This window comes from Hemicordylus capensis, chromosome 4 (assembly GCF_027244095.1).
Source record: "Hemicordylus capensis ecotype Gifberg chromosome 4, rHemCap1.1.pri, whole genome shotgun sequence".
In the NCBI taxonomy this organism is placed as follows: Eukaryota; Metazoa; Chordata; class Lepidosauria; order Squamata; family Cordylidae; genus Hemicordylus; species Hemicordylus capensis.
Genome location: NC_069660.1, coordinates 154072588 through 154143454, shown reverse-complemented (window position 1 = coordinate 154143454; position 70867 = coordinate 154072588). Strand labels below are relative to the sequence as shown.

Here is a 70867-nt window from a genome sequence, read left to right as displayed (position 1 = left end):
AATGTGAAGCTTAGCTGTGTACAATTTTGCTGGAGAGAGATAATGATGTTAATCATGAGAGGCAGTGATGTCCCTGATTTTGGGGGCCAGGTTACTTTAAGTTAGAATAAGGTCTTCTGGGCAAAATGGAGTTTCTTTGGTTTTTTAAACAGATCAATTCCCCCCTGAAATTGGACTATCCTGAATCTTCAGGATGTCTTAAGGCTTGTAAAGGTACAGCTGTATAATTAGGTCTTACATTATGGCGAGGTTTAAAGGTTCTCATAAACATTTGGATTAAAGCTGGAATGCATTGTAAGCAGCAACATGTGACTATCAATAAAAAGAAAATACATGCTATAACTAGAATTATCTTCTTTGCCTTGGAAATATAGTTCTGTGTTTCATGTGGCTAAAGGATTTGTGACATGTGATTTTGGGATGCCTAAGCATAGATTTTACAGATTTTACAGCAAATCAAAGTGTCCCTTTTTACAGGCCTCTTTAGCAAAAGGTGTTATCAGAAAAATGGTCCATAATCTTGCAGAGGGGTGAAACCTGTGATAATCAAGTCAAGTCTCTCATCAGGAGCTGTGAAAACAGGGTATGGGTTTCACAGTAACATACAAAGCTTGATCCTTTTAAACTGGGAAGTCTTCCAGGTGAAATGCAAACCGGTACTTTGGAACTCCCTTCCACTTGCAGGAGTGGCAAAACAAAATTCTTTTCATCAAATCTCAAATCTGGGATCTCATCATTCAGCTACTGGGATTCAGCTACTGTGAAGGCAAAGCAGGGCTAGCAGATGAGACAAATTTAAAATTTAAGCCTTAGACCATTTGATTATTAGCTCTCAGTTTACATCAAAAAGTTAGCAGAAATATTGCATAGATTTTGCAAAAACAAAAAACAAATAGACTAATTTATCTTCAAATCCTATTTTTAATTCTCACCCACAATTAACTGGCTGGAACACAAACTGCTTTACAGAGAACCTCCTTCCTCCTCCCATCCGGAAATGGGCGGAGTTATCATTGTTCACCAGAGGTCAGTTAACAGTTGTGAGAAAAAAGTAAAAGGGAAAATGTCCGGTTAGAGAAAAGAGCAAAGTTTTGAGCTAACAGAAAATAGGTAAGAGAGACCATGTCAAGGAAATCAGTAAGCATAACATATAAAGTCCTATGACATTCAGTAGTGGCAGAAATAACACAATCAACTTATGCCTAATGCATTTAGCCAGCCATAAGCAGCACCTCCCTTTTGTGGGGTGGGGGGAGACTCACAAAGAAGGAAAACGTCAGCACCCCAGGTGGCCAGCTGGGACTGCTGAAAGTTCCCCCTGTTGCTCAGGCCACGACCAATTTTATGTTCAATTAATATAATAACTGCAAATTTTGGAATCCAATGTCAGAGCAAGTTTGTTCTGGAACAGTTTACAGGAAAAGACATGTCACTAGAATACATTCACAAATACAACAGAAACCTCATCTTCTCAGGGATGAGTTATAAGATTGATGGGGGTTTTGGCTTTTCCCCAGATCATTGCAGTTTAACAAAATGAGGATTCCTGCACAGAACCAGAGCATTGGGCTCCCGCTCAGAAACATGCACACACACGTGTGCGCGCACGCGCACACACACACACACACACACACACACACACACAGGCTTGTCTTGTGTATTTCACAGAGCAAGGGACTAAACAGGGAATTTCACATGGGTCACATAGGATTTTATAACATTTTAAATATGTTTAGGGCAAACAATCATTTACCCATAAAACTCAGTTAAGAAAGTAGCTCAAACAAAACAAACTGTTATTACAGTCATCCACAAAACAATCTGTGATTCCATATTACCTTTCCACATCACAGCTTACATTTTTCAACTTACAGGTGCTTTTCAACTTTTTAACAACTTCCAACTAAAATCCTTAAGACATTCCTTCCCTTCTGTCCACATCTCCTTCCAGTCTTTTCTCTACAATTCCCTGCACAGAACTACATCACACGCATTCCTTCAAACTCCATTTTCTTTCCTCTTTTCCAACTGCAAGCAGTTGAAGGAAGAAAGAAGAAGAAAAAGAAAAGAAAAGCAGCCGTTTGTTCGGAGAAACTTTTTGCAGCAAGAACAGTGTTCTCTTTGGGCTTGGGACAGAGCGGCAGCAGGAAATTAGACTGTTTGCAACACAAGGGGTGGAGGAGGCCGATGCGCCTCCCCCTTTTTCTCAGCTGAAGCAGCTGTTTGAGCTTGGAAACAGAACACAGACAGCATGGTTTTAGCAAAAGGCAATCATCCTTTCCTCTTTAATACTTTCCTCAGACCCCTCCCTCTCTTCACAGACTAAGAGAGTTTCCTTGTTCTCCATAGCATGCTGGAAAGGAGAAGCTGCTTGGAGCATGATGGTAATACATATGGAGGGGGTTTCATTGGTGGGCCTGCACATATTGCTGTTCTTAACATTTCCCGCTATGTGTATAAAATAAAAGCAGTTGCAAAAGGGTGTTATTTTCAGGGCCTGGAGGCCTCTGACTCGAGTTCATAATATGGCCATGATTCTGTACAGAAGTGCTTTACTCTAAAGGTGAGTAGAAATTCCTATAGGATTTCCCACTTGTTCTAATCTATTCCCCGTTTTCCCCGCGTTAACACTCTAGTATAATCGATCTTCTGTTCTACAGAGTCTGCACAATACCCCCAAGAACCTAGTGGCCTTTATTGGCAGTAAGGTCTCAAATATTGTAGGATCCTACTTTCATTGCTGCGTAGACCATTTCCCCCGCCCCTGCTTGGACTGGGTACTTACCAAGAGACGCCTTTCTGGAATTCACTCTCCCTCCCCCCTGCATCCCACTGTTCTCAGATGCAGCGTGTTGTGGTGAACAGCGCGTCCTGGTTTCCCGAGATCCCTTTCCGCTCAAGAGGCAGAGTACTGGCTGGGGTATCGGGTTCCAGGATGGGTCGGACAACCACCCAGGAGTCTACATCCGAGCCACAGCACCAAATTGATGTGGATGGGGCTCATTCCTGGGTCCGCTTAACCAATCAGTCTGACACAAGGATTGAGGCTTTATTGCTCTGCAGTCAGCAATAGGTAATGAGTAGGCTCATGCTCTCAAACCAATTACAGTTTGGTTACAGGCTCACCTAACATATATATAAATAATCTAAATGGTGCTGACACCCTAGACACAGTATACGTGGCAATAAAATGGTGGTCTAAGTATCTAGTACGCATGCGAATGATTCATTGTTCATCTGGTGATTATTCCTTATTTGGTTAGATCCTGTTTTCTAGCAGTGAGAAGCTTAGCTGTGTTAGCAAGTTTCATAGATACAATTTAGCTGGAGAGAGATAATGATGTTAATCATGAGAGGCAGTGATGTCCCTGAGTTTGGGCCAGGTTACTTTAAGTTAGAATGAGGTCTTCTGGGCAAAAATGGAGTTTCTTTGGTTTTCTAAACACATCAATTAGCATTTTAACTAATGCATCACTAAACTGATTTTAAATAAAGTTACAATTCTCCATAATGCCAACTTAGGTACTAGCATAAAGAGTCCCTTTTACTCACCAACCCACTGATAAAAATTTGCCATCACTAGTTAAAATTAGCTCTCATAATTAATCTACTTAAACCAATTGAAGCCCTAATAATACTTGGAAGATGAGGGTGATTCTCACAATCACAAGGATTCAGATTAAAGAATTAATAATTCTTTACAATATTGTTGTAAAGTTAAGAATTTTTTATTACCTAATCAGTTTATTCCAGACATTCATTGAAATGACAAGACGAGAGGACTGTGGCAAAGCAATGCAGGGCCAGGTCAATCTCAGCCTTTTTTCGGGGCCCACCTCCCACAACCTGATAGCAGCAACAATGGCCATTGAAGGTCTGCCCATTTTCCCTCCTGCGGCGCCACCAGCAGCGCTATCAGCCGCTGATCAGCTACCCGAAGTGTCTTCCCTTCCAGCGACGGCCGCTTTTCAGCCTCCCTTGCCATATGCTGCCGAGTCCACCGTGCGTCTCCCGCCCTCGGGCTGTGAGACGCGGTCTTCAGCGGCCCACCGTTCTGCCAGTGCCTCATCTGCAGCCTCCCTGGAACCTTCGGAAGGTGAGAGGCGATTTTCGAGGCTATCACAGCAAATCCTCCACCAAGGTCAGAAGAAATCAGGCGGATAGGTCTTCGAGGCAGCACAGTGAGTCCTCCAAAATGGCCACCCCTTCGACTTAAAAAATTGCATGCTCTTCTAGGAAGGGCGCCAATCCAGCATGAGTGAGAGTGGGAACTAAAGTGCAGGCCTCCTCCTCCTCCTCCCCCCCCCAAAGTCAATGGCTCCCTCCTTTGGATCCATTTTTTTTACCCTATCTTTATCCAACCCACTCCTCCGTCTCCCTCCCCCTGCCCCAGTGCATGGACTACGGAGGCAGTTTAGAACATATTAATCTGCAGAGCAGGGAGCAGTTCAGTGACACTCTTCCCAGGCCACATAAGGTCTCTCACAGCCCCCCCACCCCGCTGCCCGGGACAGCATCGGAAACAGCGCTGGCAACAACTGATATAAAGCCGCCCACGCCATCTGCTTCTACAGCATCTGTGATGTCTGCCATAGAGCTGCCCGCGCAGTACGCTACCATGTCCCTGTCCAGTCTCCCAACTTAGGGCTGCGAGGCTCGGCGCACGGCAGCCCATCACATTGTCAAGCCGTCAACGGAGTCCCACTGGTGTTCGCCATCACAGGCAGGGAGCACTATCTGCGATGTTGGCAAATTCAAAACTCCCTTACCTGATCCGCCATCTTCAAGGAAAACCAGGGCCTTGGGAGGGAAAGAAACCCCAGGCCCAGCTAAGATGGCAGTCGCCGCTTCTGAGGCCACCTAATGGCACAGTGGGGAATCAACCTGCCTAGAGAGCAGGAGGCTGTTGGTTTTTAATCCCTGCTGGTGTGTTTTCCCAGAAAATGGGAAACTCCTATATCCGGCAGCAGTGATATAGAGAGGTGAATAAGGCATCACCTCATAAAACAAGATGGCGCAGCCCCAAAAAGAACGGCTCAGTCTTGGCGGGAATCCAGCAGCACAGTGATGAGTGAGACCCAGGTTTTCCCAAGGAAGGTAAAGGGGTCTTCTCGGGGGCAAAAAGAGGCCTTGGGGGGATCAAGAATGTTGGTGCTATATAAATAAGACTAAGACCAAGGTCTTAACTAAAAATATGGATCAGAAAACCAAGGATAGATTCTCTGAAATAAGTGATTTGAAAGTGGAGAAGAAAGTTAAATATCTGGGGGTCTGGTTATCAAACAACAACTCATTGTTGTTCATAAACAACTATGTTAAAATATGGAATTCAGTGAAAATAGATCTACAAAGATGGTCTAAAATGAATTTGTCTTTAATGGGAAGAATTTCAGTGGTGAAAATGAATGTCTTGCCTAAAATGTTGTTTCTTTTTCAGACTATTCCCATAATTAACACTTTAACTTGTTTTAAGCAATGGCAGAAGGACATAACTAAGTTTGTTTGGCAGGGGGAAAGAGCAAGAATTAATTTTAAGAATTTAACAGATGCAAAGGAAAGAGGTGGTCTTACCTTGCCACACTTAAGGTTATATTTTGATGCTGTTTGTTTGACATGGTTAAAAGAATGGATAACATTAAGGAACCCTAGAATTCTTGATTTGGAAGGATTTGACAGAAGGTTTGGATGGAATGTGTATCTGTGGTATGAAAAAAGTAAAATACATAAAGACTTTTTGAACCACTATGTGAGAAGGAGTTTAATGAGGGTGTGGTTAAAATACAAAAATTGGTTTGAATCTAAAACTCCGTTATGGATATCTCCGATTGAGGCCTTATCACATAAGAAGTAAATATGCAAATGTGTTGGGGTACCTATAGGGATTTGTTACATTTTCAGGAAAAGGATTGTAAGTTAAAAAGTTTAACTGAAATACAAGATTTGGTTAGAGATTGGTTTTAGTATCATCAGTTAAATGAGATATATAAGAAAGATTTTAAAGTTGGATTTGATGATCAGACTTCAAATTTTGAGAAGGAATTATGTCAAAATGATGAAAAATTAGTTTCTAAAATGTATAAACTGTTGCTTCTGGAGGAAACAAGAGAGGAAGTGGTTAAAACGACTATGATAAAGTGGGCTCAAGATGTGGGGCGTAATATAGAAATGGCAGCCTGGGAAAAGTTATGGAAAAATGATTTAAAATTCACTGCATGTTATGCTATAAAAGAAAACTATTATAAAATGGTGTATAGATGGTATCTGACACCAAAAAAATTGGCATTAATATATAAAAATGTTTCAAACATATGTTGGAAGTGTGGACATTCTGAAGGCACCTTTTTTCATATGTGGTGGACCTGTGGGAAGGCTAAAGCCTATTGGGATATGATATATAATGAATTAAAGAAAATATTTAAAATGACATTTCTTAAGAAGCCAGAATCCTTCCTACTGGGAATAACACAAGGTGTAATCTCTACAACTAATTTAACATTTTTTATGTATGCTTCTACGGCGGCCAGAATTATATATGCACAGAAATGGAAGAGTAATGAACTGCTTTCAAAAGAAGACTGGCTGATAAAAATTTTGGAATATGCGGAGATGGCAAAACTTACAGCACTAATAAGAGACCAAAATTTGGAATGTTTTAAAGAAGATTGGAAACCATTTTTGTTGTATCTAAAGAATTACTTTCCTACTATGGACTTTACAGCAGGGTTTGCAATTTAGTAAAAAAAACTGCAGGTTGGGTAGATTAGCTATGTTTGTAAGGGTTTGAATTTATGTTTTGAATTATTATTATAGCAAGGGTAAACTTTATAGTTGATGATTCACGAAGAGATGTGTGCGGGAAGTCCACCTTTTTGTGTGTATTTGCAATGAATGATAATATTACTATTGTTAAAATTAATAAAAATTGAATTTGGAAAAGAAAGAAAAAGAATGTTGGTGCTGAGGGAGCTGCTGCAAAACCAGGCTCTACTTTAGTTTCCTCTAGTCTCCTAAGGCAGTCCCTCCAAAGTTGCAGGCAGGCATGGTTCTGGAATATCATTATTGATGCTAATCACCAGGTCAGACTGCATGAGGAAGTAAAAAAATCTAAACAGAAACTGCTTAAAAGACATAAGGGTGTTTTTTTTTTTAAAAAAGCTGATGATTGAATCTAGAACCTTGCATTCTTCGGATCCTTCTGACCAGGACTCTGGGGATCCTTTACCATCTAATCCCAGGCCCCTGCCTTCCAGAAAGAAGGACCTTGGGTCTATTCCTGCCTCTGAGCACGAATCTGTCCTGGAGGAGCACAGTGATAGAGAGGGAGGGGGCTCTTCACTGTGATTCCAAAATCGTCCCCTCAGGCAGCACGGCCTAGCCAGCCTGGGAGGGCAGGGCTGCAGGGCCCCTCCATGCAGCATTGCCTAAGAGCCAATTTTGTGAGGATGCAATCATGCAAGGCCCCCTAGGAGTCATATTTGGCAACTACCCCTTTCCTTCCATAGGAACCTCTAGGGAGCGAAGGGCGAATGGAGGGAGAAGGGGGGGAAGCGGGAAAAAAAATGCTCCTCAGACCAGCTTTATGGGCATCCCTCCCTTCTGCTTAGAGGCTGGGTCGCAGTCTTATAACCAGGTCCATATCACCGCAGCTACTATGAAATGTGTGTATGCCACACCTTGTCTGGGACACACTAACAGATTTGTTGCAATGCAGGCCCCTATGACTGGTAGAACTGGTTCTATCGGGGCAAGCGAGGAGTGCTTCCATTTGCGGAGCAGGGCCAATCCTGGTCACACTTGAATGGGAAACCACAGGATTATTGATTAATGATTAGTTTAGTCCTTGTTTATTGCACTTCTGCACTGCCCTTTTCCAAGGGCTCTGGGCAGTACACAACAAGGTATATGACCGTTGTTTCTGTAATAGCATCGGAGCAGCCAGGCTGGTCTGGGCCCACAGCCCATCTGGCCCAGCTCATCTTCACATAGTGGTCATCCAAATCACAGGGGCTAGAGATGCAGTCCCTTGTGCCTGCAGATCAACAACCCCTAAAGGACATCATTAATTTTTTCATTCACAGGACCTTTCAGGGACATTAATATCTATGTCGCCAGTCTAGCAGAACACAAATTGAAGTCCCCAGGAGACTCTCCGGCCTCAGATAGATTCCAAAGTCCAGAATGGAACAGGTCTCCTCTTTCCAACTGAGGCCTGGGTAAGACTAAATGTCTTTTTAATTTACACGACTGGGGTGTCCCTCTTATCACTTGGTATGCCCTCCCCGGCGAGGATACTTACTTCAGGGATGTGCTTGCTTACATATCATTCTCAACACGGGCAACTAACCGGAGGTCACATGCTCTCTCTCATGGGACATAGGATCCTCTGCTGGACCTTTATTTGACCTCGAATGTCCCACTATTGGGGAATACATTCATACTCTCTTTGCTGCTTTTATGCTTCTAGTTTGTACGTTAGTAAGGCCTACAAACTACAGGAAGTACTACCTTAAGTGGCGCAGCAGGGAAATGCGTGACAAGCAGAAGGTTGACGGTTCGAATCCTCGCAGGTATGTATCCCAGACTATCGGGCAGCAGCGATATAGAAAGATGCTGAAAGGCATCATCTCATACTGCATGGAAGATGGCAATGGTAAACTCCTCCTGTATTCTACCAAAGACAACCACTGGGCTCTATGGTTGCCAGGAGTCGACACCAACTCGACGACTGGTGCAGCCACTCAGACATCTGTCCAAGAGAATGGTCCATACATCCAAGGGTCCGTCACCAGATCTCGGAACGCATGAGGGTTCCAGTGATGGACCTATTTGCAGTTTCCAACAACGCGAAGCTACCCTCTTTCATGTCCAGATTACCCAGCCAAGGGGCAACCACCGCGGATACGATGTCGAACCCATGGCCGAAGGGTCTTTTATATGTGTTTTCCCCAACTCCTCTCCTGACCTGAGTATGGCACAGTGTACGTCGGTTGGCAGGCCAATTGTTCTGCTCATCACCCTGTTTTGGCCCAGGAGACTGTGGCTTCCGGAACTGTTTCATCTGTCAGCGGAACCTCCCTGGGAGTTGCCCTCGGACCACAGACTTCTCTCTCAAGGCCCAGTTCACCATTCAATCCCGGCCTGGTTACAACTCGCCATTTGGAGACTAGGCAGCAGCTGTTAAGCCAGCACGGGTATAGCATCCCACTGAGTACCCCTGGGGAACCCTTTTGCGTTGCATGGCCCGTCACTCCATTCCCTGGGACACTGCAACCTTACAACACCCCCTCCTGTTCCTGCAGGAGGGTCTAGAGAAGGGATTATGACACAAGACTCTTAACAGACAAGCGGCGTCCTTGGTCACCCTAATATCCGGTGGGTATACGTAGATCACCCAGTCGCACACTCATCTACCACATTTCCTGAGAGTCACCCCTCTGCTGTCTATGCCACCTGCACATAGGTTTCCCATGTGGGAATTACTTACTGTCCTCCGTACTCTTCAGTCTCCTCTGTTTGAACCAACTCAAAGTGTCCCGAGTAGAGTTTTATCATTCCAGTTGGTTTTCCACGTGGTGGTCACAGCCACCAAGCGGTTTTCTGAACTGAGGGCCTCGTAGGTCAACAAGTCCTTCTTTATCTTCCTGGAAGTCACTCCATCTCATCCTAAAGAAAGACAGTGACACAGACTAGATGTCCGGCGCTGCTGTAAGGCGTAGATCAAGAGGTCAGCTTCCTTTAGAGTGTCGGGTGCTATGTTCACTTCCTTCCATCCATGGTCTATGGGAACGGCTGTTTCGTCTGCAACGATCACAAGGTGGATAAAGGTCTTTATTGCTATAGCCTACGAGTCTCAGCATCTCAGGTCTCCCGCTCGCATCCCCGCACACTCAGCAAGGGCGGCAGCAACTTCGGCACCTTTCTCCACAAATGCATCTGTTGACAAGATATGCAGAACGGCTACTTGGGCCTCTCCACCCACCCTTACGAGGCACTATAAAATCGATGAGTATGCCTCAGCCTGGTCCTCCTTTGGTGGGAGGGACTTGCAGCAGGTTCTTCCATGTCAAAAGGCCAGAGCGCTCCCACACTAGTTGGCCAGCTATGGTATGTCCCATAGAGATGTCCCTGGCATCCTAGCCACTATGTATGGCTTCTGAGTCTCTCTCTCTCCCATGTTTTTCTGCACAGACTACAGCCCAGCACGAGGCCCTGCAAAATGCTGTGGCCCCCGTCTAGCTGCAGTCGGCTTAAACCAGTCCTATTGCCTAAGGCTGTCAAGGGGCTCCAAGTAAAGCCCATCTGGTTTGGCTTGGCCTTTGCTGAGCATCTGCACTGGAAGCTGGACGCTTCTTCCTCTACTGCCTAGTTTTGCTTCTGATGAGCTATATCTGCGACCAACTGCTGATCCTTGGAAAAACCTACTGACAGGATCCTGATGACTGCATAGAGATGTCTCATTCTGTGCTCCAGTCTCATAAGGGTAGTTGCTAGTCCACCACTCTCACCCCCAAATGTCAGCTGCTGTGGATCTTAGCTGCTCGGCCCTGTGGAGTCCTTACTCAATGACAAGGGATATGTTTCCCCGCATATCCCGCAAAAACAAAGTGGGCAGCACAGATAACTTTTCTACGGAGTGATCCAGAAGCTGTTAGTTAACCACAGCTTCTTTTCCACTCCTGTTGCTCTCTCTCCTCCTTTTTAGAGACCTGGAGCAGTCCGTCAGTTTCTCAATCGGTATCCTCCCAGAAGGCTGAAGCGAGGAAAAGCTGGTCGTTGAACTTGCTTCTGTCCTCCTCGGCCTGAAGAGTGAAGACCTGGAGATCAGACTGAAGGCTCTCCAGAAGTTCTTCAGGATCCTCACACCAGTCAAGTCTGATGTGAGTTCCTTGGTGGAGCCCTTTAGGCAACACAGCACTCCCAGCCCCTCTCAAGGCTTCCCCTCCCAGGCCCATCATGCAAGGCACCCGGCATGCAATAAGCCACCAGAATGCTTAGCACCTACATAGCATGTCTAGAGTATTTAGTGCACTTCACAGAAGTGATCTCAGGAGACTCTGCAACAACCCTGCAAAGGTCGGCCACTATTATGATAACTAGGTGGCAGCTAGTGGGGCTGAGGCTGAGAGAAGCTTGCCAAAGCAGCCAAGCGACTCCATGGTTGAGATGAGATTTGAACTGGGGTCTTTGCAAGGCATATTCTTAGACCTGATAGCAGCTCTCCAGCGATCCCCCTGTGTTATCCTTGTACGTACATCACAGCTTAGAGACAGAGTGCCATGTCCCAAATCCCGCCTTTGCCTCAGAACACAAAGCCAGATCGCCAAAGCTCTGTTGTTCATGAAATAAAACTCCTTGAATCTCCTCATGCTTCATACCACTTCCTCTCTCTAAAGCATGTGGGGGAATTCTTCACACCACTGTGTGAGCAGCTGCAAAATCTCACTCTCCCTATTTTTTTAAAAAACAATTTTTCCCCAGTCCTGTCTAGGGCTGCAATCCTATTCCCAGGATCTAGCCTAGGTGGAAGACCCATTGAGCTCAGCAAGATTGACGTCTGAATACGCATGCATAGAATCAGGCTCCATGCATACATATAGGAGGCTGAAGTCAGTCTTCTTCTAAATCAGGTGATATCACACAACTCCCCCCCAAATAAGACCACCACCTTGCAACAAACTGACCCTCTTTTATCCCAAAACATCCACGTGGGACCCACTTTTAATTCCTGTCTGTCTCTTTCTTTGTGTACTTCTTCTCTTCTTTAAAAAGAACTTAAAGAAGAAGAAGTAGTGATGCTGCTGCTCCTGCAACACACATGGGCAATGGGGCTGTGACTCCGTTGTAAGTCACAATCCACAAATTAAAAAAGACGAACAGGTTAGACTGGACAGTGGATTTCTCTTGACTGTCACTGCTATTCACTGCTGGCACCAGAGATTCAAATGGTTCTTTTAATGGTGATGTGTGTCCACGGCCAAAGGGCAAATGAGCCTGTAGCCACCTCTTCCCCACTAGGTGATTACCCGATAATGAGCAACACGGATGGGTTTTGCAGGCTGGTCAGAAGTGGCGTGTGAGGTGCAAAATGTCCCTGTTCTTGGAGCTGATGGTCCTTTTCTCCTGACAGCCATTAATCTGTGTCTTTCCTCAGACAACTGGACAGCTGCTTGATGAGCTGACTGGACGTCTGGTGGCAGTGACTTGCCTCTGTGCTTTAGAGGACAACGGAGAGATCAGGCAGATGGCGGCAGAAGACCTGTGCAAGCTCCTGCCCATCCTGCGTCGTGGAGAACGCAAGTCAGAAAGGAACAAGATCTGCTGCCTGCCAAAATCACTGAACTTCATTACCCAAGCAGAACATTACCCGGTGGGATCAGAGCCCCAGGAAGTTCAGAGACAGCCAGATGGATGGCCCCGGCAGGGATAAAGGTTCCTTTGGCTCACTTGCCACAGCAGTTTCCAAATGGAGTTCTCTAGATAGTTCCAGAAGTAGCCAGGGATTGATTATTGGAAGGAACAGCTACAGCTAGCAGTGCTCAAATTTGCCCCCATAGCTGGGTCCTTAATGGCTGTTTGATCCAGAGCAGGTGATCTTGCACGCTTGCTCATTCCTGAGTACCAGGCTGCTTTGGAGAGCACCAGAGCAGAACTTCTACTGTCCTCTTGGCAGCTAAAGCCATAAGGCCTGCTCCAAACAGAACCGCATTCTGTTTGGTGACAAACATGTGGGCCTGAAAAGACAGTAAATGGATTCCAGGTTCTGCTGTGACTCCATCTCTGGCCTGATCGCACCAGGCTCTGTGTCAGATCGCTGCCAGGCTTTTCATGCTGGGTCCACCTAGGAGGGCAATAGTTTGTGAATCCAAAGCAGACCGCTCTCCTTCCTCCACCCAGAGAGGGTCAAGCAATAGAAAGACAATGGCAGGACTGAGACTCCCAATGGGAGGTAGGTTGCTAGGAAGTGGTGCTGTCCAACCTAGGATGGAATGAGTGAGGTCCCATCCCTATTCCTTCTCTGTTGCTGGGACCGAGGACACCTCTGGGTTATCCTTCCCGTAAGCTCCAAGGCAGGACAGTTCATTGGACAGAAATAGAAAGCTACGCCTACTTGAAGTCGAGGGGGATAACCCCACCCAGTTCTTTTCTGTCCTCGAAAGCTCCAGGCAGCGACTTTTTCCTTCTCTCATGTCTTTGCTAATTCTAATTGTTTCCTTAATGACTGCTCCTTTCTGATTCCCTTGTCATCTTACCTTGAATATGTTATAACTTTAAAACAAACAAACAAACAAACACCCTACTTTTGTCTTTCTTCTGCTGGTCCCTCTGTTTTCCCTTACTCCCTTCCCTCGCTGCATGTGGTGATCAGGGCAATTAACAGACTACAGTGTTCGCCTTCCGAAGGGGAGAGGCCCCCACACTGACTTTCCAGGGGGGCCACATTCAGTGAAAGCACAGTTGTTGGCCACGGCCGCCTCCGGGCTGTCCGTGCGCCTGACTTCGCTGCGTTGTTCCCAGTCGGCCACGGCCGCCTCCGGGCCGTTTGTGTGCCTGACCCTGGATGTGGAGAGTTCCTCAGCCCCAGATATGGCCACCTGCGGGCCGCTCGTACTGGCTTTATCTCCACCCCCTTCACAAGCATCGGCAATTCAGGAGGTCCGGGAATCAGGCCGCCCACTGAGACTGTGCCTCACTCGCTCCTCGTGGGCCCAGCACCAACGTTATGAACAAACTGTGGAGAATTGTGAGTCCCCTGGGCAGTGGCTTTTCCTAGGTAAGAGGCGCCCAGTAGCTAATCCACTGCCCTCCTCGGCTGTGATCAAGGCGCTGGGTGTTTTTAAAGGTGCAACTACACCTAAGATGGTGGCAGGGGACCCTTATAAAATGGTTCAGTGTACCTCAGCTAATTTGGCGGGAAATGGAGAGAACAGGCCAGAATCCTTCCAGTCTACCAGTTCTAATTTACAAGCAGCAGAGGGCGCTGCAGGGACTGAGAATCAACCATCTCCCTTTGTCCCACAATTTAATTTGGTCAGGTCTGTTCCCCCTGAGTGGCAGGCATGGTTTTAAAATGCCATAATTGACACTATTTACCAGATAAGACCTGCTAAGAAACAAAGGGGATCCAGAAACCAGCCCCCCGCCAAACCCATCTTCCGTCATGTAGATCTCTAGGTGACTTAGGTCAGTTTGGTTCAACCTCAGCGGTAATGCAGCTGCCCTGCATGTCCAAGTTCTTGCACTGTGTCTGGCATTCACAGTTCATGTGAACGGATCATGTATCCCACAATGCTCTGTAACATTACACAGGTTGCAAGGTGTACATTTGGTTCATGCCAGTCCCTACTGAGGAAGCAGCACAGGAATCCAAGTGCTTGTGCTCTTCCCTCATTACTAGCTGCTCACACAAACAAGAGGATGCTCCAGAAAACTCTTGGTAGCGAAGTAGAGAAGTTTGTGATGCCTTTGCATCCACCCTGCCTAGGACGGTGAAAGCCCTTGAGCCAGCCTTGCTTCCTAGTGCCTTATGAATAACCCTCTTCTTACCTGACAGTTGGAGGAACTTCTGGACCAATTGTTCATCCGGTTGAAGGACAGAGTTCCACATGGACAAGACATAGCCTTGCTAGCCTTCCCCGTCTTGGCAGTAGATCATCTTGAGGAGGTGGTGCTATACCTCCTCAAACACCCTTTCAGGTATGGAGCATGCTGGAGCTTGTACTAATTTGGGTGACCCCCTTGGGGATCTGTGGGGCTTCCCCAAAGAGCACCTTTCTCCCTGCTGCTGATGCAACCCAGGGTGTGCTTCCCAGCAGATGCATCAGTTGTGCCCCTTTGTCCTCCCTGCTGGCCTGGCCTACAGTACATGGAAACTGGGGGCAGTCTAGGGCTGGGGTGGCGATTTGGGGCTCACAGGCTGGGCTGGGCCCCTTGGAGAGTCTTGCCTTGGCCCTGGCAGCCCTTCCAAACTTTTCAAACCGCTTTGAGAACTTTTGTTGAAGAGTAGAATATGTGAATAGTAGTGATCAAGGTATGGTTAAGCATTTGGCCCCAGTGTCACGTAAAGAACATATTTTTTCTTTCCTATTGGTAAGAAATACAGATATTTCTACTACACTGTAGCTGTTACAACTCTGTTTTTTGTTGTGAACTAGCAGGGATATGATAGATACACGTGTGTGTAGTGCGCTGCTTGATAGCATGTGCTCCACAACTGTGAATCTTGCACCGCAAAGCTATGGAGTGTTTTGACCTGGTAGAGGGTCAGTGCATGAGCCTGGATGACTGTCTGGAGAAGAAAGTGCTCCCCCCAGTGTAGAAGCTGAGCATGCCTGGTCTGTGGGGTTTGACTGCTTTTCCTGTCTTTCCATTTGCAGCAAGTGCCAGGAGCACTGGCAGGCAATATTCAATGCCACAGCCAGATACTCTGACCACAGCCGGACACTCGATGAGGTGGCAAAATGGATGCCGGAGTGCAGCAGAGTTGTGGTAAGGAAGTGGAAACCGCCTTCGGGTCCCCTGCTCCTCATCTGCGTAATCCAAGCTGCATGTATCCTGCCATTTCACAAGCAGAGAGAAACTACATGCTTGCATGTGGAAGATTGAAAGTCCCCTCCCTGGCAGCATCTCCCGGATCCGGCTGAGAGAGACTCTTGCCTGCAAGCTTGGAGAAGCCACTGCCAGTCTGTGTAGCCAGAGATTCTCAAACTTGGGTCCTCAGGTGTTATTGGACTTCAACTCCCATAATCCCCAACCAAAGGCCACTGAGGCTGGGGATTATGGGAGTTGAAGTCCAATAACACCTGAGGACCCAAGTTTGAGAATCCCTGGTGTAGACAATACTGAGCAACATTAATATACAGTATATATAATACTGTGTCAGGCAGCTTCCTGTGTTCCACAGAAATTGGCAAGATTCACACAACAAAAAAGCCACCCTGAAAAAATGTCAGCTTTCATTTAAAAAACAAAAGGGCGAACTATTGTTCCATGCGAGTGGGATGCTGTGAGTATGGAAGGGAGGAATCCGCGGTGATTTCATATGCAGGGAGAACAGGGTGGAGTTAGTGGGCCGAGTTGTTGCCTTTTTGCCTTGGCCAAGGTAGTTGACAAGGAGCAAACCTGTTTCAAAGATCTGAAAGGCATGTTTCCTCAGACCCTTGATGGCCTCCTTTCAAAGAGTGGATTTATTTGTATTTTTATACTGCCCTGCATCCTAAGACCCCAGGGTGTTAACAACAAGATTAAAAAAAATAGTGAAATTTCAATGAAAACAACCTATAGAGAGAGCAAACACAGTTGCAGTTTAAGAGGAGAGCAGGCAGCATCTCAACGGACAAAAGCCTGAATAATAAGAGTGGAGAGAAAAAAATTCTCCTTAAGGGCTAGAAGAGAGGAAGTTAATGACAAGCACTCACTGGCCCGGGCTTCTCCATGCCGCTTCTGCTCTTGACCTGGCTGAATGGGGATATGAACCCGGGTCTCCCCAGTCCTAGTGCAGCACTCTAACCACTATAGCATGCTGGCTCTTCATTTAGAGTATCCTGGCTGAATGGGGATTTGAACTCGGGTCTCCCCGGTCCTAGTCCTGCACTCTAAGAACTACACCACGCTCACCACGCTGGCTCCTCATTTACAACGTCTTACTTGTGAAAGACTGACAGATCTCCCTTAAATGATCAGAAGGCTCAGAAGTACCGATCTGTATCAGATCAAGGTCCCCTCGTCCAGCATTCTTGGCAAGGATAGGAACATAGCAACACATGAAGCTGCCATATACCGAGTCAGACCATTGGTCTATCTAGCTGGGTATTGTCTTCTCAGAGTGGCAGCAGCTTCTCCAGGATCGCAGGCAGGAATCTCTCTTGGAAAAGGCAGGGAGCGGGAGGGCACTTGCAACCTTCTGCTCCTCCTCCATCCCCTGAGCGGAATAGCTAACAGTGCTCACACATCACGTCTCCCGTTCATATGCAAGCAGGGTGGGCCCTGGTTCGCTAAGGGGGCAAGTCGTGCTTGCTGCCACAAGACCCAGCTCCTGCTTGAGTGTCATGAATAGCGTCCAGTGGGAAGCAGGGTCCCTGATACAAAGAGAATCTTGAGGAGCGGAGGGGAGAGAATTGTTTGGGTTTGGGCAGTTGGCCTTCTGAGGTAGCTCTGGAGGGCTTGTCTGAGGAGAAAAGCCTTTGTCGATGCGGCAGCTGTGTCTGGGAGGAGCCCTTGACGTGAAGCCAGATGGGGCGGTAGCATAAGGCAGCAGATCTTGGAGGCACCAAGAGGGCCCCAAGATGCCCCCCACCCCCTGTGGCCCTACGATTGAAGCATCTCTTCAAGAGGGGCATGCATCACTTGATGGAGGAGAGGATTCTCAAGGGCTGCTAGTGGGAGGGCGGGCTATAGGCCACCTCCAGGCTGAAGGGCAGGATGCCTCTGAGTCTCAGTTTTTTGAAGGGGAGTAAGAGCAGGAGAGAGGCCGTGCCCTCAACTGCAGCCTGTGGGCTTCCATTGGCATGTGGGAGGCCACTGTGTGAAAGAGGATGCTGGACTAGATGGGCTTCCTTGGGCCTGAGCCAGCAGGGCTGTTGCGATGTTCTTAGGACTGTTCTGAGCCTTGGAATCCTGAGCGCTGGGATAGCGTAGGGGTTAGAGTGGCGAGGATAGAGACCGGGGGTACCCGAGTTCGAATCCCCATTCAACCTTTTCGGGATTATTCCTTCTTTCAACAATTTAGACCCCGCCTCTCCTGTACACTACTGCTCGGGCCAGCTCACAGCAATACGGCACATATCAGGGACGAGAACTAACAAGAACATTAACCAAACGGAGGAAACAAATCAATCGTCAGGTTCAAAACCACAATCACTATCAAGTTCAAACTCTACGTCCTTTGAAAAGCTAAAAAACGGAAATGACAACAACTCAAAACTAAAGAAGCTACCGGACATAACCCAAGAGGGGGCCTTAAAAAGCCTCCTTAAAAAGTGGTTTGTTAAAAACACTGAGGGAGGGAGGGAGCGTGGGAAGCTCTTCAGCCAGGGCCTTCCAATGCTGAGGGGCAACAAGCGAAAAGGCCCTGTCCCTAGTCCCCACAAAGAGGATCTCTGTTAGTAGCGGGGCCATGAGCGAGCAGAGCAGGGCCTGAGACGATGAACGGGGAGGGCCCTGGAAAATTAATAGGGGCAAATGCGCTCCGACACCTTCCCCGGCCCCAAGCCCTGTAGAGTCTTGAAGGTGTGACTCAGAGTGCTCTGAGTGGGGCAGACCTCTGGGAGCGCCAGTGGGGCAGGAGAAACGTTGGTGGGCGGGGGGGGTGGGGCACTGCAGGAGCCATCTCGCCGTCCCCCTGGCCTCCTCCAGCCCCGGCAAAGGAGGTTGTGTACAACCTCAATATCTCTCATCTAATATTCCATGCATTCATCTATAGTTGAGTGGGGCTAATCACTCTTGCGTGGTCGCCTGTTTTAAAAAGCAAAACCAAAAGCAGAAACTCTGCAGTCCACTGAAAGTCAAGTGTACATTCTTCCTTTCTTTTGTTCTTTATGACATGTATAGCCCGCTCTTCCTCCAAGGAGCCCAGAGCGGTGTACTACAGACTTAGGTTTCTCCTCACAACAACCCTGTGAAGTAGCTTAGGCTGAGAGAGAAGTGACTGGCCCAGAGTCACCCAGCAAGTATCCTGTCTGAATGGGGATATGAACTCGGCTCTCCCCGGTCCTAGTGCAGCACTCTAACCACCACAGCACGCTGGCTCTTCATTTAGAGTATCCTGGCTGAATGGGGATTTGAACTCGGGTCTCCCCGGTCCTAGTCCTGCACTCTAAGCACTACACCACGCTCACCACCCTGGCTCCTCATTTACGACGTCTTAATTGTGAAAGAATGACAGATCTCCCTTAAATGATCAGAAGGCTCAGAAGTACCGATCTGTATCAGATCAAGGTCCCCTTGTCCAGCATTCTTGGCAAGGATAGGAACATAGCAACACATGAAGCTGCCATATACCAAGTCAGACCATTGGTCTATCTAGCTGAGTATTGTCTTCTCAGAGTGGCAGCAGCTTCTCCAGGATTGCAGGCAGGAATCTCTCTTGGAGAAGGCAGGGAGCGGGAGGGCACTTGCAACCTTCTGCTCCTCCTCCATCCCCTGAGGGGAATAGCTAACAGTGCTCAGACATCAAGTCTCCCGTTCATATGCAACCAGGGTGGGCCCTGCTTCGCTCAGGGGACAAGTCATGATCTCTGCCACAAGACCCAGTTCCTGCTTGAGTGTCATGAATAGCGTCCAGTGGGAAGCAGGGTCCCTGATACACAGAGAATCTTGAGGAGTGGAGGGGAGAGAATTGTTTGGGTTTTGGCAGTTGGCCTTCGGAGGTAGCTCTGGAGGGCTTGTCTGAGGAGAAAAGCCTTTGTCGATGCGGCAGCTGAGTCTGGGAGGAGCCCTTGACGTGAAGCCAGATGTGGCGGTAGCATAAGGCAGCAGATTTTGTAGGCACCAAGAGGGCCCCAAGATGCCCCCCACCCCCCGTGGCCCTACTATTGAAGCATCTCTTCAAGAGGGGCATGCATCACTTGATGGAGGAGAGGTCTCTCAAGGGCTGCTAGTGGGAGGGCGGGCTATAGACCACCTCCAGGCTGAAGGGCAGGATGCCTCTGAGTCCCAGTTTTTGGCAGGGGAGTAAGAGCAGGAGAGAGGCCGTGCCCTCAACTGCAGCCTGTGGGCTTCCATTGGCATGTGGGAGGCCACTGTGTGAAAGAGGATGCTGGACTAGATGGGCTCCCTTGGGCCTGAGCCAGCAGGGCTGTTGCGATGTTCTTAGGACTGTTCTGAGCCTTGGAATCCTGAGCGCTGGGATAGCGTAGGGGTTAGAGTGGCGAGGATAGAGACCGGGGGTACCCGAGTTCGAATCCCCATTCAACCTTTTCGGGATTATTCCTTCTTTCAAAAATTTAGACCCCGCCCCTCCAGTACACTACGGCTCGGGCCAGCTCACAGCAATACGACACATATCAGAGACGAGAAAAAACAAGAACATTAACCAAACGGAGGAAACAAATCCATCGTCAGGTTCAAAAGCACAATCACTATCAAGTTCACGTCCTTTGAAAAGCTAAAAAAGGGAAATGATAACAACTCAAAACTAAAGAACCTCCCAGACATAACCCAAGAGGGGGCCTTAAAAAGCCTCCTTAAAAAGTGGTTTGTTAAAAACACTGAGGGAGGGAGGGAGGGAGGGAGGGAGGGAGCGTGGGAAGCTCTTCAGCCAGGGCTTCAGCCAGGGCCTTCCAATGCCGAGGGGCAACAAGCGAAAAGGCCCTGTCCCTAGTCCCCACAAAGAGGATCTCTGTTAGTAGCAGGGCCATGAGCGAGCAGTGCAGGGCCTGAGACGATGAACGGGGAGGGCCCTGGAAAATTAATATGGGCAAATGCGCTCCGACAGCTTCCCCGGCCCCAAGTCCTGTAGAGTCTTGAAGGTGTGACTCAGAGTGCTCTGAGTGGGGCACACCTCTGGGAGCGCCAGTGGGGCAGGAGAAACGTTCGTGGGCGGGCGGGTGGGGGGACTGCAGGAGCCATCTCGCCGTCCCCCTGGCCTCCTCCAGCCCCGGCAAAGGAGGTCGTGTACAACCTCAATATCTCTCATCTAATATTCCATGCATTTGTGAGGGCTAGAAAAAGCTGTGTTTTACCTTTAGCATAACTGTAGCCATTTTGCTTCTGTAATACTGCTAAAAGCTGATTAGGAAATAAATGATAGTAAGAAATTGCAAGCAAATCTCTTTTTGGGTGTTGTAAGCATTTCTGAGTTCCAGACAGGACAGGAAGCTAACACTTGAGAAATGCTTGAGCTTAGAAACCGCAAGCGGAAAGACAGGAAGCCACCTCTTGATATATGTGACACCATGTCTGGAACAACAACTTATTTGAATATAGCCAATAGCATTGATTCTACAGAAAAGGGGAACTGAGGGAGGGGGCTTGTTGCTTGTCACTGCTTGTTGTTAGAGTATAAAATTGCTTGTAACTTCTTCTGCGGGTGTGCCACTTCTTGGGGTGAGCACCCAGTAGCTTTGCTTGGCCAAATAAAGATACTGACCAGAATCTCCTTCTTGTCTTTTATTAATTGGCATAATCAAATAAAGGGCAAGAGTCGGGCCTTACCCAGACTAGCTGGGAGGGTGCAAGCCTTCCCTGGTAGGCGGGGCTTATTATATGGTGCATTGGCCGGGAATAGAAGGCTAAATTAAGACTAGCTGCTATTGCAGTGAGACGGCCTTCAGACTGGCACGGGCGAAAACCGGGAACGGCTTTTGTGTTAATTCTCAGCGCGCACCAGCCATATTGAGCTGGGAGATCACTCTCAAGCCGCCTCTGGCAGACACCCAAAGTGCCACGAACGAATGTCAGGAGATTCATAGGGAACAAGGAGGTTGATGCTGCGATTTGGACTAGAGCTTGGAGGGGTAAGTACTAAATTGCAACTTGGGAAAAAGGGGGGAGGTGTGTGAATTTTGTGACCCTGTGTGCAAGAGATTTCCATACGGAAGCGTGAAAGAGGAGGGCCAGTACCGCAGTTCTGTCCCTTCGCGAGAAGGCCAGTCGGGAAAAGCCCGAGCGCAAGTGTGTGTGAATGTGAAAAGGGTCCATACTTAGGAGGTTGGCCTGGGAATAGCTGTTCGACCGGGGGGTGAGAGGCCTGACCCCGTTTCTGACCCCACCTGTCCACCACAGCCGGTACGCTTAGGGGGGGACGAAGTGCCCAGAAACCAAGCCCGGGGAGGGGACGGAGTACGTCCCAGAACCCCAGCCCGGTGTTAGTGGAGATAAGGGAGGCAGAGGCGAAAAAACCCGTTAGGCTATTCTTGCACGGTGGGCTGATCAGGGTTTTAGGTTGGTAAGGTTGGATCAGCATTAAGGAAACTGGAAATTGGGAAGTTAGTGAGAATAGGGACAAGGGTTAATAGTTAGGGGAGATAGGGAACAATAGGGAAATAATTAGAACACCCCCTTCAGCACCTCCTAGATAAATTTAACTATATTAAAAGAATTATAAAAAGCTCATGAGCGTTAATTAGTAAATTTATGGTCTGACCACCCACATCTTGGTCAGAATTTGCCTCGTTGGCCACTAAGAAACTGCCATCAACGTGTGAGTAAATTGGCTCGCAAAGTTATCAAGTTTAAAAGCCTTAAAGATGCAAGACCAGAGAGTCAGGGATGAGGATGGTTTTCCACCGCCCCATATGAATGCCCCATCCCACATTCAACCAAATCTACCTCAGCGGGCACCCTTTTTCTATTTTTCTGCCCCATGATTTCCATGGGCACCACCACCCCGACTTCCCACTCCCAATATGAGACCAGTCCCGGGGAGACTGTCAGGGAGCCTGCCATCTGGCCCGTCAAGGGGATATGCTCCACCTGGACCTAGAGCGGGACCGTCTTCTCCCAGTGCCCCTAGTTTTAGAAGTGGGAGTGTTGGCTCCGACTTGGGAGGGGATAGGAGCTCAACTCCTGGGGAATCAGCTAGGGATACGAGAAGGTGCCCACCCCAGAGACCCATGGCCACGGGCACACCAAGGAGTCAGTTGGGAACAATGGTTGTGGGGGATGGATTGCTCCTAGTCCCTTTCCACCTTGGACCTTTAAAACCGGAGACAAGAACTTCTGCCCTATTGGCATCAGCCGTGCAGCTGACTATTGGCCAACCAGGCCATGTCCCGGACAGGGGAAGAAAGGGACGAGGGCCACGGGGAAGTCGCTGTTTCTGCTGTGGCCGGACAGGCCACTGGAAGAGGGAATGTCCTGACCTTAAGGAGGGAGAGGGTGCTGTCTCTCCACCACAGGCAGAGAAAAGCGGGGAACAACCAAATCCCCAATCAAAAATGGAACCCATTGCTGTTCCAAGCCTTTCTTTGTGGACGGATGGGACATCCTTTTTCTTTAATGGACAGAAATATATGGGATATGGAGTGAAGACTGAAGAGCACTTGGTGTTCTTAACAAGAATATTCCTACCATGCTCTACTCCAGAGACCGAACCATTGGGAAGGGAGAAAGACATGAAATAAGACAATGGCCCTGATGCCAGAGAAAATCAGCTGGCAGAAATGGGTGCTTAATAAGCAGCCTAAATAAAAAGGGAGGTCTGTGAATAGTTGAGCATTCAATGGCTTTTGTACTCTGCATACCATTTAGAAAACCAGGAATAGATGACATCTAAAAGTGCTTTTACATATATATATATTTTTATGAACTCGAGTTAGAGGCCCTTTTTGGCCCCAAGAATAACATCTTTTTGCAATTGCTTTTATTATATACCGGTAAAATTCTAATAAAACACTACATGTGTGGGCCCAGCAAGGAAACTCCCCTTATACCATCATGCTCCAAGCACACGCTATGGAGAAAGGAGGGGGGGAAGGAAAGAGCCCCCTGAGCCTGTGAGAGAGGCTAAGGGAGATTTTTGGGGAAGAAAACAATGCTGCCTGTGCTTTCTCTAAGCTCAAAGCAGCTAACTTCCTGTCTGTTTCTGTGTGTGTTAATCTTGGCTCAAAGCCAATACTGTTGCTGCTTTTGTCGTATGAGCTATTGTCCTGTTTGTGTGTATGTGTGTTCAACTTGGCTGAGAGCCAACACAGTATTGCTGCTGTTGCTGCTACTGTTCAATTGTACCTGTTGCAGCAAAAGCCAAGAATAGGCTTCTCCAAATGGAGGCTGTTTCTTGTTCTCTTTTTTCCTTTCTCTCTTTTTCTTGTCCCAGCTGTAGCGTTACGGTTGGGGGAAGGAAATGAGGAAGTGGAGTTAGAGGGAAGCCAGCTTAACTGCCGCTCCTAAAAGTTGTACAACCAGCCTAAAGTTTTGCTGCCACATGAAATGATGGATAGTAACATCTGAGTGTGTCCTCCAGATTCGGAGAAAGCTTCCTTGCACCTGCAGGAACTCACTTGCTGGCTGCAGGCTTTTTTTCCTTTTGTCTTTGTGATCAGGCTGAAAAGACTAAGAGTCTCCTCCAGGTTGTCCAGCGGAGCCAGCCAGGAACTTTTTTCATTCTCAAGCAACTTCTGCATATTTTTAAAGGCAAACAGGCTCTTCTGCCTCTCATCTCATATTTTTGTCAGACACCAGTAAGTTGTAAGGCATGTGGAAGGTGGAATTGGAGGGAGGTGTAATTGCAAGGAAAGGACTTGGGTTGTTGGAAGGGTTGAGACTGGTTGATTGAAGTCTATGGGTGGACTGTAGCTTTATACCACCTTGTGTGTGATGTGGAAGGGTGGTGTGGAGTTGCGGACCGTTCTGTGACTTGCTGTGAGGGATAGTTTTGTCTGGCCTTTATCCTGTGCCTGCTCATGGGCAGGAGGAGTTCCGCGGGGGTTACGGAGGATTTTAAAAATAATGATGTGAGTCCTTTGTGGCGCACGTGGAATGTCTTTGGTCTAAGCCCCTATTCTGTAAGCTGTTTTGATGGGTTTGTGTGCATGAGTTGCTGGAGTGAATACATTCACGGGAATGGCAGAGAAATAGTTCTGCTGTGTTCGTGGGTGTGTGATTCCGGTGATATGTTTCTTCTTGTGAACTGAAACAAAACTTAGGGAACTAAGTGCTGATCAAGGCTGACTGAAAATATATTAATGGCAAGCTTTGCATCATGCATTTTTTTAAATTGAGCTGAAATTCTTATGTTGCTGCTATTGAAGAAGCTGCTACACTTGTTCTAAAACCGGAAGTTTTTCTTTTAACTCTCTCACCACCGAGAGACAAGTCTTTGAATATTAGCAGTGGCAACCCTGCCCAAGTTAAGATGGGGGAGGGAAAAGGGCTTTCTGTGAAGCAATTGCGTTCCAACTGGCAGTTGCGCGGATTTTTACAGAACACAGTGGTCCTGCGATGTTAAATTGGTTAATTGTATGCTGCTGTGTTTTTGCAAAATCTATGTGACATTTCTGCTGCCTTTTTGGGAAAGCTTAAATCTTGCCCCAAACTAAGGGTTTTCTTTATGATTGGTCGACAAGTGCTTGGATTTTGTGAGACATGACAGCAGTACAATGTAAGGGAAGTTAGTCTGATTGTATTCCTGTCATGCTTTCGGAAGATCTATGTAACATTCTGCTGACTTGTCTTGAAATGTACACTGAGAAGCTATTTATTCAATTGGTCTAAGGTCCAAAATTTTTAAATTGGTGTCATAAAGCAGCCCTGCTTTGCCTTCACAACAGCTGAGTTTTTGAAGTTCCAGGTTCCAGATGCAAGATTGGATGAAGAGAATTGTTTTCTGAAAGTCGAGCCTGTCATCATTATACAGCTTTGATGAAAGGATATGACTTTAAGATCACAGGTTTCACCCCTCTACAAAGATCATGGACAATTTTTATAACACCTTTTGCAAAAGAGAGACTTTAACTTGCTTATAAAAACCTAAGCCTTATCCAGAAGATTAATCCTATTTTAACCAGGTTTTGCTAGGTCAGGAGGCTAAAAGATGGAAACAGAAACATCACAATAAAATACATGTGACCTAAATGGAAGTTCCAAAGCCAGATGTCACTGACGAATCATCCCTGTATGGAGAATGAAGTCAGGAATGCTGGAATAAAGATTGTGAGCCCTGATGAAGGTCTGTAAGTATGATTGTCAACCAAGCGTTGTGCAAGCAGTTAGAGTGTGGGAATAGGACCGAAGAAACTGAGTCCAAAACCCCATTCAGCTGTGATATTTGCTGGGTGACACAGAGCCTGCCACTCAAAAGGTTTGACCTACCTCACGGGGTTGTTGTTATACAAGGGAAAATGGGATACGGAAACCATATGGAAACGGGACTTTGTGAGCAGTCATGCCCAGAGAGGGTTCTGGTGAAACTCAAACGCTGAACTTATATGCTACAGCCTTTTGATTGATAAGACTATATTGAATCTGAAAAAGTTTAATGCCTCCTCAACACCTAAAAACTCATGAGAAGAGTGTATGCAGAAAAATGTGAATGCCTTTTTCCTTTTTGATCTTGTTGTTTGCTTTTTGCCTAGGAACACCTTTTGTTTGAAGACATTGTTTTTTGTTTTTGGCTTCGGGAGAAGGGCAAAGACCCGGGGCAAGCAGGGAAACAAAAGCATAAATTGGGAAGATTAACATGCCAAAGGACCAAATTGAAAATGGCCTCAGGATTTATCTATCTTTTGTATTACTTGTCTTGAAAACTTTACCCTTTCTGTTTTGGCTAGTATTGACACCCAGGGACTTGATTTTAGGATGCCTTCTCTATGGGGGGGGAGGGAGAATATTGGCAACTCACTTGTCTGTTTTCTCTCAAGTAAACAGGGTTTTGTAACCAACAGTGCCTTGAATTATCTTTCCAAGAAGGGTTTTCCTCAGATGACAGAAGTATCCTGCATATAATCATTAGACTGTGGTCCCAAAGGAACCTCCAAAAGGACATCAACAGTGACCCAGGAGATTAGCTGCCAGCGACAACCATCCAATGGCAACAGATTGTTCACCTGCTAATTTGTCTTGTGTTGAATAAATTCTGGGCATATAAAGGAGATTCATGAAGCCTACAGCTTCAGAATCTTGAAAATAAAAAGGGAGGAATGTGAGGGCTAGAAAAAGCTGTGTTTTACCTTTAGCATAACTGTAGCCATTTTGCTTCTGTAATACTGCTAAAAGCTGATTAGGAAATAAATGATAGTAAGAAATTGCAAGCAAATCTCTTTTTGGGTGTTGTAAGCATTTCTGAGTTCCAGACAGGACAGGAAGCTAACACTTGAGAAATGCTTGAGCTTAGAAACCGCAAGCGGAAAGACAGGAAGCCACCTCTTGATATATGTGACACCATGTCTGGAACAACAACTTATTTGAATATAGCCAATAGCATTGATTCTACAGAAAAGGGGAACTGAGGGAGGGGGCTTGTTGCTTGTCACTGCTTGTTGTTAGAGTATAAAATTGCTTGTAACTTCTTCTGCGGGTGTGCCACTTCTTGGGGTGAGCACCCAGTAGCTTTGCTTGGCCAAATAAAGATACTGACCAGAATCTCCTTCTTGTCTTTTATTAATTGGCATAATCAAATAAAGGGCAAGAGTCGGGCCTTACCCAGACTAGCTGGGAGGGTGCAAGCCTTCCCTGGTAGGCGGGGCTTATCACATTCATCTATAGTTGAGTGGGGCTAATCACTCTTGCGTGGTCGCCTGTTTTAAAAAGCAAAACCAAAAGCAGAAACTCTGCAGTCCACTGAAAGTCAAGTGTACATTCTTCCTTTCTTTTCTTCTTTATGACATGTATAGCCCGCTCTTCCTCCAAGGAGCCCAGAGCGGTGTACTACAGACTTAGGTTTCTCCTCACAACAACCCTGTGAAGTAGCTTAGGCTGAGAGAGAAGTGACTGGCCCAGAGTCACCCAGCAAGTATCCTGTCTGAATGGGGATATGAACTCGGCTCTCCCCGATCCTAGTGCAGCACTCTAACCACTACAGCACGCTGGCTCTTCATTTAGAGTATCCTGGCTGAATGGGGATTTGAACTCGGGTCTCCCCGGTCCTAGTCCTGCACTCTAAGCACTACACCACGCTCACCACGCTGGCTCCTCATTTACAATGTCTTAATTGTGAAAGAATGACAGATCTCCCTTAAATGATCAGAAGGCTCAGAAGTACCGATCTGTATCAGATCAAGGTCCCCTGGTCCAGCATTCTTGGCAAGGATAGGAACATAGCAACACATGAAGCTGCCATATACCGAGTCAGACCATTGGTCTATCGAGCTGAGTATTGTCTTCACAGAGTGGCAGCGGCTTCTCCAGGATTGCAGGCAGGAATCACTCTTGGAGAAGGCAGGGAGCGGGAGGGCACTTGCAACCTTCTGCTCCTCCTCCATCCCCTGAGGGGAATAGCTAACAGTGCTCAGACATCAAGTCTCCCGTTCATATGCAACCAGGGTGGGCCCTGCTTCGCTAAGGGGACAAGTCATGCTTGCTGCCACAAGACCCAGCTCTTGCTTGAGTGTCATGAATAGCGTCCAGTGGGAAGCAGGGTCCCTGATACAAAGAGAATCTTGAGGAGTGGAGGGGAGAGAATTGTTTGGGTTTTGGCAGTTGGCCTTCTGAGGTAGCTCTGGAGGGCTTGTCTGAGGAGAAAAGCCTTTGTCGATGAGGCAGCTGTGTCTGGGAGGAGCCCTTGACATGAAGCCAGATGGGGCGGTAGCATAAGGCAGCAGATTTTGGAGGCCCCAAGAGGGCCCCAAGATGCCCCCACCCCCCGTGGCCCTACTATTGAAGCATCTCTTCAAGAGGGGCATGCATCACTTGATGGAGGAGAGGTCTCTCAAGGGCTGCTAGTGGGAGGGAGGGCTATAGGCCACCTCCAGGCTGAAGGGCAGGATGCCTCTGAGTCCCAGTTTTTGGCAGGGGAGTAAGAGCAGGAGAGAGGCCGTGCCCTCAACTGCAGCCTGTGGGCTTCCATTGGCATGTGGGAGGCCACTGTGTGAAAGAAGATGCTGGACTAGATGGGCTCCCTTGGGCCTGAGCCAGCAGGGCTGTTGCGATGTTCTTAGGACTGTTCTGAGCCTTGGAATCCTGAGCGCTGGGATAGCGTAGGGGTTAGAGTGGCGAGGATAGAGACCGGGGGTACCCGAGTTCGAATCCCCATTCAACCTTTTCGGGATTATTCCTTCTTTCAAAAATTTAGACCCCGCCCCTCCAGTACACTACGGCTCGGGCCAGCTCACAGCAATACGACACATATCAGAGATGAGAAAAAACAAGAACATTAACCAAACGGAGGAAACAAATCCATCGTCAGGTTCAAAAGCACAATCACTATCAAGTTCACGTCCTTTGAAAAGCTAAAAAACGGAAATGATAACAACTCAAAACTAAAGAACCTCCCAGACATAACCCAAGAGGGGGCCTTAAAAAGCCTCCTTAAAAAGTGGTTTGTTAAAAACACTGAGGGAGGGAGGGAGGGAGCGTGGGAAGCTCTTCAGCCAGGGCTTCAGCCAGGGCCTTCCAATGCCGAGGGGCAACAAGCGATAAGACCCTGTCCCTAGTCCCCACAAAGAGGATCTCTGTTAGTAGCGGGGCCATGAGCGAGCAGAGCAGGGCCTGAGACGATGAACGGGGAGGGCCCTGGAAAATTAATATGGGCAAATGCGCTCCGACAGCTTCCCCGGCCCCAAGCCCTGTAGATTCTTGAAGGTGTGACTCAGAGTGCTCTGAGTGGGGCACACCTCTGGGAGCGCCAGTGGGGCAGGAGAAACGTTCGTGGGCGGGCGGGTGGGGGGACTGCAGGAGCCATCTCGCCGTCCCCCTGGCCTCCTCCAGCCCCGGCAAAGGAGGTCATGTACAACCTCAATATCTCTCATCTAATATTCCATGCATTCATCTATAGTTGAGTGGGGCTAATCACTCTTGCGTGGTCGCCTGTTTTAAAAAGCAAAACCAAAAGCAGAAACTCTGCAGTCCACTGAAAGTCAAGTGTACATTCTTCCTTTCTTTTGTTCTTTATGACATGTATAGCCCGCTCTTCCTCCAAGGAGGCCAGAGCGGTGTACTACAGACTTAGGTTTCTCCTCACAACAACCCTGTGAAGTAGCTTAGGCTGAGAGAGAAGTGACTGGCCCAGAGTCACCCAGCAAGTATCCTGTCTGAATGGGGATATGAACTCGGCTCTCCCCGGTCCTAGTGCAGCACTCTAACCACTACAGCACGCTGGCTCTTCATTTAGAGTATCCTGGCTGAATGGGAATTTGAACTCGCGTCTCCCCGGTCCTAGTCCTGCACTCTAAGCACTACACCACGCTCACCACGCTGGCTCCTCATTTACAATGTCTTAATTGTGAAAGAATGACAGATCTCCCTTAAATGATCAGAAGGCTCAGAAGTACCGATCTGTATCAGATCAAGGTCCCCTGGTCCAGCATTCTTGGCAAGGATAGGAACATAGCAACACATGAAGCTGCCATATACCGAGTCAGACCATTGGTCTATCGAGCTGAGTATTGTCTTCACAGAGTGGCAGCGGCTTCTCCAGGATTGCAGGCAGGAATCTCTCTTGGAGAAGGCAGGGAGCGGGAGGGCACTTGCAACCTTCTGCTCCTCCTCCATCCCCTGAGGGGAATAGCTAACAGTGCTCAGACATCAAGTCTCCCGTTCATATGCAACCAGGGTGGGCCCTGCTTCGCTAAGGGGACAAGTCATGCTTGCTGCCACAAGACCCAGCTCCTGCTTGAGTGTCATGAATAGCGTCCAGTGGGAAGCAGGCTCCCTGATACAAAGAGAATCTTGAGGAGTGGAGGGGAGAGAATTGTTTGGGTTTTGGCAGTTGGCCTTCGGAGGTAGCTCTGGAGGGCTTGTCTGAGGAGAAAAGCCTTTGTCGATGCGGCAGCTGTGTCTGGGAGGAGCCCTTGACATGAAGCCAGATGGGGCGGTAGCATAAGGCAGCAGATTTTGGAGGCCCCAAGAGGGCCCCAAGATGCCCCCCACCCCCCGTGGCCCTACTAGTGAAGCATCTCTTCAAGAGGGGCATGCATCACTTGATGGAGGAGAGGTCTCTCAAGGGCTGCTAGTGGGAGGGCGGGCTATAGGCCACCTCCAGGCTGAAGGGCAGGATGCCTCTGAGTCCCAGTTTTTGGCAGGGGAGTAAGAGCAGGAGAGAGGCCGTGCCCTCAACTGCAGCCTGTGGGCTTCCATTGGCATGTGGGAGGCCACTGTGTGAAAGAGGATGCTGGACTAGATGGGCTCCCTTGGGCCTGAGCCAGCAGGGCTGTTGCGATGTTCTTAGGACTGTTCTGAGCCTTGGAATCCTGAGCGCTGGGATAGCGTAGGGGTTAGAGTGGCGAGGATAGAGACCGGGGGTACCCGAGTTCGAATCCCCATTCAACCTTTTCGGGATTATTCCTTCTTTCAAAAATTTAGACCCCGCCCCTCCAGTACACTACGGCTCGGGCCAGCTCACAGCAATACGACACATATCAGAGACGAGAAAAAACAAGAACATTAACCAAACGGAGGAAACAAATCCATCGTCAGGTTCAAAAGCACAATCACTATCAAGTTCACGTCCTTTGAAAAGCTAAAAAACGGAAATGATAACAACTCAAAACTAAAGAACCTCCCAGACATAACCCAAGAGGGGGCCTTAAAAAGCCTCCTTAAAAAGTGGTTTGTTAAAAACACTGAGGGAGGGAGGGAGGGAGGGAGGGAACGTGGGAAGCTCTTCAGCCAGGGCTTCAGCCAGGGCCTTCCAATGCCGAGGGGCAACAAGCGAAAAGGCCCTGTCCCTAGTCCCCACAAAGAGGATCTCTGTTAGTAGCGGGGCCATGAGCGAGCAGAGCAGGGCCTGAGACGATGAACGGGGAGGGCCCTGGAAAATTAATATGGGCAAATGCGCTCCGACAGCTTCCCCGGCCCCAAGCCCTGTAGAGTCTTGAAGGTGTGACTCAGAGTGCTCTGAGTGGGGCACACCTCTGGGAGCGCCAGTGGGGCAGGAGAAACGTTCGTGGGCGGGCGGGTGGGGGGACTGCAGGAGCCATCTCGCCGTCCCCCTGGCCTCCTCCAGCCCCGGCAAAGGAGGTCGTGTACAACCTCAATATCTCTCATCTAATATTCCATGCATTCATCTATAGTTGAGTGGGGCTAATCACTCTTGCGTGGTCGCCTGTTTTAAAAAGCAAAACCAAAAGCAGAAACTCTGCAGTCCACTGAAAGTCAAGTGTACATTCTTCCTTTCTTTTGTTCTTTATGACATGTATAGCCCGCTCTTCCTCCAAGGAGGCCAGAGCGGTGTACTACAGACTTAGGTTTCTCCTCACAACAACCCTGTGAAGTAGCTTAGGCTGAGAGAGAAGTGACTGGCCCAGAGTCACCCAGCAAGTATCCTGTCTGAATGGGGATATGAACTCGGCTCTCCCCGGTCCTAGTGCAGCACTCTAACCACTACAGCACGCTGGCTCTTCATTTAGAGTATCCTGGCTGAATGGGGATTTGAACTCGCGTCTCCCCAGTCCTAGTCCTGCACTCTAAGCACTACACCACGCTCACCACGCTGGCTCCTCATTTACAATGTCTTAATTGTGAAAGAATGACAGATCTCCCTTAAATGATCAGAAGGCTCAGAAGTACCGATCTGTATCAGATCAAGGTCCCCTGGTCCAGCATTCTTGGCAAGGATAGGAACATAGCAACACATGAAGCTGCCATATACCGAGTCAGACCATTGGTCTATCGAGCTGAGTATTGTCTTCACAGAGTGGCAGCGGCTTCTCCAGGATTGCAGGCAGGAATCTCTCTTGGAGAAGGCAGGGAGCGGGAGGGCACTTGCAACCTTCTGCTCCTCCTCCATCCCCTGAGGGGAATAGCTAACAGTGCTCAGACATCAAGTCTCCCGTTCATATGCAACCAGGGTGGGCCCTGCTTCGCTAAGGGGACAAGTCATGCTTGCTGCCACAAGACCCAGCTCCTGCTTGAGTGTCATGAATAGCGTCCAGTGGGAAGCAGGGTCCCTGATACAAAGAGAATCTTGAGGAGTGGAGGGGAGAGAATTGTTTGGGTTTTGGCAGTTGGCCTTCTGAGGTAGCTCTGGAGGGCTTGTCTGAGGAGAAAAGCCTTTGTCGATGCGGCAGCTGTGTCTGGGAGGAGCCCTTGACATGAAGCCAGATGGGGCGGTAGCATAAGGCAGCAGATTTTGGAGGCCCCAAGAGGGCCCCAAGATGCCCCCCACCCCCCGTGGCCCTACTAGTGAAGCATCTCTTCAAGAGGGGCATGCATCACTTGATGGAGGAGAGGTCTCTCAAGGGCTGCTAGTGGGAGGGAGGGCTATAGGCCACCTCCAGGCTGAAGGGCAGGATGCCTCTGAGTCCCAGTGTTTGGCAGGGGAGTAAGAGCAGGAGAGAGGCCGTGCCCTCAACTGCAGCCTGTGGGCTTCCATTGGCATGTGCGAGGCCACTGTGTGAAAGAGGATGCTGGACTAGATGGGCTCCCTTGGGCCTGAGCCAGCAGGGCTGTTGCGATGTTCTTAGGACTGTTCTGAGTCTTGGAATCCTGAGCGCTGGGATAGCGTAGGGGTTAGAGTGGCGAGGATAGAGACCGGGGGTACCCGAGTTCGAATCCCCATTCAACCTTTTCGGGATTATTCCTTCTTTCAAAAATTTAGACCCCGCCCCTCCAGTACACTACGGCTCGGGCCAGCTCACAGCAATACGACACATATCAGAGATGAGAAAAAACAAGAACATTAACCAAACGGAGGAAACAAATCCATCGTCAGGTTCAAAAGCACAATCACTATCAAGTTCACGTCCTTTGAAAAGCTAAAAAACGGAAATGATAACAACTCAAAACTAAAGAACCTCCCAGACATAACCCAAGAGGGGGCCTTAAAAAGCCTCCTTAAAAAGTGGTTTGTTAAAAACACTGAGGGAGGGAGGGAGGGAGGGAGCGTGGGAAGCTCTTCAGCCAGGGCTTCAGCCAGGGCCTTCCAATGCCGAGGGGCAACAAGCGAAAAGGCCCTGTCCCTAGTCCCCACAAAGAGGATCTCTGTTAGTAGCGAGGCCATGAGCGAGCAGAGCAGGGCCTGAGACGATGAACGGGGAGGGCCCTGGAAAATTACTATGGGCAAATGCTCTCCGACAGCTTCCCCGGCCCCAAGCCCTGTAGAGTCTTGAAGGTGTGACTCAGAGTGCTCTGAGTGGGGCACACCTCTGGGAGCGCCAGTGGGGCAGGAGAAACGTTCGTGGGCGGGCGGGGGGGGGGACTGCAGGAGCCATCTCGCCGTCCCCCTGGCCTCCTCCAGCCCCGGCAAAGGAGGTCGTGTACAACCTCAATATCTCTCATCTAATATTCCATGCATTCATCTATAGTTGAGTGGGGCTAATCACTCTTGCGTGGTCGCCTGTTTTAAAAAGCAAAACCAAAAGCAGAAACTCTGCAGTCCACTGAAAGTCAAGTGTACATTCTTCCTTTCTTTTGTTCTTTATGACATGTATAGCCCGCTCTTCCTCCAAGGAGGCCAGAGCGGTGTACTACAGACTTAGGTTTCTCCTCACAACAACCCTGTGAAGTAGCTTAGGCTGAGAGAGAAGTGACTGGCCCAGAGTCACCCAGCAAGTATCCTGTCTGAATGGGGATATGAACTCGGCTCTCCCCGGTCCTAGTGCAGCACTCTAACCACTACAGCACGCTGGCTCTTCATTTAGAGTATCCTGGCTGAATGGGGATTTGAACTCGGGTCTCCCCGGTCCTAGTCCTGCACTCTAAGCACTACACCACGCTCACCACGCTGGCTCCTCATTTACAATGTCTTAATTGTGAAAGAATGACAGATCTCCCTTAAATGATCAGAAGGCTCAGAAGTACCGATCTGTATCAGATCAAGGTCCCCTGGTCCAGCATTCTTGGCAAGGATAGGAACATAGCAACACATGAAGCTGCCATATACCGAGTCAGACCATTGGTCTATCGAGCTGAGTATTGTCTTCACAGAGTGGCAGCAGCTTCTCCAGGATTGCAGGCAGGAATCTCTCTTGGAGAAGGCAGGGAGCGGGAGGGCACTTGCAACCTTCTGCTCCTCCTCCATCCCCTGAGGGGAATAGCTAACAGTGCTCAGACATCAAGTCTCCCGTTCATATGCAACCAGGGTGGGCCCTGCTTCGCTAAGGGGACAAGTCATGCTTGCTGCCACAAGACCCAGCTCCTGCTTGAGTGTCATGAATAGCGTCCAGTGGGAAGCAGGGTCCCTGATACAAAGAGAATCTTGAGGAGTGGAGGGGAGAGAATTGTTTGGGTTTTGGCAGTTGGCCTTCTGAGGTAGCTCTGGAGGGCTTGTCTGAGGAGAAAAGCCTTTGTCGATGCGGCAGCTGTGTCTGGGAGGAGCCCTTGACATGAAGCCAGATGGGGCGGTAGCATAAGGCAGCAGATTTTGGAGGCCCCAAGAGGGCCCCAAGATGCCCCCCACCCCCCGTGGCCCTACTATTGAAGCATCTCTTCAAGAGGGGCATGCATCACTTGATGGAGGAGAGGTCTCTCAAGGGCTGCTAGTGGGAGGGCGGGCTATAGGCCACCTCCAGGCTGAAGGGCAGGATGCCTCTGAGTCCCAGTTTTTGGCAGGGGAGTAAGAGCAGGAGAGAGGCCGTGCCCTCAACTGCAGCCTGTGGGCTTCCATTGGCATGTGGGAGGCCACTGTGTGAAAGAGGATGCTGGACTAGATGGGCTCCCTTGGGCCTGAGCCAGCAGGGCTGTTGCGATGTTCTTAGGACTGTTCTGAGTCTTGGAATCCTGAGCGCTGGGATAGCGTAGGGGTTAGAGTGGCGAGGATAGAGACCGGGGGTACCCGAGTTCGAATCCCCATTCAACCTTTTCGGGATTATTCCTTCTTTCAAAAATTTAGACCCCGCCCCTCCAGTACACTACGGCTCGGGCCAGCTCACAGCAATACGACACATATCAGAGATGAGAAAAAACAAGAACATTAACCAAACGGAGGAAACAAATCCATCGTCAGGTTCAAAAGCACAATCACTATCAAGTTCACGTCCTTTGAAAAGCTAAAAAAGGGAAATGATAACAACTCAAAACTAAAGAACCTCCCAGACATAACCCAAGAGGGGGCCTTAAAAAGCCTCCTTAAAAAGTGGTTTGTTAAAAACACTGAGGGAGGGAGGGAGGGAGGGAACGTGGGAAGCTCTTCAGCCAGGGCTTCAGCCAGGGCCTTCCAATGCCGAGGGGCAACAAGCGATAAGACCCTGTCCCTAGTCCCCACAAAGAGGATCTCTGTTAGTAGCGGGGCCATGAGCGAGCAGAGCAGGGCCTGAGACGATGAACGGGGAGGGCCCTGCAAAATTAATATGGGCAAATGCGCTCCGACAGCTTCCCCGGCCCCAAGCCCTGTAGAGTCTTGAAGGTGTGACTCAGAGTGCTCTGAGTGGGGCACACCTCTGGGAGCGCCAGTGGGGCAGGAGAAACGTTCGTGGGCGGGCGGGGGGGGGACTGCAGGAGCCATCTCGCCGTCCCCCTGGCCTCCTCCAGCCCCGGCAAAGGAGGTCGTGTACAACCTCAATATCTCTCATCTAATATTCCATGCATTCATCTATAGTTGAGTGGGGCTAATCACTCTTGCGTGGTCGCCTGTTTTAAAAAGCAAAACCAAAAGCAGAAACTCTGCAGTCCACTGAAAGTCAAGTGTACATTCGTCCTTTCTTTTGTTCTTTATGACATGTATAGCCCGCTCTTCCTCCAAGGAGGCCAGAGCGGTGTACTACAGACTTAGGTTTCTCCTCACAACAACCCTGTGAAGTAGCTTAGGCTGAGAGAGAAGTGACTGGCCCAGAGTCACCCAGCAAGTATCCTGTCTGAATGGGGATATGAACTCGGCTCTCCCCGGACCTAGTGCAGCACTCTAACCACTACAGCACGCTGGCTCTTCATTTAGAGTATCCTGGCTGAATGGGGATTTGAACTCGGGTCTCCCCGGTCCTAGTCCTGCACTCTAAGCACTACACCACGCTCACCACGCTGGCTCCTCATTTACAATGTCTTAATTGTGAAAGAATGACAGATCTCCCTTCAATGATCAGAAGGCTCAGAAGTACCGATCTGTATCAGATCAAGGTCCCCTGGTCCAGCATTCTTGGCAAGGATAGGAACATAGCAACACATGAAGCTGCCATATACCGAGTCAGACCATTGGTCTATCGAGCTGAGTATTGTCTTCACAGAGTGGCAGCGGCTTCTCCAGGATTGCAGGCAGGAATCTCTCTTGGAGAAGGCAGGGAGCGGGAGGGCACTTGCAACCTTCTGCTCCTCCTCCATCCCCTGAGGGGAATAGCTAACAGTGCTCAGACATCAAGTCTCCCGTTCATATGCTACCAGGGTGGGCCCTGCTTCGCTAAGGGGACAAGTCATGCTTGCTGCCACAAGACCCAGCTCCTGCTTGAGTGTCATGAATAGCGTCCAGTGGGAAGCAGGGTCCCTGATACAAAGAGAATCTTGAGGAGTGGAGGGGAGAGAATTGTTTGGGTTTTGGCAGTTGGCCTTCTGAGGTAGCTCTGGAGGGCTTGTCTGAGGAGAAAAGCCTTTGTCGATGCGGCAGCTGTGTCTGGGAGGAGCCCTTGACATGAAGCCAGATGGGGCGGTAGCATAAGGCAGCAGATTTTGGAGGCCCCAAGAGGGCCCCAAGATGCCCCCCACCCCCCGTGGCCCTACTATTGAAGCATCTCTTCAAGAGGGGCATGCATCACTTGATGGAGGAGAGGTCTCTCAAGGGCTGCTAGTGGGAGGGCGGGCTATAGGCCACCTCCAGGCTGAAGGGCAGGATGCCTCTGAGTCCCAGTGTTTGGCAGGGGAGTAAGAGCAGGAGAGAGGCCGTGCCCTCAACTGCAGCCTGTGGGCTTCCATTGGCATGTGCGAGGCCACTGTGTGAAAGAGGATGCTGGACTAGATGGGCTCCCTTGGGCCTGAGCCAGCAGGGCTGTTGCGATGTTCTTAGGACTGTTCTGAGCCTTAGAATCCTGAGCGCTGGGATAGCGTAGGGGTTAGAGTGGAGAGGATAGAGACCGGGGGTACCCGAGTTTGAATCCCCATTCAACCTTTTCGGGATTATTCCTTCTTTCAAAAATTTAGACCCCGCCCCTCCAGTACACTACGGCTCGGGCCAGCTCACAGCAATACGACACATATCAGAGACGAGAAAAAACAAGAACATTAACCAAACGGAGGAAACAAATCCATCGTCAGGTTCAGAAGCACAATCACTATCAAGTTCACGTCCTTTGAAAAGCTAAAAAACGGAAATGATAACAACTCAAAACTAAAGAACCTCCCAGACATAACCCAAGAGGGGGCCTTAAAAAGCCTCCTTAAAAAGTGGTTTGTTAAAAACACTGAGGGAGGGAGGGAGGGAGCGTGGGAAGCTCTTCAGCCAGGGCTTCAGCCAGGGCCTTCCAATGCCGAGGGGCAACAAGCGAAAAGGCCCTGTCCCTAGTCCCCACAAAGAGGATCTCTGTTAGTAGCGGGGCCATGAGCGAGCAGAGCAGGGCCTGAGACGATGAACGGGGAGGGCCCTGGAAAATTAATATGGACAAATGCGCTCCGACGGCTTCCCCGGCCCCAAGCCCTGTAGAGTCTTGAAGGTGTGACTCAGAGTGCTCTGAGTGGGGCACACCTCTGGGAGCGCCAGTGGGGCAGGAGAAACGTTCGTAGGCGGGCGGAGGGGGGGGGAGACTGCAGAAGCCATCTCGCCGTCCCCCTGGCCTCCTCCAGCCCCGGCAAAGGAGGTCGTGTACAACCTCAATATCTCTCATCTAATATTCCATGCATTCATCTATAGTTGAGTGGGGCTAATCACTCTTGCGTGGTCGCCTGTTTTAAAAAGCAAAACCAAAACCAGAAACTCTGCAGTCCACTGAAAGTCAAGTGTACATTCTTCCTTCCTTTTCTTCTTTATGACATGTATAGCCCGCTATTCCTCCAAGGAGCCCAGAGCGGTGTACTACAGACTTAGGTTTCTCCTCACAACAACCCTGTGAAGTAACTTAGGCTGAGAGAGAAGTGACTGGCCCAGAGTCACCCAGCAAGTATCCTGTCTGAATGGGGATATGAGCTCGGCTCTCCCCGGTCCTAGTGTAGCACTCTAACCACCACAGCACGCTGGCTCTTCATTTAGAGTATCCTGGCTGAATGGGGATTTGAACTCGGGTCTCCCCGGTCCTAGTCCTGCACTCTAAGCACTACACCACGCTCACCACGCTGGCTCCTCATTTACCATGTCTTAATTGTGAAAGAATGACAGATCTCCCTTAAATGATCAGAAGGCTCAGAAGTACCGATCTGTATCAGATCAAGGTCCCCTCGTCCAGCATTCTTGGCAAGGATAGGAACATAGCAACACATGAAGCTGCCATATACCGAGTCAGACCATTGGTCTATCGAGCTGAGTATTGTCTTCACAGAGTGGCAGCGGCTTCTCCAGGATTGCAGGCAGGAATCTCTCTTGGAGAAGGCAGGGAGCGGGAGGGCACTTGCAACCTTCTGCTCCTCCTCCATCCCCTGAGGGGAATAGCTAACAGTGCTTAGACATCAAGTCTCCCGTTCATATGCAACCAGGGTGGGCCCTGCTTCGCTAAGGGGACAAGTCATGCTTGCTGCCACAAGACCCAGCTCCTGCTTGAGTGTCATGAATAGCGTCCAGTGGGAAGCAGGGTCCCTGATACAAAGAGAATCTTGAGGAGGGGAGGGGAGAGAATTGTTTGGGTTTTGGCAGTTGGCCTTCTGAGGTAGCTCTGGAGGGCTTGTCTGAGGAGAAAAGCCTTTGTCGATGCGGCAGCTGTGTCTGGGAGGAGCCCTTGACATGAAGCCAGATGGGGCGGTAGCATAAGGCAGCAGATTTTGGAGGCCCCAAGAGGGCCCCAAGATGCCCCCCACCCCCCGTGGCCCTACTATTGAAGCATCTCTTCAAGAGGGGCATGCATCACTTGATAGAGGAGAGGTCTCTCAAGGGCTGCTAGTGGGAGGGCGGGCTATAGGCCACCTCCAGGCTGAAGGGCAGGATGCCTCTGAGTCCCAGTGTTTGGCAGGGGAGTAAGAGCAGGAGAGAGGCCGTGCCCTCAACTGCAGCCTGTGGGCTTCCATTGGCATGTGGGAGGCCACTGTGTGAAAGAGGATGCTGGACTAGATGGGCTCCCTTGGGCCTGAGCCAGCAGGGCTGTTGCGATGTTCTTAGGACTGTTCTGAGCCTTGGAATCCTGAGCGCTGGGATAGCGTAGGGGTTAGAGTGGCGAGGATAGAGACCGGGGGTACCCGAGTTCGAATCCCCATTCAACCTTTTCGGGATTATTCCTTCTTTCAAAAATTTAGACCCCGCCCCTCCAGTACACTACTGCTCGGGCCAGCTCACAGCAATACGACACATATCAGAGATTAGAAAAAACAAGAACATTAACCAAACGGAGGAAACAAATCCATCGTCAGGTTCAAAAGCACAATCACTATCAAGTTCACGTCCTTTGAAAAGCTAAAAAACGGAAATGATAACAACTCAAAACTAAAGAACCTCCCAGACATAACCCAAGAGGGGGCCTTAAAAAGCCTCCTTAAAAAGTGGTTTGTTAAAAACACTGAGGGAGGGAGGGAGGGAGGGAGGGAGCGTGGGAAGCTCTTCAGCCAGGGCTTCAGCCAGGGCCTTCCAATGCCGAGGGGCAACAAGCGAAAAGGCCCTGTCCCTAGTCCCCACAAAGAGGATCTCTGTTAGTAGCGGGGCCATGAGCGAGCAGATCAGGGCCTGAGACGATGAACGGGGAGGGCCCTGGAAAATTAATATGGGCAAATGCGCTCCCACAGCTTCCCCGGCCCCAAGCCCTGTAGAGTCTTGAAGGTGTGACTCAGAGTGCTCTGAGTGGGGCACACCTCTGGGAGCGCCAGTGGGGCAGGAGAAACGTTCGTGGGCGGGCGGGTGGGGGGACTGCAGGAGCCATCTCGCCGTCCCCCTGGCCTCCTCCAGCCCCGGCAAAGGAGGTCGTGTACAACCTCAATATCTCTCATCTAATATTCCATGCATTCATCTATAGTTGAGTGGGGCTAATCACTCTTGCGTGGTCGCCTGTTTTAAAAAGCAAAACCAAAAGCAGAAACTCTGCAGTCCACTGAAAGTCAAGTGTACATTCTTCCTTTCTTTTCTTCTTTATGACATGTATAGCCCGCTCTTCCTCCAAGGAGCCCAGAGCGGTGTACTACAGACTTAGGTTTCTCCTCACAACAACCCTGTGAAGTAGCTTAGGCTGAGAGAGAAGTGACTGGCCCAGAGTCACCCAGCAAGTATCCTGTCTGAATGGGGATATGAACTCGGCTCTCCCCGGTCCTAGTGCAGTACTCTAACCACTACAGCACGCTGGCTCTTCATTTAGAGTATCCTGGCTGAATGGGGATTTGAACTCGGGTCTCCCCGGTCCTAGTCCTGCACTCTAAGCACTACACCACGCTCACCACGCTGGCTCCTCATTTACAATGTCTTAATTGTGAAAGAATGACAGATCTCCCTTAAATGATCAGAAGGCTCAGAAGTACCTCGTCCAGCATTCTTGGCAAGGATAGGAACATAGCAACACATGAAGCTGCCATATACCGAGTCAGACCATTGGTCTATCGAGCTGAGTATTGTCTTCACAGAGTGGCAGCGGCTTCTCCAGGATTGCAGGCAGGAATCTCTCTTGGAGAAGTCAGGGAGCGGGAGGGCACTTGCAACCTTCTGCTCCTCCTCCATCCCCTGAGGGGAATAGCTAACAGTGCTCACACATCAAGTCTCCCGTTCATATGCAACCAGGGTGGGCCCTGCTTCACTAAGGGGACAAGTCATGCTTGCTGCCACAAGACCCAGCTCCTGCTTGAGTGTCATGAATAGCGTCCAGTGGGAAGCAGGGTCCCTGATACAAAGAGAATCTTGAGGAGTGGAGGGGAGAGAATTGTTTGGGTTTTGGCAGTTGGCCTTCTGAGGTAGCTCTGGAGGGCTTGTCTGAGGAGAAAAGCCTCTGTCGATGCGGCAGCTGTGTCTGGGAGGAGCCCTTGACATGAAGCCAGATGGGGCGGTAGCATAAGGCAGCAGATTTTGGAGGCCCCAAGAGGGCCCCAAGATGCCCCCCACCCCCCGTGGCCCTACTATTGAAGCATCTCTTCAAGAGGGGCATGCATCACTTGATGGAGGAGAGGTCTCTCAAGGGCTGCTAGTGGGAGGGCGGGCTATAGGCCACCTCCAGGCTGAAGGGCAGGATGCCTCTGAGTCCCAGTGTTTGGCAGGGGAGTAAGAGCAGGAGAGAGGCCGTGCCCTCAACTGCAGCCTGTGGGCTTCCATTGGCATGTGGGAGGCCACTGTGTGAAAGAGGATGCTGGACTAGATGGGCTCCCTTGGGCCTGAGCCAGCAGGGCTGTTGCGATGTTCTTAGGACTGTTCTGAGCCTTGGAATCCTGAGCGCTGGGATAGCGTAGGGGTTAGAGTGGCGAGGATAGAGACCGGGGGTACCCGAGTTCGAATCCCCATTCAACCTTTTCGGGATTATTCCTTCTTTCAAAAATTTAGACCCCGCCCCTCCAGTACACTACGGCTCGGGCCAGCTCACAGCAATACGACACATATCAGAGACGAGAAAAAACAAGAACATTAACCAAACGGAGGAAACAAATCCATCGTCAGGTTCAAAAGCACAATCACTATCAAGTTCACGTCCTTTGAAAAGCTAAAAAAGGGAAATGATAACAACTCAAAACTAAAGAACCTCCCAGACATAACCCAAGAGGGGGCCTTAAAAAGCCTCCTTAAAAAGTGGTTTGTTAAAAACACTGAGGGAGGGAGGGAGGGAGGGAACGTGGGAAGCTCTTCAGCCAGGGCTTCAGCCAGGGCCTTCCAATGCCGAGGGGCAACAAGCGAAAAGGCCCTGTCCCTAGTCCCCACAAAGAGGATCTCTGTTAGTAGCGGGGCCATGAGCGAGCAGAGCAGGGCCTGAGACGATGAACGGGGAGGGCCCTGGAAAATTAATATGGGCAAATGCGCTCCGACAGCTTCCCCGGCCCCAAGTCCTGTAGAGTCTTGAAGGTGTGACTCAGAGTGCTCTGAGTGGGGCACACCTCTGGGAGCGCCAGTGGGGCAGGAGAAACGTTCGTGGGCGGGCGGGTGGGGGGACTGCAGGAGCCATCTCGCCGTCCCCCTGGCCTCCTCCAGCCCCGGCAAAGGAGGTCGTGTACAACCTCAATATCTCTCATCTAATATTCCATGCATTTGTGAGGGCTAGAAAAAGCTGTGTTTTACCTTTAGCATAACTGTAGCCATTTTGCTTCTGTAATACTGCTAAAAGCTGATTAGGAAATAAATGATAGTAAGAAATTGCAAGCAAATCTCTTTTTGGGTGTTGTAAGCATTTCTGAGTTCCAGACAGGACAGGAAGCTAACACTTGAGAAATGCTTGAGCTTAGAAACCGCAAGCGGAAAGACAGGAAGCCACCTCTTGATATATGTGACACCATGTCTGGAACAACAACTTATTTGAATATAGCCAATAGCATTGATTCTACAGAAAAGGGGAACTGAGGGAGGGGGCTTGTTGCTTGTCACTGCTTGTTGTTAGAGTATAAAATTGCTTGTAACTTCTTCTGCGGGTGTGCCACTTCTTGGGGTGAGCACCCAGTAGCTTTGCTTGGCCAAATAAAGATACTGACCAGAATCTCCTTCTTGTCTTTTATTAATTGGCATAATCAAATAAAGGGCAAGAGTCGGGCCTTACCCAGACTAGCTGGGAGGGTGCAAGCCTTCCCTGGTAGGCGGGGCTTATTATATGGTGCATTGGCCGGGAATAGAAGGCTAAATTAAGACTAGCTGCTATTGCAGTGAGACGGCCTTCAGACTGGCACGGGCGAAAACCGGGAACGGCTTTTGTGTTAATTCTCAGCGCGCACCAGCCATATTGAGCTGGGAGATCACTCTCAAGCCGCCTCTGGCAGACACCCAAAGTGCCACGAACGAATGTCAGGAGATTCATAGGGAACAAGGAGGTTGATGCTGCGATTTGGACTAGAGCTTGGAGGGGTAAGTACTAAATTGCAACTTGGGAAAAAGGGGGGAGGTGTGTGAATTTTGTGACCCTGTGTGCAAGAGATTTCCATACGGAAGCGTGAAAGAGGAGGGCCAGTACCGCAGTTCTGTCCCTTCGCGAGAAGGCCAGTCGGGAAAAGCCCGAGCGCAAGTGTGTGTGAATGTGAAAAGGGTCCATACTTAGGAGGTTGGCCTGGGAATAGCTGTTCGACCGGGGGGTGAGAGGCCTGACCCCGTTTCTGACCCCACCTGTCCACCACAGCCGGTACGCTTAGGGGGGGACGAAGTGCCCAGAAACCAAGCCCGGGGAGGGGACGGAGTACGTCCCAGAACCCCAGCCCGGTGTTAGTGGAGATAAGGGAGGCAGAGGCGAAAAAACCCGTTAGGCTATTCTTGCACGGTGGGCTGATCAGGGTTTTAGGTTGGTAAGGTTGGATCAGCATTAAGGAAACTGGAAATTGGGAAGTTAGTGAGAATAGGGACAAGGGTTAATAGTTAGGGGAGATAGGGAACAATAGGGAAATAATTAGAACACCCCCTTCAGCACCTCCTAGATAAATTTAACTATATTAAAAGAATTATAAAAAGCTCATGAGCGTTAATTAGTAAATTTATGGTCTGACCACCCACATCTTGGTCAGAATTTGCCTCGTTGGCCACTAAGAAACTGCCATCAACGTGTGAGTAAATTGGCTCGCAAAGTTATCAAGTTTAAAAGCCTTAAAGATGCAAGACCAGAGAGTCAGGGATGAGGATGGTTTTCCACCGCCCCATATGAATGCCCCATCCCACATTCAACCAAATCTACCTCAGCGGGCACCCTTTTTCTATTTTTCTGCCCCATGATTTCCATGGGCACCACCACCCCGACTTCCCACTCCCAATATGAGACCAGTCCCGGGGAGACTGTCAGGGAGCCTGCCATCTGGCCCGTCAAGGGGATATGCTCCACCTGGACCTAGAGCGGGACCGTCTTCTCCCAGTGCCCCTAGTTTTAGAAGTGGGAGTGTTGGCTCCGACTTGGGAGGGGATAGGAGCTCAACTCCTGGGGAATCAGCTAGGGATACGAGAAGGTGCCCACCCCAGAGACCCATGGCCACGGGCACACCAAGGAGTCAGTTGGGAACAATGGTTGTGGGGGATGGATTGCTCCTAGTCCCTTTCCACCTTGGACCTTTAAAACCGGAGACAAGAACTTCTGCCCTATTGGCATCAGCCGTGCAGCTGACTATTGGCCAACCAGGCCATGTCCCGGACAGGGGAAGAAAGGGACGAGGGCCACGGGGAAGTCGCTGTTTCTGCTGTGGCCGGACAGGCCACTGGAAGAGGGAATGTCCTGACCTTAAGGAGGGAGAGGGTGCTGTCTCTCCACCACAGGCAGAGAAAAGCGGGGAACAACCAAATCCCCAATCAAAAATGGAACCCATTGCTGTTCCAAGCCTTTCTTTGTGGACGGATGGGACATCCTTTTTCTTTAATGGACAGAAATATATGGGATATGGAGTGAAGACTGAAGAGCACTTGGTGTTCTTAACAAGAATATTCCTACCATGCTCTACTCCAGAGACCGAACCATTGGGAAGGGAGAAAGACATGAAATAAGACAATGGCCCTGATGCCAGAGAAAATCAGCTGGCAGAAATGGGTGCTTAATAAGCAGCCTAAATAAAAAGGGAGGTCTGTGAATAGTTGAGCATTCAATGGCTTTTGTACTCTGCATACCATTTAGAAAACCAGGAATAGATGACATCTAAAAGTGCTTTTACATATATATATATTTTTATGAACTCGAGTTAGAGGCCCTTTTTGGCCCCAAGAATAACATCTTTTTGCAATTGCTTTTATTATATACCGGTAAAATTCTAATAAAACACTACATGTGTGGGCCCAGCAAGGAAACTCCCCTTATACCATCATGCTCCAAGCACACGCTATGGAGAAAGGAGGGGGGGAAGGAAAGAGCCCCCTGAGCCTGTGAGAGAGGCTAAGGGAGATTTTTGGGGAAGAAAACAATGCTGCCTGTGCTTTCTCTAAGCTCAAAGCAGCTAACTTCCTGTCTGTTTCTGTGTGTGTTAATCTTGGCTCAAAGCCAATACTGTTGCTGCTTTTGTCGTATGAGCTATTGTCCTGTTTGTGTGTATGTGTGTTCAACTTGGCTGAGAGCCAACACAGTATTGCTGCTGTTGCTGCTACTGTTCAATTGTACCTGTTGCAGCAAAAGCCAAGAATAGGCTTCTCCAAATGGAGGCTGTTTCTTGTTCTCTTTTTTCCTTTCTCTCTTTTTCTTGTCCCAGCTGTAGCGTTACGGTTGGGGGAAGGAAATGAGGAAGTGGAGTTAGAGGGAAGCCAGCTTAACTGCCGCTCCTAAAAGTTGTACAACCAGCCTAAAGTTTTGCTGCCACATGAAATGATGGATAGTAACATCTGAGTGTGTCCTCCAGATTCGGAGAAAGCTTCCTTGCACCTGCAGGAACTCACTTGCTGGCTGCAGGCTTTTTTTCCTTTTGTCTTTGTGATCAGGCTGAAAAGACTAAGAGTCTCCTCCAGGTTGTCCAGCGGAGCCAGCCAGGAACTTTTTTCATTCTCAAGCAACTTCTGCATATTTTTAAAGGCAAACAGGCTCTTCTGCCTCTCATCTCATATTTTTGTCAGACACCAGTAAGTTGTAAGGCATGTGGAAGGTGGAATTGGAGGGAGGTGTAATTGCAAGGAAAGGACTTGGGTTGTTGGAAGGGTTGAGACTGGTTGATTGAAGTCTATGGGTGGACTGTAGCTTTATACCACCTTGTGTGTGATGTGGAAGGGTGGTGTGGAGTTGCGGACCGTTCTGTGACTTGCTGTGAGGGATAGTTTTGTCTGGCCTTTATCCTGTGCCTGCTCATGGGCAGGAGGAGTTCCGCGGGGGTTACGGAGGATTTTAAAAATAATGATGTGAGTCCTTTGTGGCGCACGTGGAATGTCTTTGGTCTAAGCCCCTATTCTGTAAGCTGTTTTGATGGGTTTGTGTGCATGAGTTGCTGGAGTGAATACATTCACGGGAATGGCAGAGAAATAGTTCTGCTGTGTTCGTGGGTGTGTGATTCCGGTGATATGTTTCTTCTTGTGAACTGAAACAAAACTTAGGGAACTAAGTGCTGATCAAGGCTGACTGAAAATATATTAATGGCAAGCTTTGCATCATGCATTTTTTTAAATTGAGCTGAAATTCTTATGTTGCTGCTATTGAAGAAGCTGCTACACTTGTTCTAAAACCGGAAGTTTTTCTTTTAACTCTCTCACCACCGAGAGACAAGTCTTTGAATATTAGCAGTGGCAACCCTGCCCAAGTTAAGATGGGGGAGGGAAAAGGGCTTTCTGTGAAGCAATTGCGTTCCAACTGGCAGTTGCGCGGATTTTTACAGAACACAGTGGTCCTGCGATGTTAAATTGGTTAATTGTATGCTGCTGTGTTTTTGCAAAATCTATGTGACATTTCTGCTGCCTTTTTGGGAAAGCTTAAATCTTGCCCCAAACTAAGGGTTTTCTTTATGATTGGTCGACAAGTGCTTGGATTTTGTGAGACATGACAGCAGTACAATGTAAGGGAAGTTAGTCTGATTGTATTCCTGTCATGCTTTCGGAAGATCTATGTAACATTCTGCTGACTTGTCTTGAAATGTACACTGAGAAGCTATTTATTCAATTGGTCTAAGGTCCAAAATTTTTAAATTGGTGTCATAAAGCAGCCCTGCTTTGCCTTCACAACAGCTGAGTTTTTGAAGTTCCAGGTTCCAGATGCAAGATTGGATGAAGAGAATTGTTTTCTGAAAGTCGAGCCTGTCATCATTATACAGCTTTGATGAAAGGATATGACTTTAAGATCACAGGTTTCACCCCTCTACAAAGATCATGGACAATTTTTATAACACCTTTTGCAAAAGAGAGACTTTAACTTGCTTATAAAAACCTAAGCCTTATCCAGAAGATTAATCCTATTTTAACCAGGTTTTGCTAGGTCAGGAGGCTAAAAGATGGAAACAGAAACATCACAATAAAATACATGTGACCTAAATGGAAGTTCCAAAGCCAGATGTCACTGACGAATCATCCCTGTATGGAGAATGAAGTCAGGAATGCTGGAATAAAGATTGTGAGCCCTGATGAAGGTCTGTAAGTATGATTGTCAACCAAGCGTTGTGCAAGCAGTTAGAGTGTGGGAATAGGACCGAAGAAACTGAGTCCAAAACCCCATTCAGCTGTGATATTTGCTGGGTGACACAGAGCCTGCCACTCAAAAGGTTTGACCTACCTCACGGGGTTGTTGTTATACAAGGGAAAATGGGATACGGAAACCATATGGAAACGGGACTTTGTGAGCAGTCATGCCCAGAGAGGGTTCTGGTGAAACTCAAACGCTGAACTTATATGCTACAGCCTTTTGATTGATAAGACTATATTGAATCTGAAAAAGTTTAATGCCTCCTCAACACCTAAAAACTCATGAGAAGAGTGTATGCAGAAAAATGTGAATGCCTTTTTCCTTTTTGATCTTGTTGTTTGCTTTTTGCCTAGGAACACCTTTTGTTTGAAGACATTGTTTTTTGTTTTTGGCTTCGGGAGAAGGGCAAAGACCCGGGGCAAGCAGGGAAACAAAAGCATAAATTGGGAAGATTAACATGCCAAAGGACCAAATTGAAAATGGCCTCAGGATTTATCTATCTTTTGTATTACTTGTCTTGAAAACTTTACCCTTTCTGTTTTGGCTAGTATTGACACCCAGGGACTTGATTTTAGGATGCCTTCTCTATGGGGGGGGAGGGAGAATATTGGCAACTCACTTGTCTGTTTTCTCTCAAGTAAACAGGGTTTTGTAACCAACAGTGCCTTGAATTATCTTTCCAAGAAGGGTTTTCCTCAGATGACAGAAGTATCCTGCATATAATCATTAGACTGTGGTCCCAAAGGAACCTCCAAAAGGACATCAACAGTGACCCAGGAGATTAGCTGCCAGCGACAACCATCCAATGGCAACAGATTGTTCACCTGCTAATTTGTCTTGTGTTGAATAAATTCTGGGCATATAAAGGAGATTCATGAAGCCTACAGCTTCAGAATCTTGAAAATAAAAAGGGAGGAATGTGAGGGCTAGAAAAAGCTGTGTTTTACCTTTAGCATAACTGTAGCCATTTTGCTTCTGTAATACTGCTAAAAGCTGATTAGGAAATAAATGATAGTAAGAAATTGCAAGCAAATCTCTTTTTGGGTGTTGTAAGCATTTCTGAGTTCCAGACAGGACAGGAAGCTAACACTTGAGAAATGCTTGAGCTTAGAAACCGCAAGCGGAAAGACAGGAAGCCACCTCTTGATATATGTGACACCATGTCTGGAACAACAACTTATTTGAATATAGCCAATAGCATTGATTCTACAGAAAAGGGGAACTGAGGGAGGGGGCTTGTTGCTTGTCACTGCTTGTTGTTAGAGTATAAAATTGCTTGTAACTTCTTCTGCGGGTGTGCCACTTCTTGGGGTGAGCACCCAGTAGCTTTGCTTGGCCAAATAAAGATACTGACCAGAATCTCCTTCTTGTCTTTTATTAATTGGCATAATCAAATAAAGGGCAAGAGTCGGGCCTTACCCAGACTAGCTGGGAGGGTGCAAGCCTTCCCTGGTAGGCGGGGCTTATCACATTCATCTATAGTTGAGTGGGGCTAATCACTCTTGCGTGGTCGCCTGTTTTAAAAAGCAAAACCAAAAGCAGAAACTCTGCAGTCCACTGAAAGTCAAGTGTACATTCTTCCTTTCTTTTGTTCTTTATGACATGTATAGCCCGCTCTTCCTCCAAGGAGCCCAGAGCGGTGTACTACAGACTTAGGTTTCTCCTCACAACAACCCTGTGAAGTAGCTTAGGCTGAGAGAGAAGTGACTGGCCCAGGGTCACCCAGCAAGTATCCTGTCTGAATGGGGATATGAACTCGGCTCTCCCCGGTCCTAGTGCAGCACTCTAACCACTACAGCACGCTGGCTCTTCATTTAGAGTATCCTGGCTGAATGGGGATTTGAACTCGGGTCTCCCCGGTCCTAGTCCTGCACTCTAAGCACTACACCACGCTCACCACGCTGGCTCCTCATTTACAATGTCTTAATTGTGAAAGAATGACAGATCTCCCTTAAATGGTCAGAAGGCTCAGAAGTACCGATCTGTATCAGATCAAGGTCCCCTGGTCCAGCATTCTTGGCAAGGATAGGAACATAGCAACACATGAAGCTGCCATATACCGAGTCAGACCATTGGTCTATCGAGCTGAGTATTGTCTTCACAGAGTGGCAGCGGCTTCTCCAGGATTGCAGGCAGGAATCTCTCTTGGAGAAGGCAGGGAGCGGGAGGGCACTTGCAACCTTCTGCTCCTCCTCCATCCCCTGAGGGGAATAGCTTACAGTGCTCAGACATCAAGTCTCCCGTTCATATGCAACCAGGGTGGGCCCTGCTTCGCTAAGGGGACAAGTCATGCTTGCTGCCACAAGACCCAGCTCCTGCTTGAGTGTCATGAATAGCGTCCAGTGGGAAGCAGGGTCCCTGATACAAAGAGAATCTTGAGGAGTGGAGGGGAGAGAATTGTTTGGGTTTTGGCAGTTGGCCTTCTGAGATAGCTCTGCAGGGCTTGTCTGAGGAGAAAAGCCTTTGTCGATGCGGCAGCTGTGTCTGGGAGGAGCCCTTGACATGAAGCCAGATGGGGCGGTAGCATAAGGCAGCAGATTTTGGAGGCCCCAAGAGGGCCCCAAGATGCCCCCCACCCCCCGTGGCCCTACTATTGAAGCATCTCTTCAAGAGGGGCATGCATCACTTGATGGAGGAGAGGTCTCTCAAGGGCTGCTAGTGGGAGGGCGGGCTATAGGCCACCTCCAGGCTGAAGGGCAGGATGCCTCTGAGTCCCAGTGTTTGGCAGGGGAGTAAGAGCAGGAGAGAGGCCGTGCCCTCAACTGCAGCCTGTGGGCTTCCATTGGCATGTGGGAGGCCACTGTGCGAAAGAGGATGCTGGACTAGATGGGCTCCCTTGGGCCTGAGCCAGCAGGGCTGTTGCGATGTTCTTAGGACTGTTCTGAGCCTTGGAATCCTGAGCGCTGGGATAGCGTAGGGGTTAGAGTGGCGAGGATAGAGACCGGGGTACCCGAATTCGAATCCCCATTCAACCTTTTCGGGATTATTCCTTCTTTCAAAAATTTAGACCCCGCCCCTCCAGTACACTACGGCTCGGGCCAGCTCACAGCAATACGACACATATCAGAGACGAGAAAAAACAAGAACATTAACCAAACGGAGGAAACAAATCCATCGTTGGGTTCAAAAGCACAATCACTGTCAAGTTCACGTCCTTTGAAAAGCTAAAAAACGGAAATGATAACAATTCAAAACTAAAGAACCTCCCAGACATAACCCAAGAGGGGGCCTTAAAAAGCCTCCTTAAAAAGTGGTTTGTTAAAAACACTGAGGGAGGGAGGGAGGGAGCGTGGGAAGCTCTTCAGCCAGGGCTTCAGCCAGGGCCTTCCAATGCCGAGGGGCAACAAGCGAAAAGGCCCTGTCCCTAGTCCCCACAAAGAGGATCTCTGTTAGTAGCGGGGCCATGAGCGAGCAGAGCAGGGCCTGAGACGATGAACGGGGAGGGCCCTGGAAAATTAATATGGGCAAATGCTCTCCGACAGCTTCCCCGGCCCCAAGCCCTGTAGAGTCTTGAAGGTGTGACTCAGAGTGCTCTGAGTGGGGCACACCTCTGGGAGCGCCAGTGGGGCAGGAGAAACGTTCGTGGGCGGGCGGGGGGGGGGACTGCAGGAGCCATCTCGCCGTCCCCCTGGCCTCCTCCAGCCCCGGCAAAGGAGGTCGTGTACAACCTCAATATCTCTCATCTAATATTCCATGCATTCATCTATAGTTGAGTGGGGCTAATCACTCTTGCGTGGTCGCCTGTTTTAAAAAGCAAAACCAAAAGCAGAAACTCTGCAGTCCACTGAAAGTCAAGTGTACATTCTTCCTTTCTTTTGTTCTTTATGACATGTATAGCCCGCTCTTCCTCCAAGGAGCCCAGAGCGGTGTACTACAGACTTAGGTTTCTCCTCAGAACAACCCTGTGAAGTAGCTTAGGCTGAGAGAGAAGTGACTGGCCCAGAGTCACCCAGCAAGTATCCTGTCTGAATGGGGATATGAACTCGGCTCTCCCCGGTCCTAGTGCAGCACTCTAACCACTACAGCACGCTGGCTCTTCATTTAGAGTATCCTGGCTGAATGGGGATTTGAACTCGGGTCTCCCCGGTCCTAGTCCTGCACTCTAAGCACTACACCACGCTCACCACGCTAGCTCCTCATTTACAATGTCTTAATTGTGAAAGAATGACAGATCTCCCTTAAATGATCAGAAGGCTCAGAAGTACCGATCTGTATCAGATCAAGGTCCCCTGGTCCAGCATTCTTGGCAAGGATAGGAACATAGCAACACATGAAGCTGCCATATACCGAGTCAGACCATTGGTCTATCGAGCTGAGTATTGTCTTCACAGAGTGGCAGCGGCTTCTCCAGGATTGCAGGCAGGAATCTCTCTTGGAGAAGGCAGGGAGCGGGAGGGCACTTGCAACCTTCTGCTCCTCCTCCATCCCCTGAGGGGAATAGCTAACAGTGCTCAGACATCAAGTCTCCCGTTCAAATGCAACCAGGGTGGGCCCTGCTTCGCTAAGGGGACAAGTCATGCTTGCTGCCACAAGACCCAGCTCCTGCTTGAGTGTCATGAATAGCGTCCAGTGGGAAGCAGGGTCCCTGATACAAAGAGAATCTTGAGGAGTGGAGGGGAGAGAATTGTTTGGGTTTTGGCAGTTGGCCTTCTGAGGTAGCTCTGGAGGGCTTGTCTGAGGAGAAAAGCCTTTGTCGATGCGGCAGCTGTGTCTGGGAGGAGCCCTTGACATGAAGCCAGATGGGGCGGTAGCATAAGGCAGCAGATTTTGGAGGCCCCAAGAGGGCCCCAAGATGCCCCCCACCCCCCGTGGCCCTACTATTGAAGCATCTCTTCAAGAGGGGCATGCATCACTTGATGGAGGAGAGGTCTCTCAAGGGCTGCTAGTGGGAGGGCGGGCTATAGGCCACCTCCAGGCTGAAGGGCAGGATGCCTCTGAGTCCCAGTGTTTGGCAGGGGAGTAAGAGCAGGAGAGAGGCCGTGCCCTCAACTGCAGCCTGTGGGCTTCCATTGGCATGTGGGAGGCCACTGTGTGAAAGAGGATGCTGGACTAGATGGGCTCCCTTGGGCCTGAGCCAGCAGGGCTGCTGCGATGTTCTTAGGACTGTTCTGAGCCTTGGAATCCTGAGCGCTGGGATAGCGTAGGGGTTAGAGTGGCGAGGATAGAGACCGGGGGTACCCGAGTTCGAATCCCCATTCAACCTTTTCGGGATTATTCCTTCTTTCAAAAATTTAGACCCCGCCCCTCCAGTACACTACGGCTCGGGCCAGCTCACAGCAATACGACACATATCAGAGACGAGAAAAAACAAGAACATTAACCAAACGGAGGAAACAAATCCATCGTCAGGTTCAAAAGCACAATCACTATCAAGTTCACGTCCTTTGAAAAGCTAAAAAATGGAAATGATAACAACTCAAAACTAAAGAACCTCCCAGACATAACCCAAGAGGGGGCCTTAAAAAGCCTCCTTAAAAAGTGGTTTGTTAAAAACACTGAGGGAGGGAGGGAGGGAGCGTGGGAAGCTCTTCAGCCAGGGCTTCAGCCAGGGCCTTCCAATGCCGAGGGGCAACAAGCGAAAAGGCCCTGTCCCTAGTCCCCACAAAGAGGATCTCTGTTAGTAGCGGGGCCATGAGCGAGCAGAGCAGGGCCTGAGATGATGAACGGGGAGGGCCCTGGAAAATTAATATGGGCAAATGCGCCCCGACAGCTTCCCCGGCCCCAAGCCCTGTAGAGTCTTGAAGGTGTGACTCAGAGTGCTCTGAGTGGGGCACACCTCTGGGAGCGCCAGTGGGGCAGGAGAAACGTTCGTGGGCGGGCGGGGGGGCAGGAGCCATCTCGCCGTCCCCCTGGCCTCCTCCAGCCCCGACAAAGGAGGTCGTGTACAACCTCAATATCTCTCATCTAATATTCCATGCATTCATCTATAGTTGAGTGGGGCTAATCACTCTTGCGTGGTCGCCTGTTTTAAAAAGCAAAACCAAAAGCAGAAACTCTGCAGTCCACTGAAAGTCAAGTGTACATTCTTCCTTTCTTTTGTTCTTTATGACATGTATAGCCCGCTCTTCCTCCAAGGAGCCCAGAGCGGTGTACTACAGACTTAGGTTTCTCCTCACAACAACCCTGTGAAGTAGCTTAGGCTGAGAGAGAAGTGACTGGCCCAGAGTCACCCAGCAAGTATCCTGTCTGAAAGGGGATATGAACTCGGCTCTCCCCGGTCCTAGTGCAGCACTCTAACCACTACAGCACGCTGGCTCTTCATTTAGAGTATCCTGGCTGAATGGGGATTTGAACTCGGGTCTCCCCGGTCCTAGTCCTGCACTCTAAGCACTACACCACGTTGGCTCCTCATTTACAATGTCTTAATTGTGAAAGAATGACAGATCTCCCTTAAATGATCAGAAGGCTCAGAAGTACCGATCTGTATCAGATCAAGGTCCCCTGGTCCAGCATTCTTGGCAAGGATAGGAACATAGCCACACATGAAGCTGCCATATACCAAGTCAGACCATTGGTCTATCGAGCTGAGTATTGTCTTCACAGAGTGGCAGCGGCTTCTCCAGGATTGCAGGCAGGAATCTCTCTTGGAGAAGGCAGGGAGCGGGAGGGCACTTGCAACCTTCTGCTCCTCCTCCATCCCCTGAGGGGAATAGCTAACAGTGCTCAGACATCAAGTCTCCCGTTCATATGCAACCAGGGTGGGCCCTGCTTCGCTAAGGGGACAAGTCATGCTTGCTGCCACAAGACCCAGCTCCTGCTTGAGTGTCATGAATGGCGTCCAGTGGGAAGCAGGTTCCCTGATACAAAGAGAATCTTGAGGAGTGGAGGGGAGAGAATTGTTTGGGTTTTGGCAGTTGGCCTTCTGAGGTAGCTCTGGAGGGCTTGTCTGAGGAGAAAAGCCTCTGTCGATGCGGCAGCTGTGTCTGGGAGGAGCCCTTGACATGAAGCCAGATGGGGCGGTAGCATAAGGCAGCAGATTTTGGAGGCCCCAAGAGGGCCCCAAGATGCCCCCCACCCCCCGTGGCCCTACTATTGAAGCATCTCTTCAAGAGGGGCATGCATCACTTGATGGAGGAGAGGTCTCTCAAGGGCTGCTAGTGGGAGGGCGGGCTATAGGCCACCTCCAGGCTGAAGGGCAGGATGCCTCTGAGTCCCAGTTTTTGGCAGGGGAGTAAGAGCAGGAGAGAGGCCGTGCCCTCAACTGCAGCCTGTGGGCTTCCATTGGCATGTGGGAGGCCACTGTGTGAAAGAGGATGCTGGACTAGATGGGCTCCCTTGGGCCTGAGCCAGCAGGGCTGTTGCGATGTTCTTAGGACTGTTCTGAGCCTTGGAATCCTGAGCGCTGGGATAGCGTAGGGGTTAGAGTGGCGAGGATAGAGACCGGGGGTACCCGAGTTCGAATCCCCATTCAACCTTTTCGGGATTATTCCTTCTTTCAAAAATTTAGACCCCGCCCCTCCAGTACACTACGGCTCGGGCCAGCTCACAGCAATACGACACATATCAGAGACGAGAAAAAACAAGAACATTAACCAAACGGAGGAAACAAATCCATCGTCAGGTTCAAAAGCACAATCACTATCAAGTTCACGTCCTTTGAAAAGCTAAAAAAGGGAAATGATAACAACTCAAAACTAAAGAACCTCCCAGACATAACCCAAGAGGGGGCCTTAAAAAGCCTCCTTAAAAAGTGGTTTGTTAAAAACACTGAGGGAGGGAGGGAGGGAGGGAGCGTGGGAAGCTCTTCAGCCAGGGCTTCAGCCAGGGCCTTCCAATGCCGAGGGGCAACAAGCGAAAAGGCCCTGTCCCTAGTCCCCACAAAGAGGATCTCTGTTAGTAGCAGGGCCATGAGCGAGCAGTGCAGGGCCTGAGACGATGAACGGGGAGGGCCCTGGAAAATTAATATGGGCAAATGCGCTCCGACAGCTTCCCCGGCCCCAAGTCCTGTAGAGTCTTGAAGGTGTGACTCAGAGTGCTCTGAGTGGGGCACACCTCTGGGAGCGCCAGTGGGGCAGGAGAAACGTTCGTGGGCGGGCGGGTGGGGGGACTGCAGGAGCCATCTCGCCGTCCCCCTGGCCTCCTCCAGCCCCGGCAAAGGAGGTCGTGTACAACCTCAATATCTCTCATCTAATATTCCATGCATTTGTGAGGGCTAGAAAAAGCTGTGTTTTACCTTTAGCATAACTGTAGCCATTTTGCTTCTGTAATACTGCTAAAAGCTGATTAGGAAATAAATGATAGTAAGAAATTGCAAGCAAATCTCTTTTTGGGTGTTGTAAGCATTTCTGAGTTCCAGACAGGACAGGAAGCTAACACTTGAGAAATGCTTGAGCTTAGAAACCGCAAGCGGAAAGACAGGAAGCCACCTCTTGATATATGTGACACCATGTCTGGAACAACAACTTATTTGAATATAGCCAATAGCATTGATTCTACAGAAAAGGGGAACTGAGGGAGGGGGCTTGTTGCTTGTCACTGCTTGTTGTTAGAGTATAAAATTGCTTGTAACTTCTTCTGCGGGTGTGCCACTTCTTGGGGTGAGCACCCAGTAGCTTTGCTTGGCCAAATAAAGATACTGACCAGAATCTCCTTCTTGTCTTTTATTAATTGGCATAATCAAATAAAGGGCAAGAGTCGGGCCTTACCCAGACTAGCTGGGAGGGTGCAAGCCTTCCCTGGTAGGCGGGGCTTATTATATGGTGCATTGGCCGGGAATAGAAGGCTAAATTAAGACTAGCTGCTATTGCAGTGAGACGGCCTTCAGACTGGCACGGGCGAAAACCGGGAACGGCTTTTGTGTTAATTCTCAGCGCGCACCAGCCATATTGAGCTGGGAGATCACTCTCAAGCCGCCTCTGGCAGACACCCAAAGTGCCACGAACGAATGTCAGGAGATTCATAGGGAACAAGGAGGTTGATGCTGCGATTTGGACTAGAGCTTGGAGGGGTAAGTACTAAATTGCAACTTGGGAAAAAGGGGGGAGGTGTGTGAATTTTGTGACCCTGTGTGCAAGAGATTTCCATACGGAAGCGTGAAAGAGGAGGGCCAGTACCGCAGTTCTGTCCCTTCGCGAGAAGGCCAGTCGGGAAAAGCCCGAGCGCAAGTGTGTGTGAATGTGAAAAGGGTCCATACTTAGGAGGTTGGCCTGGGAATAGCTGTTCGACCGGGGGGTGAGAGGCCTGACCCCGTTTCTGACCCCACCTGTCCACCACAGCCGGTACGCTTAGGGGGGGACGAAGTGCCCAGAAACCAAGCCCGGGGAGGGGACGGAGTACGTCCCAGAACCCCAGCCCGGTGTTAGTGGAGATAAGGGAGGCAGAGGCGAAAAAACCCGTTAGGCTATTCTTGCACGGTGGGCTGATCAGGGTTTTAGGTTGGTAAGGTTGGATCAGCATTAAGGAAACTGGAAATTGGGAAGTTAGTGAGAATAGGGACAAGGGTTAATAGTTAGGGGAGATAGGGAACAATAGGGAAATAATTAGAACACCCCCTTCAGCACCTCCTAGATAAATTTAACTATATTAAAAGAATTATAAAAAGCTCATGAGCGTTAATTAGTAAATTTATGGTCTGACCACCCACATCTTGGTCAGAATTTGCCTCGTTGGCCACTAAGAAACTGCCATCAACGTGTGAGTAAATTGGCTCGCAAAGTTATCAAGTTTAAAAGCCTTAAAGATGCAAGACCAGAGAGTCAGGGATGAGGATGGTTTTCCACCGCCCCATATGAATGCCCCATCCCACATTCAACCAAATCTACCTCAGCGGGCACCCTTTTTCTATTTTTCTGCCCCATGATTTCCATGGGCACCACCACCCCGACTTCCCACTCCCAATATGAGACCAGTCCCGGGGAGACTGTCAGGGAGCCTGCCATCTGGCCCGTCAAGGGGATATGCTCCACCTGGACCTAGAGCGGGACCGTCTTCTCCCAGTGCCCCTAGTTTTAGAAGTGGGAGTGTTGGCTCCGACTTGGGAGGGGATAGGAGCTCAACTCCTGGGGAATCAGCTAGGGATACGAGAAGGTGCCCACCCCAGAGACCCATGGCCACGGGCACACCAAGGAGTCAGTTGGGAACAATGGTTGTGGGGGATGGATTGCTCCTAGTCCCTTTCCACCTTGGACCTTTAAAACCGGAGACAAGAACTTCTGCCCTATTGGCATCAGCCGTGCAGCTGACTATTGGCCAACCAGGCCATGTCCCGGACAGGGGAAGAAAGGGACGAGGGCCACGGGGAAGTCGCTGTTTCTGCTGTGGCCGGACAGGCCACTGGAAGAGGGAATGTCCTGACCTTAAGGAGGGAGAGGGTGCTGTCTCTCCACCACAGGCAGAGAAAAGCGGGGAACAACCAAATCCCCAATCAAAAATGGAACCCATTGCTGTTCCAAGCCTTTCTTTGTGGACGGATGGGACATCCTTTTTCTTTAATGGACAGAAATATATGGGATATGGAGTGAAGACTGAAGAGCACTTGGTGTTCTTAACAAGAATATTCCTACCATGCTCTACTCCAGAGACCGAACCATTGGGAAGGGAGAAAGACATGAAATAAGACAATGGCCCTGATGCCAGAGAAAATCAGCTGGCAGAAATGGGTGCTTAATAAGCAGCCTAAATAAAAAGGGAGGTCTGTGAATAGTTGAGCATTCAATGGCTTTTGTACTCTGCATACCATTTAGAAAACCAGGAATAGATGACATCTAAAAGTGCTTTTACATATATATATATTTTTATGAACTCGAGTTAGAGGCCCTTTTTGGCCCCAAGAATAACATCTTTTTGCAATTGCTTTTATTATATACCGGTAAAATTCTAATAAAACACTACATGTGTGGGCCCAGCAAGGAAACTCCCCTTATACCATCATGCTCCAAGCACACGCTATGGAGAAAGGAGGGGGGGAAGGAAAGAGCCCCCTGAGCCTGTGAGAGAGGCTAAGGGAGATTTTTGGGGAAGAAAACAATGCTGCCTGTGCTTTCTCTAAGCTCAAAGCAGCTAACTTCCTGTCTGTTTCTGTGTGTGTTAATCTTGGCTCAAAGCCAATACTGTTGCTGCTTTTGTCGTATGAGCTATTGTCCTGTTTGTGTGTATGTGTGTTCAACTTGGCTGAGAGCCAACACAGTATTGCTGCTGTTGCTGCTACTGTTCAATTGTACCTGTTGCAGCAAAAGCCAAGAATAGGCTTCTCCAAATGGAGGCTGTTTCTTGTTCTCTTTTTTCCTTTCTCTCTTTTTCTTGTCCCAGCTGTAGCGTTACGGTTGGGGGAAGGAAATGAGGAAGTGGAGTTAGAGGGAAGCCAGCTTAACTGCCGCTCCTAAAAGTTGTACAACCAGCCTAAAGTTTTGCTGCCACATGAAATGATGGATAGTAACATCTGAGTGTGTCCTCCAGATTCGGAGAAAGCTTCCTTGCACCTGCAGGAACTCACTTGCTGGCTGCAGGCTTTTTTTCCTTTTGTCTTTGTGATCAGGCTGAAAAGACTAAGAGTCTCCTCCAGGTTGTCCAGCGGAGCCAGCCAGGAACTTTTTTCATTCTCAAGCAACTTCTGCATATTTTTAAAGGCAAACAGGCTCTTCTGCCTCTCATCTCATATTTTTGTCAGACACCAGTAAGTTGTAAGGCATGTGGAAGGTGGAATTGGAGGGAGGTGTAATTGCAAGGAAAGGACTTGGGTTGTTGGAAGGGTTGAGACTGGTTGATTGAAGTCTATGGGTGGACTGTAGCTTTATACCACCTTGTGTGTGATGTGGAAGGGTGGTGTGGAGTTGCGGACCGTTCTGTGACTTGCTGTGAGGGATAGTTTTGTCTGGCCTTTATCCTGTGCCTGCTCATGGGCAGGAGGAGTTCCGCGGGGGTTACGGAGGATTTTAAAAATAATGATGTGAGTCCTTTGTGGCGCACGTGGAATGTCTTTGGTCTAAGCCCCTATTCTGTAAGCTGTTTTGATGGGTTTGTGTGCATGAGTTGCTGGAGTGAATACATTCACGGGAATGGCAGAGAAATAGTTCTGCTGTGTTCGTGGGTGTGTGATTCCGGTGATATGTTTCTTCTTGTGAACTGAAACAAAACTTAGGGAACTAAGTGCTGATCAAGGCTGACTGAAAATATATTAATGGCAAGCTTTGCATCATGCATTTTTTTAAATTGAGCTGAAATTCTTATGTTGCTGCTATTGAAGAAGCTGCTACACTTGTTCTAAAACCGGAAGTTTTTCTTTTAACTCTCTCACCACCGAGAGACAAGTCTTTGAATATTAGCAGTGGCAACCCTGCCCAAGTTAAGATGGGGGAGGGAAAAGGGCTTTCTGTGAAGCAATTGCGTTCCAACTGGCAGTTGCGCGGATTTTTACAGAACACAGTGGTCCTGCGATGTTAAATTGGTTAATTGTATGCTGCTGTGTTTTTGCAAAATCTATGTGACATTTCTGCTGCCTTTTTGGGAAAGCTTAAATCTTGCCCCAAACTAAGGGTTTTCTTTATGATTGGTCGACAAGTGCTTGGATTTTGTGAGACATGACAGCAGTACAATGTAAGGGAAGTTAGTCTGATTGTATTCCTGTCATGCTTTCGGAAGATCTATGTAACATTCTGCTGACTTGTCTTGAAATGTACACTGAGAAGCTATTTATTCAATTGGTCTAAGGTCCAAAATTTTTAAATTGGTGTCATAAAGCAGCCCTGCTTTGCCTTCACAACAGCTGAGTTTTTGAAGTTCCAGGTTCCAGATGCAAGATTGGATGAAGAGAATTGTTTTCTGAAAGTCGAGCCTGTCATCATTATACAGCTTTGATGAAAGGATATGACTTTAAGATCACAGGTTTCACCCCTCTACAAAGATCATGGACAATTTTTATAACACCTTTTGCAAAAGAGAGACTTTAACTTGCTTATAAAAACCTAAGCCTTATCCAGAAGATTAATCCTATTTTAACCAGGTTTTGCTAGGTCAGGAGGCTAAAAGATGGAAACAGAAACATCACAATAAAATACATGTGACCTAAATGGAAGTTCCAAAGCCAGATGTCACTGACGAATCATCCCTGTATGGAGAATGAAGTCAGGAATGCTGGAATAAAGATTGTGAGCCCTGATGAAGGTCTGTAAGTATGATTGTCAACCAAGCGTTGTGCAAGCAGTTAGAGTGTGGGAATAGGACCGAAGAAACTGAGTCCAAAACCCCATTCAGCTGTGATATTTGCTGGGTGACACAGAGCCTGCCACTCAAAAGGTTTGACCTACCTCACGGGGTTGTTGTTATACAAGGGAAAATGGGATACGGAAACCATATGGAAACGGGACTTTGTGAGCAGTCATGCCCAGAGAGGGTTCTGGTGAAACTCAAACGCTGAACTTATATGCTACAGCCTTTTGATTGATAAGACTATATTGAATCTGAAAAAGTTTAATGCCTCCTCAACACCTAAAAACTCATGAGAAGAGTGTATGCAGAAAAATGTGAATGCCTTTTTCCTTTTTGATCTTGTTGTTTGCTTTTTGCCTAGGAACACCTTTTGTTTGAAGACATTGTTTTTTGTTTTTGGCTTCGGGAGAAGGGCAAAGACCCGGGGCAAGCAGGGAAACAAAAGCATAAATTGGGAAGATTAACATGCCAAAGGACCAAATTGAAAATGGCCTCAGGATTTATCTATCTTTTGTATTACTTGTCTTGAAAACTTTACCCTTTCTGTTTTGGCTAGTATTGACACCCAGGGACTTGATTTTAGGATGCCTTCTCTATGGGGGGGGAGGGAGAATATTGGCAACTCACTTGTCTGTTTTCTCTCAAGTAAACAGGGTTTTGTAACCAACAGTGCCTTGAATTATCTTTCCAAGAAGGGTTTTCCTCAGATGACAGAAGTATCCTGCATATAATCATTAGACTGTGGTCCCAAAGGAACCTCCAAAAGGACATCAACAGTGACCCAGGAGATTAGCTGCCAGCGACAACCATCCAATGGCAACAGATTGTTCACCTGCTAATTTGTCTTGTGTTGAATAAATTCTGGGCATATAAAGGAGATTCATGAAGCCTACAGCTTCAGAATCTTGAAAATAAAAAGGGAGGAATGTGAGGGCTAGAAAAAGCTGTGTTTTACCTTTAGCATAACTGTAGCCATTTTGCTTCTGTAATACTGCTAAAAGCTGATTAGGAAATAAATGATAGTAAGAAATTGCAAGCAAATCTCTTTTTGGGTGTTGTAAGCATTTCTGAGTTCCAGACAGGACAGGAAGCTAACACTTGAGAAATGCTTGAGCTTAGAAACCGCAAGCGGAAAGACAGGAAGCCACCTCTTGATATATGTGACACCATGTCTGGAACAACAACTTATTTGAATATAGCCAATAGCATTGATTCTACAGAAAAGGGGAACTGAGGGAGGGGGCTTGTTGCTTGTCACTGCTTGTTGTTAGAGTATAAAATTGCTTGTAACTTCTTCTGCGGGTGTGCCACTTCTTGGGGTGAGCACCCAGTAGCTTTGCTTGGCCAAATAAAGATACTGACCAGAATCTCCTTCTTGTCTTTTATTAATTGGCATAATCAAATAAAGGGCAAGAGTCGGGCCTTACCCAGACTAGCTGGGAGGGTGCAAGCCTTCCCTGGTAGGCGGGGCTTATCACATTCATCTATAGTTGAGTGGGGCTAATCACTCTTGCGTGGTCGCCTGTTTTAAAAAGCAAAACCAAAAGCAGAAACTCTGCAGTCCACTGAAAGTCAAGTGTACATTCTTCCTTTCTTTTGTTCTTTATGACATGTATAGCCCGCTCTTCCTCCAAGGAGGCCAGAGCGGTGTACTACAGACTTAGGTTTCTCCTCACAACAACCCTGTGAAGTAGCTTAGGCTGAGAGAGAAGTGACTGGCCCAGAGTCACCCAGCAAGTATCCTGTCTGAATGGGGATATGAACTCGGCTCTCCCCGGTCCTAGTGCAGCACTCTAACCACTACAGCACGCTGGCTCTTCATTTAGAGTATCCTGGCTGAATGGGGATTTGAACTCGGGTCTCCCCGGTCCTAGTCCTGCACTCTAAGCACTACACCACGCTCACCACGCTGGCTCCTCATTTACAATGTCTTAATTGTGAAAGAATGACAGATCTCCCTTAAATGATCAGAAGGCTCAGAAGTACCGATCTGTATCAGATCAAGGTCCCCTGGTCCAGCATTCTTGGCAAGGATAGGAACATAGCAACACATGAAGCTGCCATATACCGAGTCAGACCATTGGTCTATCGAGCTGAGTATTGTCTTCACAGAGTGGCAGCGGCTTCTCCAGGATTGCAGGCAGGAATCTCTCTTGGAGAAGGCAGGGAGCGGGAGGGCACTTGCAACCTTCTGCTCCTCCTCCATCCCCTGAGGGGAATAGCTAACAGTGCTCAGACATCAAGTCTCCCGTTCATATGCAACCAGGGTGGGCCCTGCTTCGCTAAGGGGACAAGTCATGCTTGCTGCCACAAGACCCAGCTCCTGCTTGAGTGTCATGAATAGCGTCCAGTGGGAAGCAGGGTCCCTGATACAAAGAGAATCTTGAGGAGTGGAGGGGAGAGAATTGTTTGGGTTTTGGCAGTTGGCCTTCTGAGGTAGCTCTGGAGGGCTTGTCTGAGGAGAAAAGCCTTTGTCGATGCGGCAGCTGTGTCTGGGAGGAGCCCTTGACATGAAGCCAGATGGGGCGGTAGCATAAGGCAGCAGATTTTGGAGGCCCCAAGAGGGCCCCAAGATGCCCCCCACCCCCCGTGGCCCTACTATTGAAGCATCTCTTCAAGAGGGGCATGCATCACTTGATGGAGGAGAGGTCTCTCAAGGGCTGCTAGTGGGAGGGCGGGCTATAGGCCACCTCCAGGCTGAAGGGCAGGATGCCTCTGAGTCCCAGTGTTTGGCAGGGGAGTAAGAGCAGGAGAGAGGCCGTGCCCTCAACTGCAGCCTGTGGGCTTCCATTGGCATGTGGGAGGCCACTGTGTGAAAGAGGATGCTGGACTAGATGGGCTCCCTTGGGCCTGAGCCAGCAGGGCTGTTGCGATGTTCTTAGGACTGTTCTGAGCCTTGGAATCCTGAGCGCTGGGATAGCGTAGGGGTTAGAGTGGCGAGGATAGAGACCGGGGGTACCCGAGTTCGAATCCCCATTCAACCTTTTCGGGATTATTCCTTCTTTCAAAAATTTAGACCCCGCCCCTCCAGTACACTATGGCTCGGGCCAGCTCACAGCAATACGACACATATCAGAGACGAGAAAAAACAAGAACATTAACCAAACGGAGGAAACAAATCCATCGTCAGGTTCAAAAGCACAATCACTATCAAGTTCACGTCCTTTGAAAAGCTAAAAAAGGGAAATGATAACAACTCAAAACTAAAGAACCTCCCAGACATAACCCAAGAGGGGGCCTTAAAAAGCCTCCTTAAAAAGTGGTTTGTTAAAAACACTGAGGGAGGGAGGGAGGGAGCGTGGGAAGCTCTTCAGCCAGGGCTTCAGCCAGGGCCTTCCAATGCCGAGGGGCAACAAGCGAAAAGGCCCTGTCCCTAGTCCCCACAAAGAGGATCTCTGTTAGTAGCGGGGCCATGAGCGAGCAGAGCAGGGCCTGAGACGATGAACGGGGAGGGCCCTGGAAAATTAATATGGGCAAATGCTCTCCGACAGCTTCCCCGGCCCCAAGCCCTGTAGAGTCTTGAAGGTGTGACTCAGAGTGCTCTGAGTGGGGCACACCTCTGGGAGCGCCAGTGGGGCAGGAGAAACGTTCGTGGGCGGGCGGGGGGGGGACTGCAGGAGCCATCTCGCCGTCCCCCTGGCCTCCTCCAGCCCCGGCAAAGGAGGTCGTGTACAACCTCAATATCTCTCATCTAATATTCCATGCATTCATCTATAGTTGAGTGGGGCTAATCACTCTTGCGTGGTCGCCTGTTTTAAAAAGCAAAACCAAAAGCAGAAACTCTGCAGTCCACTGAAAGTCAAGTGTACATTCTTCCTTTCTTTTGTTCTTTATGACATGTATAGCCCGCTCTTCCTCCAAGGAGGCCAGAGCGGTGTACTACAGACTTAGGTTTCTCCTCACAACAACCCTGTGAAGTAGCTTAGGCTGAGAGAGAAGTGACTGGCCCAGAGTCACCCAGCAAGTATCCTGTCTGAATGGGGATATGAACTCGGCTCTCCCCGGTCCTAGTGCAGCACTCTAACCACTACAGCACGCTGGCTCTTCATTTAGAGTATCCTGGCTGAATGGGGATTTGAACTCGGGTCTCCCCGGTCCTAGTCCTGCACTCTAAGCACTACACCACGCTCACCACGCTGGCTCCTCATTTACAATGTCTTAATTGTGAAAGAATGACAGATCTCCCTTAAATGATCAGAAGGCTCAGAAGTACCGATCTGTATCAGATCAAGGTCCCCTGGTCCAGCATTCTTGGCAAGGATAGGAACATAGCAACACATGAAGCTGCCATATACCGAGTCAGACCATTGGTCTATCGAGCTGAGTATTGTCTTCACAGAGTGGCAGCGGCTTCTCCAGGATTGCAGGCAGGAATCTCTCTTGGAGAAGGCAGGGAGCGGGAGGGCACTTGCAACCTTCTGCTCCTCCTCCATCCCCTGAGGGGAATAGCTAACAGTGCTCAGACATCAAGTCTCCCGTTCATATGCAACCAGGGTGGGCCCTGCTTCGCTAAGGGGACAAGTCATGCTTGCTACCACAAGACCCAGCTCCTGCTTGAGTGTCATGAATAGCGTCCAGTGGGAAGCAGGGTCCCTGATACAAAGAGAATCTTGAGGAGTGGAGGGGAGAGAATTGTTTGGGTTTTGGCAGTTGGCCTTCTGAGGTAGCTCTGGAGGGCTTGTCTGAGGAGAAAAGCCTTTGTCGATGCGGCAGCTGTGTCTGGGAGGAGCCCTTGACATGAAGCCAGATGGGGCGGTAGCATAAGGCAGCAGATTTTGGAGGCCCCAAGAGGGCCCCAAGATGCCCCCCACCCCCCGTGGCCCTACTATTGAAGCATCTCTTCAAGAGGGGCATGCATCACTTGATGGAGGAGAGGTCTCTCAAGGGCTGCTAGTGGGAGGGCGGGCTATAGGCCACCTCCAGGCTGAAGGGCAGGATGCCTCTGAGTCCCAGTGTTTGGCAGGGGAGTAAGAGCAGGAGAGAGGCCGTGCCCTCAACTGCAGCCTGTGGGCTTCCATTGGCATGTGGGAGGCCACTGTGTGAAAGAGGATGCTGGACTAGATGGGCTCCCTTGGGCCTGAGCCAGCAGGGCTGTTGCGATGTTCTTAGGACTGTTCTGAGCCTTGGAATCCTGAGCGCTGGGATAGCGTAGGGGTTAGAGTGGCGAGGATAGAGACCGGGGGTACCCGAGTTCGAATCCCCATTCAACCTTTTCGGGATTATTCCTTCTTTCAAAAATTTAGACCCCGCCCCTCCAGTACACTACGGCTCGGGCCAGCTCACAGCAATACGACACATATCAGAGACGAGAAAAAACAAGAACATTAACCAAACGGAGGAAACAAATCCATCGTCAGGTTCAAAAGCACAATCACTATCAAGTTCACGTCCTTTGAAAAGCTAAAAAAGGGAAATGATAACAACTCAAAACTAAAGAACCTCCCAGACATAACCCAAGAGGGGGCCTTAAAAAGCCTCCTTAAAAAGTGGTTTGTTACAAACACTGAGGGAGGGAGGGAGGGAGGGAGCGTGGGAAGCTCTTCAGCCAGGGCTTCAGCCAGGGCCTTCCAATGCCGAGGGGCAACAAGCGAAAAGGCCCTGTCCCTAGTCCCCACAAAGAGGATCTCTGTTAGTAGCGGGGCCATGAGCGAGCAGAGCAGGGCCTGAGACGATGAACGGGGAGGGCCCTGGAAAATTAATATGGGCAAATGCTCTCCGACAGCTTCCCCGGCCCCAAGCCCTGTAGAGTCTTGAAGGTGTGACTCAGAGTGCTCTGAGTGGGGCACACCTCTGGGAGCGCCAGTGGGGCAGGAGAAACGTTCGTGGGCGGGCGGGGGGGGGACTGCAGGAGCCATCTCGCCGTCCCCCTGGCCTCCTCCAGCCCCGGCAAAGGAGGTCTTGTACAACCTCAATATCTCTCATCTAATATTCCATGCATTCATCTATAGTTGAGTGGGGCTAATCACTCTTGCGTGCTCGCCTGTTTTAAAAAGCAAAACCAAAAGCAGAAACTCTGCAGTCCACTGAAAGTCAAGTGTACATTCTTCCTTTCTTTTGTTCTTTATGACATGTATAGCCCGCTCTTCCTCCAAGGAGGCCAGAGCGGTGTACTACAGACTTAGGTTTCTCCTCACAACAACCCTGTGAAGTAGCTTAGGCTGAGAGAGAAGTGACTGGCCCAGAGTCACCCAGCAAGTATCCTGTCTGAATGGGGATATGAGCTCGGCTCTCCCCGGTCCTAGTGCAGCACTCTAACCACTACAGCACGCTGGCTCTTCATTTAGAGTATCCTGGCTGAATGGGGATTTGAACTCGGGTCTCCCCGGTCCTAGTCCTGCACTCTAAGCACTACACCACGCTCACCACGCTGGCTCCTCATTTACAATGTCTTAATTGTGAAAGAATGACAGATCTCCCTTAAATGATCAGAAGGCTCAGAAGTACCGATCTGTATCAGATCAAGGTCCCCTGGTCCAGCATTCTTGGCAAGGATAGGAACATAGCAACACATGAAGCTGCCATATACCGAGTCAGACCATTGGTCTATCGAGCTGAGTATTGTCTTCACAGAGTGGCAGCGGCTTCTCCAGGATTGCAGGCAGGAATCTCTCTTGGAGAAGGCAGGGAGCGGGAGGGCACTTGCAACCTTCTGCTCCTCCTCCATCCCCTGAGGGGAATAGCTAACAGTGCTCAGACATCAAGTCTCCCGTTCATATGCAACCAGGGTGGGCCCTGCTTCGCTAAGGGGACAAGTCATGCTTGCTGCCACAAGACCCAGCTCCTGCTTGAGTGTCATGAATAGCGTCCAGTGGGAAGCAGGGTCCCTGATACAAAGAGAATCTTGAGGAGTGGAGGGGAGAGAATTGTTTGGGTTTTGGCAGTTGGCCTTCTGAGGTAGCTCTGGAGGGCTTGTCTGAGGAGAAAAGCCTTTGTCGATGCGGCAGCTGTGTCTGGGAGGAGCCCTTGACATGAAGCCAGATGGGGCGGTAGCATAAGGCAGCAGATTTTGGAGGCCCCAAGAGGGCCCCAAGATGCCCCCCACCCCCCGTGGCCCTACTATTGAAGCATCTCTTCAAGAGGGGCATGCATCACTTGATGGAGGAGAGGTCTCTCAAGGGCTGCTAGTGGGAGGGCGGGCTATAGGCCACCTCCAGGCTGAAGGGCAGGATGCCTCTGAGTCCCAGTGTTTGGCAGGGGAGTAAGAGCAGGAGAGAGGCCGTGCCCTCAACTGCAGCCTGTGGGCTTCCATTGGCATGTGGGAGGCCACTGTGTGAAAGAGGATGCTGGACTAGATGGGCTCCCTTGGGCCTGAGCCAGCAGGGCTGTTGCGATGTTCTTAGGACTGTTCTGAGCCTTGGAATCCTGAGCGCTGGGATAGCGTAGGGGTTAGAGTGGCGAGGATAGAGACCGGGGGTACCCGAGTTCGAATCCCCATTCAACCTTTTCGGGATTATTCCTTCTTTCAAAAATTTAGACCCCGCCCCTCCAGTACACTACGGCTCGGGCCAGCTCACAGCAATACGACACATATCAGAGACGAGAAAAAACAAGAACATTAACCAAACGGAGGAAACAAATCCATCGTCAGGTTCAAAAGCACAATCACTATCAAGTTCACGTCCTTTGAAAAGCTAAAAAAGGGAAATGATAACAACTCAAAACTAAAGAACCTCCCAGACATAACCCAAGAGGGGGCCTTAAAAAGCCTCCTTAAAAAGTGGTTTGTTAAAAACACTGAGGGAGGGAGGGAGGGAGCGTGGGAAGCTCTTCAGCCAGGGCTTCAGCCAGGGCCTTCCAATGCCGAGGGGCAACAAGCGAAAAGGCCCTGTCCCTAGTCCCCACAAAGAGGATCTCTGTTAGTAGCGGGGCCATGAGCGAGCAGAGCAGGGCCTGAGACGATGAACGGGGAGGGCCCTGGAAAATTAATATGGGCAAATGCTCTCCGACAGCTTCCCCGGCCCCAAGCCCTGTAGAGTCTTGAAGGTGTGACTCAGAGTGCTCTGAGTGGGGCACACCTCTGGGAGCGCCAGTGGGCAGGAGAAACGTTCGTGGGCGGGCGGGGGGGGGGGACTGCAGGAGCCATCTCGCCGTCCCCCTGGCCTCCTCCAGCCCCGGCAAAGGAGGTCTTGTACAACCTCAATATCTCTCATCTAATATTCCATGCATTCATCTATAGTTGAGTGGGGCTAATCACTCTTGCGTGGTCGCCTGTTTTAAAAAGCAAAACCAAAAGCAGAAACTCTGCAGTCCACTGAAAGTCAAGTGTACATTCTTCCTTTCTTTTGTTCTTTATGACATGTATAGCCCGCTCTTCCTCCAAGGAGGCCAGAGCGGTGTACTACAGACTTAGGTTTCTCCTCACAACAACCCTGTGAAGTAGCTTAGGCTGAGAGAGAAGTGACTGGCCCAGAGTCACCCAGCAAGTATCCTGTCTGAATGGGGATATGAACTCGGCTCTCCCCGGTCCTAGTGCAGCACTCTAACCACTACAGCACGCTGGCTCTTCATTTAGAGTATCCTGGCTGAATGGGGATTTGAACTCGGGTCTCCCCGGTCCTAGTCCTGCACTCTAAGCACTACACCACGCTCACCACGCTAGCTCCTCATTTACAATGTCTTAATTGTGAAAGAATGACAGATCTCCCTTAAATGATCAGAAGGCTCAGAAGTACCGATCTGTATCAGATCAAGGTCCCCTGGTCCAGCATTCTTGGCAAGGATAGGAACATAGCAACACATGAAGCTGCCATATACCGAGTCAGACCATTGGTCTATCGAGCTGAGTATTGTCTTCACAGAGTGGCAGCGGCTTCTCCAGGATTGCAGGCAGGAATCTCTCTTGGAGAAGGCAGGGAGCGGGAGGGCACTTGCAACCTTCTGCTCCTCCTCCATCCCCTGAGGGGAATAGCTAACAGTGCTCAGACATCAAGTCTCCCGTTCATATGCAACCAGGGTGGGCCCTGCTTCGCTAAGGGGACAAGTCATGCTTGCTGCCACAAGACCCAGCTCCTGCTTGAGTGTCATGAATAGCGTCCAGTGGGAAGCAGGGTCCCTGATACAAAGAGAATCTTGAGGAGTGGAGGGGAGAGAATTGTTTGGGTTTTGGCAGTTGGCCTTCTGAGGTAGCTCTGGAGGGCTTGTCTGAGGAGAAAAGCCTTTGTCGATGCGGCAGCTGTGTCTGGGAGGAGCCCTTGACATGAAGCCAGATGGGGCGGTAGCATAAGGCAGCAGATTTTGGAGGCCCCAAGAGGGCCCCAAGATGCCCCCCACCCCCCGTGGCCCTACTATTGAAGCATCTCTTCAAGAGGGGCATGCATCACTTGATGGAGGAGAGGTCTCTCAAGGGCTGCTAGTGGGAGGGCGGGCTATAGGCCACCTCCAGGCTGAAGGGCAGGATGCCTCTGAGTCCCAGTGTTTGGCAGGGGAGTAAGAGCAGGAGAGAGGCCGTGCCCTCAACTGCAGCCTGTGGGCTTCCATTGGCATGTGGGAGGCCACTGTGTGAAAGAGGATGCTGGACTAGATGGGCTCCCTTGGGCCTGAGCCAGCAGGGCTGTTGCGATGTTCTTAGGACTGTTCTGAGCCTTGGAATCCTGAGCGCTGGGATAGCGTAGGGGTTAGAGTGGCGAGGATAGAGACCGGGGGTACCCGAGTTCGAATCCCCATTCAACCTTTTCGGGATTATTCCTTCTTTCAAAAATTTAGACCCCGCCCCTCCAGTACACTACGGCTCGGGCCAGCTCACAGCAATACGACACATATCAGAGACGAGAAAAAACAAGAACATTAACCAAACGGAGGAAACAAATCCATCGTCAGGTTCAAAAGCACAATCACTATCAAGTTCACGTCCTTTGAAAAGCTAAAAAAGGGAAATGATAACAACTCAAAACTAAAGAACCTCCCAGACATAACCCAAGAGGGGGCCTTAAAAAGCCTCCTTAAAAAGTGGTTTGTTAAAAACACTGAGGGAGGGAGGGAGGGAGCGT

General features: G+C 49.3%; 3 long non-coding RNA genes across 3 annotated transcripts in view; 2 read left to right on the top strand and 1 right to left on the bottom strand.

The window, feature by feature from the left end:
* LOC128353048 (uncharacterized) overlaps window positions 1–2772 on the bottom strand; it is a 3019-nt gene extending 247 nt beyond the window's left edge. Inside the window, exons 1-2 of the long non-coding RNA XR_008320799.1 lie at window positions 1839–2772; window positions 1–758 (exon numbers count right to left, since the gene is read on the bottom strand). The exon at window positions 1–758 is cut by the window's left edge and continues 247 nt beyond it. This is a non-coding gene — a long non-coding RNA (uncharacterized LOC128353048). The remainder of the gene's footprint in view (window positions 759–1838) is intronic.
* Window positions 2773–42648: 39876 nt separating this feature from the next.
* LOC128352957 (uncharacterized) lies at window positions 42649–49097 on the top strand. Its single transcript, XR_008320736.1, has 2 exons — window positions 42649–46198; window positions 47525–49097. It is a non-coding gene; the product is annotated as an uncharacterized LOC128352957 (long non-coding RNA).
* A 6702-nt stretch (window positions 49098–55799) lies between these two features.
* LOC128352967 (uncharacterized) lies at window positions 55800–62248 on the top strand. The gene is made up of 2 exons (XR_008320748.1): window positions 55800–59349; window positions 60676–62248. It is a non-coding gene; the product is annotated as an uncharacterized LOC128352967 (long non-coding RNA).
* The last annotated feature ends 8619 nt before the right edge of the window (window positions 62249–70867 follow it).